This window comes from Cupressus sempervirens, chromosome 1, assembly GCF_028749045.1.
Source record: "Cupressus sempervirens isolate cs-2001-9-10 chromosome 1, ASM2874904v1, whole genome shotgun sequence".
NCBI lineage: Eukaryota > Viridiplantae > Streptophyta > Pinopsida > Cupressales > Cupressaceae > Cupressus > Cupressus sempervirens.
The window spans coordinates 620,302,799-620,374,887 of record NC_143118.1 but is presented as its reverse complement, the minus strand read 5'-3'; the positions used below and the strand labels follow the sequence as shown (position 1 = coordinate 620,374,887).

Sequence of the window (72,089 nt, the reverse complement as noted above, 5' to 3'; positions counted from 1 at the left end):
GTGCGAACAGCTTAAACACCACACATTAAGGCTTGATTCCTAGTGCAAAAATGTTAAATAGTCAAAGTTTGACTTACTTTTTCAGGCTTAATTTCTTCTTTAGTGTGTGATGTTTAAGGCTGGCCGGTTAAGTGGGATGCACGATTAGTGGCGCATGATGATAAAGTGAGATAAAACCATAAATCTTCATCTGAAAATACAAAGGAATAACAACAATTTCATGATTAGATATGATATTGGCAATTTTATGATTAGATACGATCCTTGCAGATAAGATTTTGATAAGATACAATCCTTGCAGATAAGATTTTGAGTAAAGATTTGATACACAGATCAGTCACCCTAAACTATGATTTGAAAACCATTTTCAAGATTTTCACAAAGTTGTTTGGCAGTGTGGGACAATTTCCGATTGCAGGCAATCCCAAAGGGAAAGCCTATTGGCTAATTATTATTAGTATTAATAACTATGCATTGTACACAAACATATTTTATGTTTTTCTTAAATCATTTAATAAATATAAAATATTTGTGCTTTTTTCTTTTAATTGAAAATAGAGATATAAGAATTAAGGACTAAGGGTATCCATTCCACTAAAAAACTGAAAGCTGAATCTCCATAAAAAAATAAAAATAAAAATAAAAATATAATTATAAAAAATTACATAAACTATACATTTTAAAATATTTTATTTCATTATAAATATAAAATATTTGTGTTTTCTTTATGATTGAAAATTGAAATATAAAAAATTACATAAACTATAGAGTTTTAATATTTTACTTCATTATAAAGATTACGAAGTTTTTTAACATATCAAACAGGCCTCACCCCTATCTGTCACATGATTTTAATGCCTTTCATTTTAGCTTTTGTGAATAATATTGATTGTCAATTAAAAATTTAAACTACTAAAAAAAATTCTAATTTCATTTCTAAATTACTAACAATGCACATTATCATTATAAATTGATAATATAGATAAGCAAGTTTCTAATTTAATGATTTCATATATTTTTATTTTATTTTGAAAACATATTAGATTAATATAAATATAATGTTCTCGATAATATTAGAATACATAAAATAAAAAACATATTTATTATAAAATAACATATATTTATCATAAATATATATTATTCATAGATATATTATATTGCTCGTAATAAAATTTGACGATTTAATAAATTTTAGTTTTATGTCATATAGGTTATACGACCATAAAAATTTCAAATTTTTATACAAATATTTACATACATTATTTTCAATATTTTAAATTATATTAAAACAATATTAAAATTAACTTTAAACTTAATAGCAATTTTACTTTAAAACTTAACATTCAATTAATTTAATAAACAATTATTTCACTATATTATAAATAAAATAATATGTATAAATATTTAATTTTAAATTTTAAGCTTTGGTAAGTTTATATTATAATTATATATTATGTTTAATAATTATTCTTTATAAACTATAATATTTAAAAAAAAAAAAAAAATTAATTATTTTATGTTAGAACTAAAATTAACTAGTAGGCAAATACTCAACCATTATAAATAACAATATATTTTTTTGAGTTGTAAGGAATATGCTTTTTGATTAAGATAGACTTGAATTGTAAGAAATATGCAAATATGCAAATTGAAAAATAACGAACGAGGGATTTTTTTTTGGGAACTTGTAAATTAGAGAATCTGTCCTTACAGGGGCATTGACCAAAGTTTTTTAAGGGAATTAAATTATTAAATTATGAAAATTGGGTGGGTGGAAGGTCGCTAGGGATCAAAAGTTATTTGAATTTTAAAAGAAAAAGTTATATTTCTCAAAATGATATGGGTTAAGATCGTACATTCAAATTTAATATTGGGTGATGAGGGAGAGGTAATATGGAATCATAATAATTTGGTAATAATATATTTTATGAGAATGTGAGTAGTTGAATTTGAGTCATTCGTAGAATCAATGTGTCCTTGGGGCACACGTATTTGAACTTCCCGTTTTTCTCCACTTTAATGGAATGCAAATAAATAGTATTGTCAAGGTTAAAGTAAAATATGTAAACATGAGAAATATTTTATACTAATTTTTTTTTTTTGGTCAATCATTGGGAAGGATACCATGTTGCATAAAAGATTTAGATTAGTACACATTTTTCTTTCTAAATTTTAGAATAAAATCGTGTAATGAATAGTATTAGACATGCATTTAAAACAAAAACATGAATTCTTAAATATTTTAAAGAAATGAAGTAAGGGAGATTGTATTTAAAATGAATATCTGTGAAGCTTAAATTAAGTGAAAAGAAGATCCTTACTATGTATAAAGATTAATAAGCTCTCTTGCACATGAGAATAACTTTGAATGGACATGTCCAATGAATATATTATACGAAAATTAATGTTGTGATATATGTCTTATTCAAAATTAGGTGCAAACAAAGACTAGAAGGGATTTGATAAGATGATAAAATATATAGTTATGACAAGTGGTAATTGATGAAATCATATTATAAGCACACAAGAACATAAAATGCAAGTATGCAAGGTGTCCCATAGTGTTGCAATCAATGTAAACAAATGAAAGATAGAACGATAGGTAAAAGAACATGTATACAATGTAAATAAAACATGCATATAATATTAAAAGATGTGAGAGTGCAAGATGATAATAAATTCATAACAACTAACATATGTCAAATGATAATATAATAGTAAGTTCCAAGTATAATAAGAACCATATTTGAAGTTGCAAACATATAAGCATTATAAGATGCCAAAATTTAAAGAATATTAAATAGTAAACAAAAATGTCAAGGGAGTACAAGAGGTGAATGCAATAATTATTGCATAGAAAAAATCATGGAAATATCAAGACTTTGTTAAGCATGAACATACCATTGAACATAAGTATATATAAGGATCGGGGCACATAAAAAGAGCACAAGACTTTAACAATGACTACAACAAATCATATAAGTTGAACATAGAAGAAAGGAAATATGAGTTAAACATCATCAACATCAATACCAAAGGAATTAGATGACAAAAGGGTATAACATAAGAGCTAAAGAAATCCAAATTGGTTATGAGGAAAATATATCTAAGTGAGAAAGAAACTATAATATTGTGATATCAAGTCACAAAAGCATTGTAATAACCATCTCCTAAGGCCCCGTTTGGTTACGGGAATACCGGGCGCGGAATAGGGTTTTCAGCGCCAAAATCGGGTTATGGAAGAAAACGGTGGCGTTTGGTTCATCAAACGCATAACCCGGTTTCGGGTTTCGTCTGCCAATTTCGCTCAAAAATTGGAAGAAATTTCTTCCAAGAAATAGGTGGAAGTTGAAATGAAAACTAGGTTTTGGGTTTTTATGAATGCGTTTGAATAAATTGTCGGGTCCGCCGAATCCGCCTTAGGTTTTTGGAAGAACAAATTGGGTTTTTTGGAAGACGACGGTTGTATTGTTTTCGTGCTCTGTTGTGCGAAGGCGAGGGTTTTTGGTTTGCTGTGTTTGTTGGGCTTGTGGGTTTTCTGTGGCCGTGGTTTGCGAGGGTTTCTGGTTTGTGGGTTTTCTGTGGCCGTGGTTTCCTGTGGCCGTGGCATTTTCTGCGATTTCTCTTCTCCACTTTGAACAGCGGCGGCGGTAAACGGTTCTCCTCTCACACCCACCTTTGCATACTGGATTTTTTAAAGTTTTTTTGGTTCATTCAAACGTAACTGTTTGTTTCAAATCTGTTTTTAAAATAGTCAATATATGTGGTAACTGTTTGTTTCAAATTTGTTTTTAAAATAGTCAATATGTGCTCATTAATAAATTCGAGTATAGTGCTGTGAGAGATCAATACCAGCGAAATGAAAAATTAAACTTTGTAACAGTTTCTGGCTGTTTGTTTTAAATCTGTTTAGCAAAATAGTCAATATGGGCTCACTAATAAATTCCACTATAGTGCTGTGAGAGATCAATACCAGTGAAATGAACAACCAAACTTTGTAACAATTTCTTGCCAGTAATGAGTTCTAGTATGTTGTTGTGAGAGATGAATGAAATACCATTAAATAGAGCCAAGTCATAAACTTGTGCTCACTAATAAATTCCAGTATAGTGCTGTGAGAGATCAATACCAGTGAAATGAATAACTAAACTTTCTAACTGTTTCTTGCCAGTAAAGAGTTCTAGTATACTGCTGTGAGAGATGAATGCAATACCATTAAATAGAGTCAAGTCATAAACTATATATGAATCAACTATGTATAGATCAATGTCAATCATGGCTTTTATCTATACATAATCAATATGTGCTCAATATGTGCTTAATAATGAATTCTAGTGTGTGCTCATGTGATTACCTGTATATATCATAGTGCCAATCAAGCAAAACATGGCAATCATGGCTTTTATCTATACATAGTTGACCTATACGTAGTTTATCATGGTTCAAATCTGTTTAGCAAAACAGTCCAATATATGCTGTAACAGTTTGTTTAGAATCTGTTTGACAAAATAGTCAATATATGCTCACTAATGACTTTCAGTATAGTGTTGTGAGAGATCAATACCAGTGAAATGAACAACTAAACTTTGTAACAGTTTCTTGCCAGTAATGAGTTCTAGTGTACTGCTGTGAGAGATGAATGCAATACCATTAAATAGAGCCAAATCATAAACTATGTATAGATCAATGGCAATCATGGCTTTTATCTATACATAATCAGTATGTGCTCAATATGTGCTCAATAATGAATTCCAGTATGTGATCATGTGATTACCTGTATATATTATAGTGCCAATCATAATAGCAAAACATGGCAATCATGCTTTTATCTATACAAAGTTGACCTATACATAGTTTATCATGGTTCAAATCTGTTTAGCAAAATAGTCCAATGAGTTCCAGTATAGTGATGTGAGAGATCAATGCAATACCATTAATCAAAGTGAATCATGCCAATGAAATGAACAACTAAACTATGGATATATCAAGTATGTATTGATCCATGCAAAATCATTCAACATACTTATGAGGTCATAAACTATGTATAGATAAAAGCCATGATTTCAAACTATGTATAGATCAATGCAGAAAGAAACTCTATTCCTATTGCCAACTATGCTACTTTTCATCTTCTAAAAGACGAGCCTCAGTTTCAGCGGACCCGACGATTTATTAAAACACATTCATAAAAGCCCAAATTCAAGTTATAGTTTGTACATGTGTATGTGTACATACATACATGTGTCTGTACATTTATACATGTGTGTACATGCATACATACATGTGTGTGTATGTACATACACACATACATACTTGTGTGTGTACGTACATGCATGCATACATACATGTGTGTGTCTACGTACATGCATGCATACATGTGTGTGTGTGTACGTACATACATGCATACATACATACATACATTCATGTGTGTGTATGTACATACACACATACATACATGTGTGTGTATGTACGTACATGCATACATACATGTGTGTGTGTGTGTGTACGTACATACATGCATACATACATGTGTGTGCACATACATATATACATACATGTGTGTATACATATAGACAAATGGAATCAATATTATGCTTTCATTGGTATAGATAGATTACATGGAGTATAATGACACATTGTAATTTGTTATTTATGGGCTTATGATCCTCGGTAGTTGGTACTCCTTGTTGTATTTGAATAAATAATTGACTTCTTAATGCAATGAGGCTAGCAAATAATCATGTTGTATCTCAATAGGTGATAGTTGATATTTCATAACTGATAGTGTTTAAATTTTCCACATTTCAGGTCACTGATGGATCCTATGGAGAGTATAGAGGTCCAAGGAAGCATAGTTAGGAAGACCACATACACCCGCATTCTCACAATTCTTTTTGCTTTTGTTGGCATAGCCAAAGTACTGGTAGCCCGAGAAGGTAGTCAAATGGGTAAACGAATAAGAAAAGGAAATTCCTTTTGTAGAGACATTATTCATTCGAATGAGGTGGATTGTCATGATCAGATTCGAATGAGTAGGGCAGCCTTCTTTTCTCTAGCTCGTATTCTGAGGCTGAAAGGAAGCTTGAGAGATACGATCCACTTGAAGTTAGAGGAACAACTAGTGATGTTCCTCCACACCCTTGGGCACAATCTAAGGAACCGCAAGATTGCCCATAACTTTGGGCACTCAGGAGAGACAGTCAGTCGGTACTTCCACAAGGTTTTGATGGCTATCTTAGCCCTTCACAGAGATTACTTCATACCACCTAGTCCAGGCACTCCTCCTGAAATTAGTGGGAAGGATCATTTTGAACCATTCTTCAAGGTAAATCACTCATTATTACAAGTTTACTGTCTAGAATGTTTTCCTTATCTTATTATTACTTGAGCATACATTTGATCAGTGTATCATATCCCACAGGATTGCATTGGAGCCATCGACGGTACCCATATTCCAGTGCGAGTTAATGTCGACATACAGGGTAAATATCGTGATAGAAAAGGGAACCTATCGCAAAATGTTATGGGTGTCTGCTCCTTTGATTGTAAGTTTCAGTATTGCCTTGCTGGTTGGGAAGGCTCTGCTGCAGATAGCCGTGTTCTAGCCTCAACTCTATCCAGATCAGATCCACTTGTAGTTTCCCCTGGTAAGCCAAATCACATTTTAATATACTCGGTTATGCTAAATGGTTCAAGTATTGACAATATACTTTCTTTATATAGGAAAATATTATCTCGTGGATGCTGGATATCCAAATGCACTTGAATTTCTCGCTCCTTATCGGTGTACACGCTACCACTTGAAAGAGTGGTCAAGAGAAAACCCAATAAACTCTGCACATGAGTTGTTCAACCATCGACACTCCTCTCTTAGAAATGCAGTAGAACGTACATTTGGTATTCTGAAGCAGCGTTTTCCAATCTTAAGACATGCAACGTCTTATGATATCATGACACAATCCTATATTGTTTTAGCATGTTGCATACTTCACAATTTCATTACGATAGAGGATGGCCTTCCATCGGAAGAAGCTATTGAAGAGGAAGATGATCGTGATGGGATAGAGGTGCCACTACTTGAGACATATGGGTTGTCTCAGGAGGATAGAAATGAGTGGGCCCAATTTCGAGAAGATATAGCAAATAGGATGTGGGAAGATTATAGATCTCGAGAATAAATGATTTATTAGAAAGCAATGTGCTTTATATGATTAAATTGATGTATGCATATACAATGATGGTGTTTGATTTCGTTATTCTGATATCAGTCTTTGCTACATTCTAATTAAATAAAAAGAACATTAACTTTCAATTTCACACCTACATTATGTACAAAAATTGTTGATCATATTTGCAATACACAATTCAACTTGAAATATAGATTACATTGATTTAAATTCAAGAAAGCACAATTATTATACATCTTTGCATTGAGAAAGTACAATAACATGCTTCATAATGGGGCTCATGACTATTTACTTGCCATTGATATCACCATTTTGTCTTACTGGTAGTTTTTTTGATGTTGATGTGTTATCATCAATTATTGCTTAAAATGTGTATCATCTTCAGTTAAATTCTTTCAAATTTATTAAATGTTAGCCTCATTGCATTAGGATGTATTAAAAAATGATATTTAAAGTTTATCATCTTCAATTTTAAATGAAATACAGCAAGGAGTACCAAATGATGAAGATCATAAGCCCACTAGTAAGAAGAGAACAACGAATTCGTTGAAAATCCTATTTTTCTGATGTTACTGCTTGCTGCATTCCATTTAAATTTAAAGAGCAATAAATTTCAATTTCAGTCGTATGATTACTTTAAATTGTAATACGTTTACCTATTCAATATGTTAGCCTTGTTCCATTATGACGTATTACAAATTGATAGTTAAAGATTTTCTATTTCAAATTTAAATGAAATACAGGAAGGAGTACCCAATGGCATATACCGAGCTCATGATGAGCATGGACGGATCTGATCATGTGAAACAGATGTGTTCTCCCATTACTTTGAGTGATATAGATGGATCCCTCACTGTGAGCAACAAATCTTCTTCTTCAAAGAAGAAAATGTGGACAAAATCGATGGAACGCAAGTTTTTAGACTTGCTCCTTGAACAAGTCCATCTCGAACGGAAAGGTGAAGGTGGGTTTAAAAAAGAGGTGTGGACTGCGATAGAGAGGACATTCAATGCAGTGATGAACTCGAATCTGTCACGAGATCATTTTAAGAATAAGCTAAAAACATGGAAAGTAGGATATAAAGTAATGAAGGACTTGAAAAATACAAGTGGGTTAGCTTGGAATGAAGAAACTCAAACTGTGGATGTTGAGGATTCAGTGTGGGATGACCTTTTGAAGGTAGGATCATCTTTGTACTCTTTTCATTGAAGAAATTTTTCCTTCTTATTTTAATAATGAAAAACTTACAACCTAATCCATCTATTAATGCTTATATGTAGAGGAGAGAATTCAAAAATGCAAAAATGTATAAGAGGTCACCTTTCCAATATTTCAATGAGTTGGCTGTAATTGTCGGTAATGACATTGCTGAAGGGTTCGCATCTACAACACCCCTTGATGCTGAAGAAGGGCACCCTATGAATGGTGCATTTAATGTGCTTGATGAGGATGATACCAATTGTGGTACACCTCTTGACAGCCAACCAAATATTGATGAAGAGTTATATCATTCCAATCGGTCGAGTGCAAGTGCTAGAGGGACTCCTCCACCATCATCATCAAGGAGGGGAAAGAGGAAGAAGACATCTTTGGTTGCATCATTGGATGTGATATGCGAAACTATGAAGGAACTGAAAGATGGCCTCATTAAGCCTCAGATTGTAAAAGTGGATAAATCTGAAGATGATAATATTTTGACTGCTGCATATACTGCTCTCAAAGCTGTCCCTGAACTGAGTCGAGCAATTTTCGTGAAAGCACATGATACCTTCGTGCTTCAACGTGAAAGAGCCAAAGGGTTCTTGATGATGGATGAGGTGGAGAGAGTGGAGTGGATTGCAATGACATTTGGTACCATTTAGCTATTTCAGCTACTGACTGGATTGCAATGACTTATGCTGCATGATTACTCTATTCAATGGTTTTGCATTAATCTCTAATAGCACTAAACTAAAACTATATTAATCTCACATCACTATATTGGAACTCATTATTGAGCACATTTTGACTATTTAATTAGTGATCTCTCACAGCACTATACTGGAAGTCATTAGTGAGCATATATTTACTATTTTGTTAAACAGATTCTAAACAAATTGTTACAGCATGTATTGGACTGTTTTGCTAAACAGATTTGAACCATGATAAATTATGTATAGATAAAACCCATGATTGTCATTGATCTTCCATGTATCCATACATAGTTTATGTGTTGGCTGTGTTTAATGGTATTGCATTGATTTGTACATAGTTTATGACGTCATAAGTATGTTGAATGATTTTGCATGGATCTATACATACTTGATATATCCATAGTTTAGTTGTTCATTTCATTGGCATGATTCACTTTGATTAATGGTATTGCATTGATCTCTCACAACACTATACTAGGAACTCATTAGTGAGCATATATTTACTATTTTGTTAAACAAATTCTAAACAAACTGTTACAACATGTATTGGACTGTTTTGCTAAACAGATTTGAACCATGATAAATTATGTATATGTCAACTATGTATAGATAAAAGCCATGATTGTCATTGATCTTCCATGTATCCATACATAGTTTATGAGTTGGCTGCGTTTAATGGTATTGCATTGATTTGTACATAGTTTATGACGTCATAAGTATGTTGAGTGATTTTGCATGGATCTATACATACTTGATATATCCATAGTTTAGTTGTTCATTTCATTGGCATGATTCACTTTGATTAATGGTATTGCATTGATCTCTCACAATACTATACTGGGAGTCATTAGTGAGCATATATTTACTATTTTGTTAAATAGATTCTAAACAAACTGTTACAACATGTATTGGATTGTTTTGCTAAACAGATTTGAACCACGATAAACTATGTATATGTCAACTATGTATAGATAAAAGCCATGATTGCCATTGATCTTCCATGTATCCATGCATAGTTTATGATTTGACTGCGTTTAATGGTATTGCATTGATCTGTACATAGTTTATAACATCATAAGTATGTTGAATGATTTTACATGGATCTATACATACTTGATATATCCATAGTTTAGTTGTTCATTTCATTGGCATGATTCACTTTGATTAATGGTATTGCATTGATCTTTCAAAGCACTATACTGGAAGTCATTAGTGAGCATATATTTACTATTTTGTTAAACAGATTCTAAACAAACTGTTACAACATATATTGGACTGTTTTGCTAAACAGATTTGAACCATGATAAACTATGTATAGGTCAACTATGTATAGATAAAAGCATAATTGCCATGTTTTGCTATTATGATTGGCATTATGATATATACAAGTAATCACATGAGCACATACTGGAATTCATTATTGAGTACATATTGACTATTTTGCTAAACAGATTTGACACAAACAGCCAGACACTATTACAAAGTTTAGTTGTTCATTTCACTGGTATTGATCTCTCATAGCACCATACTAGAATTTATTAGTGAGCACATATTGACTATTTTGCTAAATAGATTTGAAACAAATAGTTACCACATCTATTGACTATGCTAAGCAAATAGCAGATAGAAATAGAACCATGATAAACTATGCATAGGTCAGCTATGTATAGATAAAAGCTAGTGATATACTTGTAAATTTCATTATTGAGCACATATTGAGCACATATTGATTATGTCTAGATAAAAGCCATGATTGCCATTGATCTATACATAGCTTATGAATTGGCTCTATTTATATGGTATTGCATTCATCTCTCACAACACTATACTAGAACTCATTACTGGCAAGAAACTGTTACAAAGTTTAGTTGTCCATTTCAGTGGTATTGATCTGTCACAGCACTATATTGGAATTCATTAGTGAGCACATATTGACTATTTTGCTAAACAGATTTGAAACAAACAGTATGTATGTACACACATGTATGTATGTATTATGTGCATATGTATGTACACACATGTATGTACGCATGTATACATACTTGATCTATGCATTGCATTGATCTCTCACAACACTATACTGGAACTCATTACTGAGCACATTTTTACTATTTTGCTAAGCATGTATGTATGTATATGCGTATGTATGTATGTACACACATGTATGCACGTATGCATGTATGTATGTGCATATTTATGTACACACATGTATGTACGTATGTATGTATGTATGTGCATATGTATGTACACACATGTATGTACGTATGTATACAAACTTGATCTATGCATAGTTTAGTCATCGATTTTATTGACATGATTGGCATTGGTCAATACGCAGGATAGTTGTTCATTTCATTGGCATTCGCACGATTGGCATGTGAAGTCATTCCAGATGGTTAATTGGCTTTGTGTAATGGTATTGCATTGATCTGTCACAACACTATATTGGAAATCATTACTAAGCACTTTTTTTCTATTTTGCTAAGCATGTATGTATGTATGTGTGTATGTATGTGCGTATGTATGTATGTACGTGCGTATGTATGTACACATGTATGTACATGTGTATGTATGTATGTATGTATGTGCGTATATATGTATGTCTGTGCATATGTATGTTCACACATGTATGTACGTATGTATACATACTTGATATATGCATAGTTTAGTCATTCATTTCATTGACATGATTGGCATTGGTCAGTACATAGTTTAGTTGTTCATTTCATTGGCATTCACACGATTGGCATGTGAAATAATTCTAGAGGGTTAGTTGGCTTTGTTTAATGGTATTGCATTGATCTCTCACAACACGTAGTTTATGATCCCGTAAACGTTTGGTATAGTTGTTCATTGCATTGTTAATTAGAGTTATATTTGAACCATACATACGTGGAATACACAAGGAGTGGCAAATGATGAATGCTCAATTGTAGAACTTGAAAGCATATAGAAATGTGATTTGCTAGATGATTGTATAGTTCATGATTCTGTCCTATGTTATATCTATAGTCCTAATTTGCTTGCATATGTTTTTATTTTTTTGTCTTTTTGTCCCTATTTGATTTCCTATGTATGTTCTTGTTGACAAGATTATCAAAAGTATTGAGGATTTTTGGTAGATGATTGTACAGTCATGATTATGTCCCATGTTATATTTATATTCCTAATTTGCTTGGATATTTTTTAAATTTCTTATTATTTTTTTTCCACAGTTTGGTTTCCTATGTACGTGCTTCTTGACAAGATTGTCAACGGTATTGATAAAGTGTCTTTCTCTTGTATTTTTTTATTGCTCTTGATTTGCTAATATTGCAAGACCACACATGCTGATAAAAAATGAGCTATCTGATGATTGTTTACTGTGTTTGTAAACGATCAATATTTTTGATGCCACTCCTTGGTGTATTCCATTAAAAAAATAATCAGGTTTTAATTTTTCAAGCATGTTTAGTTCATATATGCAGGATTGACCATTTAACAATACAAACAGTAATGGGAAGATTGAGCAGCATGAGAGGGTTGCCGTCGAATGTGGGGCATAAGGGCATACATCGTGGATTTCTCAGTGTTTTCGTATGTAACGGTGTGTCGTCGAATGTCGGGCATAAAGGCATACATTGTGGATTTCTCAGTGTTTTCATGTTTAACGGTGTGTTTTCACACCACCATCAAATCATGGATATTGTTCTATCAAGTTAGCAAGTTTTCATATTGTAGTAATTATGTGAAATTCATTATTAGAATTTCATGATGTTAAAATATGATTTATATGATTAATGATTTTCATGATCTTTTTTTTTAAAATTGCATGTAAAATCTATGTTGCCAAAATTCCACATTTTTTAAGAGCAATTATTAACAAAGCATCATTTTTCTTGTTAAAGTTATCATCAAATGTTTAATGTATGTGAATGTAAAGTGGTATAATTTTTCCTATATAATATTTCACGTAAAATTTAGTTGCATATTTTGTTGAATAATTAACTAACTTAATAAATTTATTAAAAGGGAGAGATACATAGAGGGGCAGAGAGTGCGGGATAAGAGGGGGGACGGAGGGATAGAGGGAGAGAGTGAGAGAGAGAGAGAGGAGCTTGTGTGTTCCTGCATCTGTAGAAAGGTGTCTGTTGATGTGTGTTTTATGACTCACCAAACAGTAGAACGAAATACTGAAATATCTTATCCTCTCTTGAATATATATCTGTCTATGACTTCATCAAGATCTTCAAATGTCTCCTCCCCAATTGAAAGTATTTTCCAAGTCGAAGATAGCTAGCAAAATCCTTTTGGTCTTTTCCTCCCTCCACAATATCCTTGTGTGCATAAACTCCATTGAAAATGTTCAGTGTTAGAATCAAGTGAGTAGGCCCTTTCAAGCTTGGACGGATAATACTCTCCCCTAGCTCTTTATCTGTTAGGAACTTAATGGTTTCATTCTCTTGTTCACTTCGTGAAATGGAATCCTCTTCCGCAAAATATGGATCCTTAACCTCCTTATCCTTATCCTATGCACCCTGATAGTTATCATTCTTTAGTGAACTCTCTTTGCAAGTTAACTCAACTAGGTACTTCACTTTTGTCATAGTTTTCACCCAACAGGTAAGGATGCTGCCTTCTGCAATTTTTTCTAAAGGATCTATATCTAGATCATCAGAAAGCTCCTCTTTCAATATTATTCATGTCAAGCTTGATTCCAGATCACAAATTATACGATGATTTTGGACTCTGCGGGGACAATTTTCCCCATTAACAGGGTCTCTTCATTTTCTCCAGTCAGCAGATAAAATTCCTCATCCTGGGATGGCTCTTTATATGGCGATCTCAAATCCTGAAATCCATGTAACAATTCACTCTTTATGTCAGCAAGGGTTTCCTGCTTTTTATTGGATGTCCATTGCTCCACACTTCTAGCATATTCATCAATATCAAGGGCATTTAACAGATCAGGATATTTTTGACATGCTCAACAACCATTTCTTGTGTTTCCTCATCCATATCATCTATATCATGTCCAGCTTCTTCACAATATATGTCCTTAGCCATTTTCTTGGCAAATTCATATGACTTTGGATGAATTCTAGTATCATCCAATGGATCCATAACATGGTTTTCGGATGCTGCTTGTCCATTCCCTCTAACCCTTAAAAAGACCAATAGCATTTATAAAGACAAGTGGCTTCATAGCCTCTACAGTTGGTTGTTGTAACTATTACCTGGTCAATAGCTTCATACTTTTCATCTGGAGTAAGGAAATGTTCCATTGAATGAAGCTTCAATGATAATATTTCTTTGCCAAGACTATATAATGTTGCAACCATGGCCAATGGATTCTGAAGATACCGACCAAGAGCCACAACACGCCTCACAATCCCTCTCTGCGTCGGCAACTAGTCTTAAGAGATGCGAGAATTCTCATATAGTGTAGGCAATAATTCATCTGCATAAACAACATTTATTGTGTCCAATCCTTCTGCCAAATCACGTGGATGAACACAAACACAGGGAGGGATAGAGAGAGGACACAAACACACATATTTAGCGGCTAAGTCACAAGGTTCAAGTTTCAATTCGAGTTCGACAATTATGAAGTTCGGATGAACTTGACAATAAATTCAATTTGACGATAAATTTGTCTTACACAATTTTTCAAAAATATATAATATATATGATCACAATTTCCAACAATGGGACAAAAAATAACTTCATACAAATGATTGCATGTATGATTATTTTTACTTTTCTTTGCTAATAAATAGAATTAAAATAAAAAATAATAATCATTTTATTTATTATTGACTAACAAAATAAAACTGTGAATATTCAAGAATAAATAATAATAATAATGTAGTCTAATTATAAATAAATTAAATCATAAATATTAATACTTTACTCATTCTAATCCTTGTGTTTCACTAATTAAATAAGATTATAAAAATTTACATCAAATTCCAATTCCAATTAGAAAATGAACAACCAAACGCAACAAAAAGATATTCCTAGTCATATTCTGTTCCAATTCCAATTTCTAAATTGGCAACCAAACGTAGAATATGGATTTGAAAATTCATCTTTCGTGTCAACCAAACAGTCCAACTATCTTCCTAAAATACATAACCAGGTTTTCGAAAACCTGGTTATCAGATAACCTGGTTATGAGAAAAATTCATCTTCCCCAACCAAACGGGGCCTAAATGAAGATCATATAAGTGTGTACATACAAAACTAAAACATCAACATCAAGAGTGGTGGAGAATAGAGGGCTCTGCAACTCAGAGGTACGGAGAAATTAATCTTGAGTTGCCTTTGGCACGTTTGCGTGCAGAGGCATTGAAGGCCTCTGCCTCCTCGGGTGGCTTTAATTGCTTATCTTCGGCCAGTTTTGAAGACGGTGTGTTGCAATCGACTGAGGGTAGCCTTCGTTCTCCTAGCCCTCCGAAAGGCACAATTGTGATGAGTTCATTGCAAGATGGAGGGGAAAGTAGGCCCAAGCCAAAATTGTTCAAGCAAGCCGTCCAAAATGAAAGGGCTGTTTCGAATGGAGCCACTTTCACATAGTGTGTAGCCAACAACTTTGCAACCGCCAAAGGAGGTGGAGGTAAGGTTGCCATTCCTTCCACGCTGGTCATTAAACCGAATTTGCAGATGAATGTTGCTATTGAGCAAGAAAAGGTTAGGCTCCAGGATTGTGCTATTTGCTTTGCTGCTATTGATAGTTCTAGGGTTCCTTCCCGAATTTTTTTGAATAATTGGTTCCATAATATTTGGGGGCAAAAACTTGGCTTTCATTTTACATACTGCTAAATGCTCCAGAAAGGCCTTTTCATTCTTTTCTTCCATGAGGCTACCCATGAATAAATTCTGGCCTTTTCTAGCCCTAGGTGGATTATATTGGGCAATCTCCTACTGTTTCTCTTGGCTCTTGTTCCTCAAGCGTTGGAGCCTCTAGGTAGGGTGTTAAGGGTTGACTAGTCGAACACCCTCATTCCTAACACAGATGTTCATTTTCTTATCTCTCTCAAACCTGGTATTGACTTGCTGGAGTCTCTGCAATTTGATATTGACCCAACCCCTGTTTGTTGTCCGGTCACTTTCTTGGGTGGCTTGAATGGTTGTTTTGTTTGTAGAAAAGAGGGTCACAAGAAGCAAGAGTGCTCCATCATTGTTAAAAGAAATGCCCTTAAGAAAGAACCCCTTCCCAAACTTGGTCTTGCCATTGGCCTTGCCTCCGATAAGCCCACTTCATCTGGCATTGTTCCTTCTACTCCCCCTGTTATTATCTTGTTAGAAATAAGGTGTCTCAACCTTGTATAATTCTTATTCTTATTATTTGTTTTGTAAAATGTATTTCTTGCAAATAATGTTGATGTGTTGACATCTTGAATTATGTGTAAGGAGATCATGGCTAAAACGGTTATGACGGATTCCTATGACACGTAAGAGCTATGTTAGGAAGATTCAATGACAGGTGAAGACATGTGGTAACTAAGATATTTGAGTACTGTACACTCTACCCCAATAGTGGGGTTGCCCCGAAATTTTTTTTGGGGTTCCTATTTTTTCGGAGAATGGTAAAACCCTAATACGGTTTACCTTTGGGAGTAGCCCTAAAGTGAAGCACATGTTATAAGCATTTTTAGAGTTGCAAAGAGAAGCGATGCATGAGAGTGTATTGTTGGTACTGTGTGTTGCTATTGGAATCTTCTGTTGTCGCTATTGAGCTTGCACTGCAAGTGTATTGTAAGCTTTTGTTGAAGATAATACATTGTGCAAGTTTTGGAGGGGTGGGGTTGTTTTACCGAAAGGTTTTTCCCCACCGGCAAATCATTGTGTTATGTGTTTCTTTCTCTGTCTATTTTCCTTATGCTTGCTTGGCTGAAATATTGTTGTTTACATGATATTGAATCTGTAAGTGCAAAATATTTTAATAGGATTTGCACCATACTTCTCTGAAGAGATTAGTGTAGGAACCTATTTTTGCACCCGAGTTTCCTTACATATCTCTCCCTCGAAGAACTAGAATCAGGATCCTAACACTTGATAAACTGAAAGGGAAGTTTGACTCTCCATCGGCGGACATTACCCCAGTTTTTGAGAAACCCTTGGAGTTGTCCTCCAGTAAGGACAATATTGATTTTGGGCTAACTCAGGTTAAGCCCAAACATACTCATAGAACTAAAAATGCTCAACAACTAGCGATTGAAAGATTAAGGGACAAAGCATTGAAAATCAAATCATCTCCTCAGCCCAAATGGAAAACTTATTATCTCCCTAAACCTCTCAACTTGTCACCAAACCTCTCAACTCATCACCCTCACATGGTCCTCCTTCTGCTAGGGTTAACTCTATCGTGCTTGACTCCTTTGATGGTTTTGGTTCTTGCACTGCATCTGATGTTGAGGAGAGAAGGGGTTGTTCGGCCAATGAGGTTATTGATAAGTTGCATAATTTCTCTCTTATTGTGATTTCGGCCCCCCCTCCTCTTCTGCCTCCTCCGGATGTTTGGAAATATAAAAAGAGGGATGAGTTTGGAACATCCCTAATGGAAGGAGTAGTAGATGGGGGTGTGGAGTTGGGTAATCAGGTGGGGGTGTTGATCGAAAGTGATGCTTTCTTTGGTAAGGAGTCCGGCAAGGAGATGGTGTCTGATGAGGTGTTTGTTTTTAATACTGATCCTGCTAAGGTTGAGGTTTTGAAAGAATCAGAGATGAAGGCTAATGCTTCCCCCTTGATCAAGAAGAAGAAAAGAGGGAGGCCTCTTTTAACCAATGGAAACCCTAAACCGTTTAAAAAGTCCAAAACTGGTATACGTGAATGTTTTAAGGGATTTAGGAAACCCATGGAAACTGACTGATTTTTGTTAATGAATTTCAATTGTATTTCTTGGAATGTTAGAGGCTTGGAGGCTTCTAACAGGAAATTTGTGGTTAGAAGGTTCCTTAACTCTCACAGAGATTTAGATTTTCTTCTGCTACAAGAAGTTAAGACTGTTGGTTTTAATCTGGACATTGCTATGAAGTACATCTGGAAAGATGCTTCTGCATTCCATTCCAATCACCCTAGAGGCAGAGGTGGATCTACAATCCTAGTTGGACCCAATTGGAAAGACAAACTGTTGGGTTGGGGAGTCTCTCCTTGTAATAGAGCTGTGTGGGTTAAATTGAGATATAAAGAGGGTGAGTTTGGTGTCTGCTCAGTTTATGCTCCGAATGATCACAATGACAGAATTGAGTTATAAAAGTGGGTAGCAACTCTTGAGAAGATTCCTTGGATTGTTGCTAGAGGTTTGAATATGATTGAGAGAGTTCAAGATAAATCTGGGGGTCTCAGCTTTGAGTGGAAGGGTAATGAGCCCCTATTTTGGTGTAGGATGATTAATAAGTTGAACCTATTTTAACTCTTAGTGGGCTCGAGGCATGATTCCAAAGGTATCTGGTACACTTGGTCTAATTTCCAAAAAGGAGGTAGGAGAATCTATTCAAGACTTGATAGATTTTACTTGAACAAGATGTGGTTTAGCTACAAACTCATGGCTGGCAATAATTGTGTGCAAGTTCTTTCGTACACACTGTCTGATCACCATCCTATCAAAGTGGCTATTCAACTGATTGGAGAACCGATATTGGATTCCCCTCCCAAGGACGATTTTTCCTTAAACACCTCTTTGCTGAAGGATGAAGCTATTCAAGCCGCTATAAAGGTTATTGCTTGGTATAATGAGAAGGTTGTCAAGCATGCATTTTCTATTGAAAGATGGGAACAAACCTCTAAATCATGGCAATGTATGCTTAAAACTGTGGGGAGGAAGAAGGCTAATGATGCTAGGAAAAATGAGGTTGAGTTGGTTGAGGCTTTAGGGGTAGCTGAAGGGGAGATCCAGGCCAACCCTCATTCTAAGGTTCTTTTGAGGAATGTTATCTCTTGTAGAGACTCTCTCAGGAAGTTGCAGGTTGTTAAGACCAGAGGAGCCAGAATTAGGGCCAGGATGAATTGGATTAATCCAGGGGACAAAGGAACTAAGTTCTTGTTCCAATCCTTGAAGAAGAAAGAGGTAAGAGATAAGATTTCTAGCATTAGACTTCAAGATTTTGTGGTTTGCTCTCAGCAGGGGATTCTTGAAGCTTTTTCCTCCTTCTACCGTGAGTTGTTCACTTCCTTTGTGCTTGACCTTGAGATGGAGAAAGCCAAGAGAAAAGTTAGGTCCATTATCTCAAGGAGGGTGGAGGAGGCAGATGCCTTGATGTTGGATGCTAGGTTATCAGAGGGGGAGTTGAAAGTTGCTATTAATAGAATGGCTGATGGCAAAGCCCTTGGTCCTGATGGAATTTTTGTAGAGTTTTACAAGATGAACATTGATTGGATTGCTCCCTATCTTTTAAGAGTCTATGAAGAAGCCATTTCCAGAGGATCATTTGGGCCAGAGTTGAATGCAGGTATTATTAAGCTTATTCCCAAAGACGGGGATAGGCTTCTTATAAAGAACTGGAGGCCAATTACCTTATTGAATGTGGTGTACAAGATTCTGGCCAAAGCTCTTGCAATTAGAATTGAGAAAATTCTCCCTTATGTTATTTGTAGCACTCAGACCAGATTTGTTAAGGGAAGATATATATTGGAAAACCTTATAACTTGCTGGGAAGCCTTGAACTGGTTGAAAATTTTAGATCAAAAGAGTGCTATGCTCCTTATTGATTATAAGAAGGCTTATGATAGAATCAAATGGAGTTTCGTCTTGATGATGCTGGATGCCCTTGGATTTCCTCCCCACTTTTGTAAAATGGTCTCAGTTTTGCTGTATGGGGTAGTGGCTGCTATTGAAATTAATGGGGTAAGATCAGACTTTTTCAAGCTGTCTAGATCTATCAGACAGGGTTGCCCGCTTTCCCCGGCCCTTTTTGTTATTGCTGGAGACTCCCTTCACTACCTCCTTAGAGACTCTTCCCTTTCTCCTTTTGTTAGATGAATTTTTCTTCCTAACAACCAAGAAGTTTCCAATGTTCAATTTGTGGATGATACTCCATTCTTCTTCATTTGGAAGAAGCAAACATGAATCGGCTTATGGTTAAGATTGACACCTTTTGCCTAGCTTCTGGGAGTAAAGTTTCTACCTCGAAGTCCATCATGCTGGGCTGGGATAACCAACCACCTTGTTGGTGGCATAATTTTGACTTTTCCTGGGGGGGCTGATCATATTGTAAGGTATTTGGGTATCCCTTTCTTTGTTAATCCCAATCTCAAATTAATGTGGGATTGGATTTATGAAAGGATTGGTGGAAAGCTGGCAAAGTGGAATAATAGTCTGCTCTCCTTCCCTAGCAGGTTTCAAGTGTGCCAAAAAATACTTTCTTCTTATCTCATCTATTATTCTTCTATGTCGCTCTTCAACCAGGCTCAGTTTAACACTATCCAAAAAGTGATTAGGAATTTTCTATGGTCAGATGGCAGTGGGGGCAAAATGATGCATTCAGTCTCTTGGGATTGGTGCACTAGGGGTAGGGCTTGGGGAGGATTGGGTCTCAAGGACCTAAGGACTCAAGGAGTGGCCCTGACTGTCAAATGATTGCTAAAGTAGGTGAGGGGAATGAGCCTTGGAAAGTCTTAGTTAGAAATAATCTGAGCTTATCTTATTGCAGCAGACCAAGAGGGTGGAACTCTTTTTGTTTCTTCGACTCTCTTACCATAGATGCTCCTCTGGTTGTTCAAGGTTCCAATGTCTTTAGAAGTATTTGGAAGGCTTGGAAATTTATTAGGGGTTTTCTGATCAGCAATGGTCCAGTTGAGAAATCCGGTCTCTTCTGTAGAAATAAGTCTATTTGGTGGAACTTGAGCCATGGGGGGAAAAGGCTTGCCCTCCTCCAAGGCTGTTCAGCAAGGAAGTGGTCTAATCTAGGGATTTCAGTATTTGGTGACATCATTGAGGTAGATGGTGTTGTGGAATGACACTGTATTAAGAAGAAGTATAATCTCCTTGAATCTTAGTGGTGTACCTATTCAATGCTCAGTAGAGCTTTGATGAAGTTGGGTCCTATCAAAGGCTGTTGTGCTAATTCTAGATGTGATTTCCAGTTATGTTGGCCTGATAATACCCCTTTGCACTTAGGGAAATCTAAGTATCTTTACCATTTGATGACCAATAAAACTGATATCTTTACCCACCTTAACCATAAATGGGAAGTTCAGTTTGAGGATAAGGACTGGTTTAAACATTTTACCCAGCTTTGGGCTAGACCTATTGAGCCTAAAATCTCTTGTTTCCTGTGGAGACTCTTTCTTCAAAAACTTCCATTTAAGAAACCGATGGGAGAACCTAATTCCTGTACTGTTTGTAACAAGCCTGAATCTGTTACCCATCTTTTTTTTGAGTGTTGCTTTGCTACTGAAATTTGGAAACTTTTTGGCCTTGCTTTTAGAATTAATTTTAATATTATCAATATTATCTCTAGAACTATCAATATCAACAAATTTTGTAACTTGTTTTGGTCTTTACTTTCTTCTATTATTTTATGGTTCATCTGGAAGTATCAGAATAATGATGTACTATTAGGGAAGGACAGGAACCTTACTGAGTCTCGTAAGAGACTCATTTATCTGGATATTGCTATGCAGGTAACTGTTGTTTTAAAGGTAAAAGAGAGTAAGTTCCTCCAGGTGTTACGAGAAGGAAAGGCTACCATGCTTAAGTCGAAGATCGCTCATGGGTACACTACTATGAAAGATAAGCATGAATTCGATTACACTTTGCGAGAATTCATCCAACATCTCAAACAGGAAGGCAAGTTGAAGGAATTCAGGTAGTCAGCTGATAGTGACTACAAGGTGCTGGGTTATAACTCTGTCTCTTTGGATAATAATGAGGAGGATGAAGAGGAGGAATATCCTCCTTGATGTATTGGATTTTTTATTTGTTGCATCGTTCTTTTTTTTGATATATTGGACCTTTGGTTTATACCCGTTATTTATGTACTCCATTATGTAGGATTGTTTTGTATTCGTCTTTGAACAACACCCAAATGTTATGATGTTCCTTTTGTTTAACTAATATGTAATAGAAAAAAAAAATCAACATCAAGTGAAATCAACATCTTTAAGCTAAGAAGACACAACCACCAAAAAATCATTGAGAATCAATCTTACATTGCCAATTTATCATTGTTAGAATTCTCTAATAAAATGTGTAACCAATGAATGTAGTTAAGCTATCATGATATTATGAAAAAAAAATGTTACAAGTACCATCTACTAGGTAGGCACAACTTTCTGTTGGAGTGTTGCTGCTTGATGGAGCTTTGGTTGAGGTTTTTTTGTCTGAAGAAGTTTCATCATTTGCTGGATCTTGGCCATTTTCTAAGACTTTAGGATCCATATCATTTGCTAGTAGGGCTTCGGTTGGGGTTTTTCCCACGGGAGCTTTTTCGTCAACTGGATCCTTTTCGTTGATTGGTGCATCTCTATTTGCAAGGACCTTATCGTCTCTTGGTAAGGTCTTGACTGGGTCTTTGACCCCTTTCTTTGGTGGAACTATGAATGGTGCTAGCTTGGGCTTGAAAATAAAGGGACCTTTCCCTATTTCAAACCCCATCCAGATCTCTTTAAATGAGGTTATGGTGAAAGACATTGAGGTTTCCTCCTATGATTTGTTTGACCATGGTGTGATTTGTTTCTTTAAGGGTTTGTGGCCAAGTCTTCCTTATTTGCATAGGTGGACCTCTTCTCATTGTGAACCTATTATATCTAGTACCATTCAGATCTTCCCTATGACCAAGAGATTTTTTTATTGCTATGTTTGATAATGTTGATGATAGAAAGTTGATTTTGTGCAATCATTCTTTCACTTGTGAAGATCTTCTTATGCTAATGGTAAAACTTGTGGTGCCCCAATTTTCCCCCTCTTCAAAAACCTTCAACAAGTTTTTGATTTGGGTGAGGCTCCCCTATCTTCCTCTTCATCTTTGGGTTGATTCCCTATTGAAAGAGGTGGGAAATTCTCTTAGAGGTTAATTGATGATGAATGATGAGCCATCTAACATCATGCACTCTACTTATGCTTGAATGCTAATAGAGGTGGACACCTCTAAGGGGTTTTCACAAAAGATTAAGTTAGAGCATTCTAAGGATTATTAGATTCAAAGTTTGGGCTATTAAGGGCTCTTCTTTAGATGTAGGATTTTTTTTTTTAAATAGGTCATTTGGCGGCCCAAAGAGGGTTAAGAAAAAAAGTTCGCTTCTTGGTGGAAGGGTGCCTCTTTTGAATTTTACACTTTTGTTGAGAAGAGATTTTCCTAAATTATTGTGTAGTAGTCTCCTATTTGAGCGATCCTTGCTGGTGTTGGTGTCATTTTTTCTAGCTTTATACCTGCTTTCTTTGCCATAATTGCATCTTTTGAAGATGGTTTTGTAGGTGTATCTTTTGTTGGAACTCTTCTTGTTGTGTCAACTGGTAAAGGTCCTTGTAGATTTGTTGGTCTCTTATATTGAGATTATTCATGTTGTGGCTACTGATAATGCTCCTAGTGGTTTTTCTTTAGGGATTGTTGCAAATGTATTTGCACTACCATAGTGGTATATATTTTTCAAATGACAACGATCTCTTATTCATATTGAGAATAAGCCATGAAGAGACTGTTAGCCCTAATTGATTGATGATGCTATGAATGTATGTAAGACAGTCATATCAATTATTATCTTGTCAATGATGTCAAAGTCTTAGTTGGGTAGATATTATGCTAACTCAATAGAGTGCTATATCAAGTTGATTGATGAAGAGGATTTGCAAAAAGTATGTTGAAGATAGAGTTGATAAGTATGGTATTCACTGGGTACTTGAATGAATTGGATAGTGATAATTTAATTTTGGTTTGATTGATTTACAATCATGAAATATTGCAATGTATTGAGCTATACAAGCTACACTGAGTGACAAGGTCAAAGAAGGAAGACATTATTCATTGAGTGACTACAATGTTCATTGAGTAGTTGGCAAAGCAAAGTGGAAGTTCAATATTTCCCGATATAGTCTAGTATTGACCAAGTACTATATTACCCAAGTGAAATGTTATGTTCATCGATTAATGCTAAGAAGAGAAAATTGGTAAAGATGGAATGTGAGGTTGACTTTTGATGAAATTCAAGAATGTTCGAGAAGTTCAAAGGCACATGTCAAAGTTTGTTACAAGATCAACGATTGGGAAAATGTAGGTAGATTTGATGATGGAGATTAAAGAAGGATAAGGATGGACACAAAGTTGTATGAAAGTTTTATTTTCTGAGTGTCTAGATTGATTACATGGGGTATTAATCTGAGATCGACAATCATGATTAAGTGAAAATAATTGGAAGAATATGGAAGCACAAAGACAACTATTTAAGGAGACATTTAAGAGAGTTTTTGGTTGTTGGTTGATGTTGATTGTTATTGTTAAGGTGGTGATTGTGCAAAGCTGTTGAAAGATGAGAGAAGATAGTTGAGCTAGGCAAACCAAACATAGTTGAAAGGAAGGAGAAAGAGAGGAGTGAATCAAAAAGTCAAGAGAACATTGAAAAAGAGATAAGGGGATAGAGATCAAAAAAAGATCAAGCGAAAAGGAGATCTGAACAAGCAAGGTAGTGCTATACCTACACTAGTACATTATAGGTCAAATTTTGACCTAACTTTTTGACCAACATATGAAGAGACTTGTTCAATACATTTTTAAAAAATTTTATGCCTGAGTTGGTCAAAATTTTGATCAACGTAGGGTTTCCCAATTTGGTCAAATTTTTGACCAACTAGGGTTCAAATAAGAAAATAGTGAAAAAGTTTGTTTGTTTTTTATTTTGTCTCTGTGGTGCTATTGGAGCTGAAGATTGTGAGAGCTATTGGAGTTGAGGATTTTGGGCATATCTCGTGGGAGGTATGTGATTGATTGGATAGAATTCATGCTTCCAATGGATACCAAACAAAGAGTTCCACAAGCAAGCTATTCTTATTGCAATCTCCATTGAGGAGCATAAACCCCTAATGAAGCAAAGATCTCTCCCCATTAGCAATAGGTAACCCCCCTACAACAAACCACAAGAAGGGATCTCCTACTGAATGATAGGCTTGGCTAGGGAGTTCTTCTAGTTGTCATTCATTAGTTTGGGAGCACCTGGTTGATTACCTAACAAAAGAGTTGTTTAATGGAAGAAAAAAATTGTAAGAGTTATGCAACTCAAAAGTGAAAGAATAGAAAGTTATTTCCTATTCTTGTTATCCTATGAAGAAATGTTTTTAAAGGATCCAAATTCTCATATATTTATATGAGAGTCAGATTTGAGATGGAACTTTTTGATTATGAAGGGACCTCTTAGATAAAGAAGAGGGAGTCTTTTTAAAGAATCAATTATTTATTCCCAACTATTTTTTTCAAACAAAAAACATAAAGTGAACATGCAATGACCCATAGGGAAGAAAAGAAGGAAGAGGATCAACCCATCATTCTATATGATCAATAGCTATAACAAACAATAAATAGGATAATAGATAAAAAATGGGATAATAGATAACAAATGGTCTAAAGATTCAATTAAATGACCACATAATACTCAAGGAAATACAACTTTAATCCTAAGTTTGCCCAATCTCATGCCTATAAGAAATCTAAGTTGTGTTGTGAGCTAGAAAAGGTCCCAACTTTGGGAAGAAAAGTAGCTAACCAAAATAAGATACATGGAATGATAGAGTGTTTCATGGATTATATTTGTACTTCATTACTTAGTATAGAGCCACAACTCTCTGCAAATCACATATAATAGCATTTATGTTTTTATTATAACAAACTCTATACATACTGTACATAATGGCACACGTGTCTAACAAGAGACACAAAATCTGTCTACATTTTTTAAAAATGCAACGGTTCTTGTATCCCATTTCATTGTATAACTTTACACTATATTCTTAGAATCTTCTTAGCCATATCCATCAAGATAATTCTAGTCGAGGAGCAGCCTATACATCCTTTCTATCGACTTGCATCTCTATAAACTTAGATAGGATGGCCTTGAACTCATCCCCTAAAAGTGTCTTGATTTCTAATAATATCTCCACAATCTTATCCATTACTGCCCGACTACTCCTAATGTGACTCTTAGCTAGCTCATATGCATTATTTGAAATGCCTCTCACTTCTTGATCAATGTCTTCTACCAGCTTTCTGACATGGAATTCCTTGCCATCATGAGTAAAACAATATCACCACTTTGGACTATAGGGTCCAATAGAGCCCATGGACCAATTTTAGACATTTCAAACCTTGTAAGCATCTACAGGTTACAAAAAAAAATACTAAGTTTTCCATTTGATGCCTCACTTATAGAAATTTTCAAATAGCAAGGCTAAAATTAGAGTTAACCTATGTTACCAAAAATGAGAAATGAGAAATAAAATCCTAATGATAACACAACGAGAAAAAACATATTTAGAAGTTGCGTATATACATATATACATATAGATAGATAGATATAATTTCATAATACATAGATAGATAAATAGATAGATATAATTTCATATTAAAAAAATAGTTCTAGAATTAATGATTAACAAATTTAAGCTCCATATTTTATGTGCATTTGGGAATGCTTTACAATCTCCACTCAGAGAAAAATATCTATATTTCCATTTGTGTTGCCTTCTGCAAGTCATTGGCTGCACCTGATGTAACCTCAGGTTCACCAAATATGACTTTTCTGCAACTTTGCCACCAAGAGCACCCACACTCCAAGAAAATGCTTACTACTTGGTAATAAGACTTGGGTCATCTCTAGGAAAAAACCATGTAAGACCACATACTTTTTCTCGACATACAAGAGTAAATTTTGAATTGGATCATGTCCAAGGGTCATCGTGCTGACCTTGTAATAGTTACCAAAATAAGATTTAGTTGCCTCTGAGACACACATTGATATCATATATTATTGCAAATTAGACTTCCAACTTGTGGTCCATACATATGTGAAGGGTCTACATAAAAGTGTATAATAAAGTACCAATAGATGTTTAGTTTTGTGTACTTACCCACATATTGCATGCCCAACTTCATGGTAAGCCACCGAACTCTTACTCTTTCCATCAGTCATTATTGTGCCCAGGTGACGAATCTTCACCTTTTGGCGATCTTGTCTCATGGGTCAATCATCATTTGGTGAATAGTGCATGTAAAGTACGTCAACTGCATCACCAAATATTTATCAGATTTGGATCCAACACCCATGGTAGTCACCCATTAGTTATCACATGATTGGTCAAAAATATTGGTCCAATCTCTAATGTAATATATGTTTTGGTTAAATTTATTTTAAAACTTTTGCCTTTGCATGTTGTTTCTTATTGGACAATGCTCTTTCACCATTACTACAACCAAATAATTTTCCCTTGGGTTGGGCATCGCCTACCATTTTTTACAATGTGTGTCGACAACCAGCCCCGTTTAGCCAACTATTTCCTAATGTGGGCTTGCATAGGAAGGTGCATTTTGCCTATATATGACATTCAAGCTTGTTAATCCCACGTAATTTTCCAACCTAGATTGGACTATAATATATTATTATTCTACACAATTTTCTCTTTTCTAGTATGGAGACTAGCATTTCTTATTACTGCCAAAATTTAGAGTGTTGAGTGCATTGCCCATTGACTCATGGACCGTGGTTTTCATAAAAGGAAAACGATTTTTAATTTATTTTTTATGTGGACAGTGGTACTGATACTGGTTATTTTTTTAGTTTTACTGTCTAGTGTCCACTAGTTGTTAAGAATGGATTGAAGAAGCTAATCAAAGAGGGAGATTGTTGAGAACATACAAGTATGACCAATATGCTTCAATCATTGTTTTGTCACTAATGTCAAACCTTCTATTTGCTGGTAAGATAACTACTTATAAGATTTAAGTACCATCACTTAGATGATTGATGAAGAGGATTTGATTAAAAGATTTAACAATAACACCTAGAAGAAAGGTTGAGTTATGATTATGTAATGAAGATACACTAGTACATTTGAGGTGATTTTCCAACCAAAATTTGTGACCATTTATCAAAATGTTTTAGATTGGTCACAATATGGAAGGAAAAATCTCTTTTTAAAAAAAATCCATGCCCATGTTGGTTGAAATTTCGACCAACACTTAGTTGAACATGGCAAAATGAAAAAGGGTATTGCGCCCCCCCATTTTATTGTTTTGCTAAATAGGGAATTTAACATGTTGGTCAAAATTTTGACTCCCTATTTAACAAAACAATGAAATGGGCGGCGTAATGCACCCTTTTTCATTTTTCCATGTTCAACTAAGTGTTGGTCAAAATTTTGACCAACACTTAGTTGAACATGAAAAAATTAAAAAGGGCATTGCGCCCGCCCATTTCATTGTTTTGTTAAATAGAGGGTTTGACGGCCGCCCATTTCATTGTTCTATTATTGGGAGGTGGTAGATTAGCACAGAGGGAGGTATATAGCTCATAGGGCATGTGTGCATGTCGATTTGGATGTGTTAATATGCGCGTGCGGGGGAGCTGCACAAACAATTTAGGAGAAGAGGCAGAAATCGAGGAAGAGGCAAGGAATCAAGGTGCATATCACATTTTTTTGCCATTTTTTGTTCAATCTTAGCCATGACACCTATTAGGTCATTTTGAACAAAGTTTTTCTCTGCAATCTCTTTAGCAATTTCTGCCACATGTATATCACGCTTCATTGCCAATTGATGCTTTCCTATGTATGAGCACCCAATTCGCTTAATCAACCTGCTGCATAAACTTTGCTAACTCTTCCAGGCTCATGTATGGTTGAGAAGAACAAAAATATCTCCTATATCATTTTGGAAATTTATGGAGTCTTGGAGTCATGAGGGGGCCGATCAGAACCAATCGCTAGTGTCCCCTACAATTCTATGGGGCGAACTCTTATTCCTTCAGTAGCGCCTGACAGTATAGCAGGGAAGCACCATCCATATAGCCTATAGAATGGTAGGGGAAGCACCATATAGTATAGCATGGATACATAAGAATAGTGTTCTTAATGCTTTCTCATCCCCCTACTATTCTATAGGCTTTTGGTTGTCATAATCCGATTGAATCCCAGGGTCTCAGCGTGGCCCCTTCAGAATAGCTATGTTGCTTGAGCCCACTGAACCAATCCACTTTTGGATGGCTATGCTGCCTTCCCATATCATACCCGCTTCCTTTCTATAGTACTACAGTATCTACAAAATTCTTCATAAAACACATAAATCCTTTTGTTTCCTAGATATTTCTATGAATGGGCACTGATTCTAGCTAAAAAGGAAAGGTTTGAAACCCATCGAGTCACTTTTTCAATCATCTGGGTTTCTGGCCTGAACAATTGAGACACCCACTGGGCATTAAAGTTTTGATATTTGATATATGGAACAAATGATAGTAGTTATATTTGAAGGTTATATTTTTAGTATTTAATTGTTAGATGGGTTAAACTATTCAAGTGAAGGGATGAGTTTCCCTATACAACTAAATCCAAAAACTCTTGTATCAAATCTTTTAGGTATGTTTTGCTTTAGCGCCACATAGGCCACATAGCGTCAACTCAATGAATATGAAATATTATGAGTTAAATTTTCAAAATAGAAAATTTGGTACATGAAAAATGAAATGGCATTTCAAACACCTTAACAATTGATGGCAAGGAGTCTATTCCATCCAAAAACGAGCCTCCTTGGCATCAATGCATTGATTGTTGATGCATTGCATGAATGACAATAGCTAGATTTGATGATTATGTTTGCAGTGTCATAAAAGCAAGTGCAGGTGGAGCAACACCCCTGCTTGGTGAGTGAACCTCTAATGAATGAAATAATAATGTATAAATTGACTTGTGGTTCACATCTCTAAAAAGAAACAAAATGTTTGATGGGTTCTTCAATCTTTATTAATGAAACAATTAAGTTATAACACAGGTATGATAGCTTCAATGACTGCACTTACTGTTCTTGGTGTCCCAGTTAAAGGTTCATCATTGGATGAAATGGACTCCCTACTATCAATACTTCAGGTGTTTGAAATGCTAATTCATCTTTCATGTACCCAATTTTTTAATTTCATTATTTCTTTAAAAACTTCATATTCATTGAGTTGATGCTATAAAGCCTAAATAGTAATAAAACAAAACATAGCAAAGAGATTTAACTTTTGAAATTTGAGTTTTTGGATTTAATAGTATACGAAAATTAATCTTTATAATTGAATAGTGTACCCACCTAAGAATTGAATTTTGATTCCTTTTCCATGGGCCTCTTTAGCATATTCTGCCATTCCATCAGGTGTTTAATGAGCAGATTCAATGGTTATCTGCAACACAGCCAGAATTCAAATATCTTATCAAAATGTGTGGTACCAAATATTGTTGCATTCCATTCACTTAAGCATTTCTTAAAATTATTCTTCAGGAAATTGTGTGCAATTCAAATAGGCTTCACAAACCAACCTCATATGAGACACTAAATGATTTGAGAATTTCTACAGCAGCTGTCATGACTAGCAGATTAGAATCTGAGCCCATTATAATACCCACTTCTGGGCTACCTATAAGAAATAGACAAAAGGAAGAAATCTTAAGACAATAGTCTATGTATGTATTGAAACAAATCATAGAATGAAAAATAAGACAGAAAATAGTAATGTAGAAGAATAGAGATATTGGAACTACAAAATCAATTGGGACAAACGCCTAAAAATATTGAATAAATAATAAATAGTCAATTTGCAAGACTGCAAGCATATGTCATGATGAATGAGTTGATATTGTTGTACATCAAGGGTCTAATACACCAAGCTGATGTAAATGAACTTAAACATATTCATCTTTCAATTGGAATTGCTCCATTTTGCTGATCTACGTGCTGCTAATCCTATGTATTCAAGGTATGATACATTGAGATGTTAGAAGGGAACTCAAGCTTGATGGATTGTGAAGTTTGATTTGTGGTCTCAGTGAGCTATTATCATCCAAAAAATATACCCCCTTTCATTCATCTATCCATGAGCTATTTCTTGTGATTGTGATTGTGATTGAGCTTGTAACTCAATGACCTACTTTGGTTGCTAGTGTAGTTTTAGTCGTTTGCTTAGATTCACTCCTCTATCACAATGTAATGTCCCCAAATCTTATTTGATATACTAACAGATTAGATCTAACAGAATAAATATTATTCTAAATAGAATAGGAAAAGGTGGATTATAATTAAAGAGGACTGTCATCAACATTTATTTTCCAAATATAATTTTCAAACCTCTTGGAGCATGCAGGGGAAGAAGCTGACATAGCTTATGAAATTATGCTATGCTCTTATTCTACAGAACCAATTTTTGTTGAGGTTGGACACCAAACATATTACCTTACAACCATGTTCATGGTTGATAAGGCACTATTAGAAAAGATTTCTCAACATATTCATTTTGTTAGAAAAGAGTCAATGCAGAAAAAAATTCATCAATGCACATAAAAATTGAAAAATCATTCCTAATGGATATAGAAAATTAATGAAATAAGGGGGATATGATCATATTGTGTGACTTATGAAGATAGATATTGGAACCCTTAACATGAACTAATATACTACTATAACCTTGTTAACATGTTTTTTTTTTACAGCAGATGATCTGTGATGCAACCACATTGTTCTTCAGCATTGAGATCCCGTTCATGTTTGGAGGCTTCATAGATCAAAATTTACAATTATTTTTGACTGATCTTTGAAGGATTCATAGATTAATTTACAATGTTTTCAGTAATCTTCAAGGGCTTCAAAAAAAATTCACTTTGTGTGATCTGTGAAGGCATCAAAGATAAAGTCATGATATTTTTAGTTATCTTTGAAGACTTCATAGATAGATATGTCAAATTTTCCTAAGTTCAAAGATTTCAAAATTTATGTATTTCATAGAAGTATAAATCCCACAGCGTAATTATATTGTTAGTATCTATTTTCTCAGAAACTAATTATAGAGGAGTATATCATTGAATATATAGATTTTAGTGGCTTAAAATGAAATTCCACGTGGATGCATGGCTAGGATTAATATAATGCCTGGATATCCAAAACATCTCGGGGACAGGGGTATTGCAAAATGTAATGACACACAAAATGATTACCTAGAGATTTAATATTAATAAAGGAGTGAAAGTCTCAATTAACAGGAGTAACAAACCATGTCTAATAAGGATAAGATTGAAAACTAAGAAAATATGACAACTAAAAGAATAAAATAATATTCCAATAAACTAGAATGTTAAATTTTTTTAGCAAATCCAATCTAATTGGATAAAATGACTCACCTCTGGATTTTTGAAGCAATGGTGGAATAGAGCAATGCTGCCACCACCCATGACACCCATTCAAAATGCAATTCGAACCTGCCAAAACTATAAACCTTACAAAAAATACAATGCAAATGGATATTGGGTCCACCCCTGAGCCTCATTTGAAGCTCAATTTTATGAGGAAGAAAAGAAATTATACATACCCCAATTCTCTCCCATTATCCCTACATAATCAAAATACAAATTAAAACAAAACATTAAGATCAAGATTCAAGGATATGGAAGTCAAATCACAAAAAAAACATTTATAATAAGACCTGGCACTATAATCTTCTCTAATTCGGATATGTATCTACCAAAGGATTCAGTCCACAACATAGCTTTTTTGCTTTATAAACTATTATCCAAACCAAAACTACTCTCATAAGGAAGATATGGCTCAACCTTTTAGACCAATAATTACATGGAAATGCATGTGAAATGTCTAATCCTATAGCCCACATCAATTTCTTGATCATTTTTTTTGTTCTCTCTCATAAGAGTTGGCAGACATTTGTTGGTTTTGTGTCTGGATGAACTAATTTTAGAAGTTTACATTACAATATTTGTGAGATTATCCTTCCAAAATTTAGAAGGAATTCCATATATAGGAGAGATTCTTGGGTGAATCTATCCACTTATTTACAGTAGCTATCTTTATCTAAAGGAATTTGGCAACAAAGAAAAATGGAGGAAATATCACCCTTGTACAAATGGCTTTATGCCTTTAATATGTTGATTTGATTGTACAAAAAGCTAAGTTATCAGTTTGGCCCTCATAGTCCCTAGATTTGGGTCTGATATAAAGGTTATTTGAGATCCAGTTCGGTGTAGTAATGCTTATGCATTAAACCCAGCAAACTCAAAATGAACCAAGTTTGCCCCTCTATGGAAGAATGCCTTTATAAATCATCTTAAAATGAAAGGATGTTGTTTTGTTTGCCTAGAAAATCTTCTTTAACTCTCTGCTCATGCTTTTGTATAGACTGTTTGTAAGGCATTCTTCCTTGGCCAAGCAGGAGCTAATAAAGCCCTATTGTATTCAGTTGTCTACTATCAGAGAGTCTTCCCCAAATCAGGCCTTTTTCTGCTATGTGTCATCCAATTATTTTCATTGTCATTGTTTTTGTTTTTATATTTCAATATGTGCAAATAGAATATATATAGACATGATGCAACATTATGCAATCCTCTCATCACTTTCCCATATGCCCCTTGAGTTTTGTTTTCAAAGTGTTGCTTCTTAATAATTAGTAGATAATTTTTCATGTTTTGATGGGAATTGTGCCATTTAACTAACAGTTCCCACATGGAGTAGTACCTGCCAAACTGCATGCAGGCTTTTTATTTTCATCTTTTGAAGTTTTACGCATATGGGTGCATGTGTAGTTTTTAATGTGCATGAGAGTACCTCATAGAAGACCTCAAGGGGATCATTTTTAAGTTTTTCGAGTTAGTAACTCTGTACTTTTGATCCTCTTTCTTCTCCTTATTATGTGACCATCTTATTCCATTAGCTTGTGTGTTGGTCTAGGTCACAAAAGCCTCGGGCTTATCATCAAAGTAGTATTCTAAATCTCAGATGAGGATTTTTTGTATCATAATCTAGTATTATAAACTAGTATAGGAGTAGTTATGCATATAATTTCATACATCTGCACTGTAATTTTATTTTTATGCATGGTTAGAACACTAGCTATAGTTTCTTAGTTTAGGAATTGAAGCATTATATAAACAAGTATGTACAATGTAAATAATATTGACAATTTTTTTGCAATAAAGCTTTATGCAATTGTTGCGTCACTCATGGTGTGAGAATGCTTATATCTATGTCATTTGATTTTTTTCCACATCTTGTTCAAACCATATAATGCGATCTCATCTATGAAGTGTATTAAAAGCTAAGGGTTTGGAGTGACTCGTATACAATTCATTTTTTGTCATTTCATTATATAGTTTGAACAAGTGTGGAAAAAAATTAGATTTTTATTACGAATTTTTTGTTCACAAATCTATGTTATTACTAATCAGCAAGGTCACTTTCCTAATAATTTATGAACAGGATGCTATTCGCAAGGTCAATTTCCTAATACTCACTATAGTACTTGCTATTTAATTGAGATAGACACGACCCATTAGTTTGTTTGTATTCTCTTTGGATTTTTTTAAAGAAGACAACTGAATGCTATATGAACTAAAAGTTCTATGGTGTCAGTAGGCTTGTGCATCTCTTGAGCCAAATTACCAGCCCCAGTGACATTTGTTGTTGTTCAAAAGTGGCACCATACTAGACTATTTGCAAACAACCATGCAGATAGGCATTCTATAGATAGACTTGGGAACATCTTGCCAAGTCTTCAGTACATAATAAAGCAACTAAATTCCATAAATTGTTTTTTTGATAGTTGATTTGTTTAAATATTTCCCATCAAAAATTACTTAGTACATCTCATCTTTTTTCTGCACAGGAGCTTGCAGTTCTGAAGAATCTGATAGCGAAGAATTTGAAGAAGATATTGTAGAAAAGGTATATTTGGTGTTCCTTTTTAAGTGAAAATGTGATTGAAAATTTTGTATGTTGTCATATTTCACTTGCAAAAGGTCAAATTGTAAATAGAGGTGAAGTTGTATGGATTTAAGTTTCTTCTTCATTATTTATAATGCTCTCGATTCCTCCTTTGTAGCTCTAAAAATACTTGTTTATTTTCACCTTTCTAGATACCCTTTACCAGGTTCTTCAAGATTCCAAAATATCTTGGGCTGACCCCACTCCAACATGTCCTAACTCCTACTTGGTTCAGAGACCTAACTCCTTTTTATATGTGTCTTCCTCTTACTACTCCATCTGCAGGTTGCAAACAAATCATCCTTCTTCCACCAACGAGTCATTCCATTCAAGAAAAACCATGTCTGACGATATCAACGCACAAAGAAATAGGGAGACAATTGCTAGACTGTGGTCTAACTTAAAAAGAAAAGGTGATGGAAAATGTTATTGTCCTTGCAAAATGTGTAAGGGCTCAAAGACTCGAAGATATCTAATCACAACAGCTGAGCAACATTATAGGCAACATGGTCACATTGAAGGGGGAAACAAGTATCGCCCATTGGTATGTATTTTAATAGTTTATAAATTACATAAGACATGATTTGATGATGACATCATGGTCATGGTTAATATAAGGTCACCATTTTCACATAGGTCAACATCCCTGAGTTTCATGTTATGGACCATGACAATTCAAAGAATGCGAATTTCCAAACGAGGGAACATGGAGGTGTGAATATTGAAGTAGAAGGTAATGATACCATGGAAGAAGACTAGGATGATAAAGATCATGATGATCAAAATGATCATGATGATCAAGATGATGATGATGATGATGATGACAACGCAGAGCTTGATGTACCTTTACTTGAGAAGGCACAACAGTCCCTATATGAAGGCTCCAAAACAACTCTTCTTGCCGTTGTATTGCTATTGGTGAACTTGAAGGTTATGAATGGTTTATCCAACGTAGCAATGACACGTATGTTAAGGTATGCCATCGTCTTTCATTATTTTACTTGTAGTTCCCTTACAATTAACATTGGGTTTGTGTAGAAATTAATATTCTTTAAATTAAGAAATTATATTTTTGGTCATAGGTTGATAGGTGAGTGTTTGTTACCACCATCAAACATTCTACCTCACTCATACCGAGAATTATCTGCCATTATGAAAGATATTGGAAGAGTATCAAACAATACATGCATGCACGAACGATCATATTATATATCATAAACAACATGAATTTGCAACACAATGCCCTACTTGTCATATCAATAGATATCAATTAGATCGATTAACAAAAAAGGTGCCTCCCAAGGTTCTTCGGCATATTCCCATTATTCCACGTCTGCAACGATTATTTAAGTGCAATAGCTTGGCACAATTTATGGATTACCATGCATGCAATAGAAGTCAAGATGACATTATGCGAATGCCTGCAGATGGTTCGATATTTAAGGAAATAGAGGAAAAATGGCCACACTTTAAAGAAGAACCTCGTGATCTCAAGCTTTCATTGGCAGCAGACGGTGTCAATCCTTATGAAGAGATGAGATCTACTTACTCGGTGTGGCCTGTTTTTGTTATCAACAATAACATACCTCCTTGGTTGTCCATAAAGAGAGAGCACATAATGCAGACACTGATTGTTCCAGTATTTTTTTATTTACTGGTCATCTAAATTAATTTATTATTACTAATCCATCAAATAGTCAAAATAATTATGTAATGTTTTTTCTCATTCAACTAGGTAAGTACCAAGTTAAAGATATCAACGTATATATTGAACCCCTTATTGACGAGCTGGTGGTGTTATGGAATGGGGTTACTATGTATGAAATTTGTAGACCAATAGGACAAAGAAAATTTCAATTTCATGCAATGCTTGTATGGACAATACATGATGCCCCTGGGCTAACACATTTTTGTGGTATGCTCTCTTCTTGACACCTCTTTTTTGGTATGTCAAAGTTAACACATTTAATCCAATTATACACGATCTTGTAGGTCTTCAGACAAAGGGTAAATTTGCATGTCCAATTTGTGGTCCAAAGACAAAATCTCATCATTCAAAAAGTTTAAGAAAGCAGGTGTTTGATGAGAATAGACACTTTCTGCACAAAAATCAAAAGTATTGAATTATCGAAAAATATCTTTTCAATGGTCTAGAAGAGACTACGTCAAAGCCACAGAGAATGACACCTCGCCTATGGAAGTTGACATACAATAAAATAAATCGTTGAGGTAATGTCATTCCATTTGATGGTTTTTGTTTCAAATTTATATTTTGATATTGTGTTTTGTTTACTGATGATGTGATTGATGCTTGTGAAGGTCGTCAAGACATCAATGACCAACTTCCAAAAGGACTAAAAATTTATCCTACACAATTTACTAGGTTGCCGTACTACGAGCAACTCCCAATTGTGCATTTGTTTGATCTTATGCATATTGGAAAGAATGTAGCAGAGACATTATGAAAAATCTTGGATGGAAGGTGTGAAAAAGATCAAATCGTCAAAACTTGTAGTGACATTGAAGAATCCAACCATGTAATGAAAAATGGCATTCGATCAAATAACAATGGAGACAAGATTGATACAAGTGCCCTTAGTTGGTTATTGTCAGAGTAGTAGAGCAATGCTATAAAAGAAGTCATAAAAAAAATACGATTTCCCACAGGATTTGCTGCGAACATAAACAATGTCATATCAAATAAAAGTGAATTTGGGCCAGGGTTGAAAACACACGATTGGCATACATTTATTAAGGTAATTCATGTTATTTTGTATTCACTATATATTTATATACTGCATGTAGTTTCAATTGCATTCTTTTATAAAATATTGACAAGATCATTTTACAAATATTGCAGTACATTCTACCTCTATCTCTCTCACGCCACTTCGCCAACAATATCAAACAGGTTATATATGATCTTGGAAAATACATGAGGTGGTTGTCATCTAAAGAAATCAATAAAGAAGATATAAAATATTGGAAGAGAAAAATTCCTCTTCTGATGTGTGAAATGCAAAAATGTCTACCTCAAAGTTTTTTCAATGCACAAGAAAACTACCTCATACATCAAGTTGAGGAGATCGAATTGTGTGGACCTGTACCAACCAGGTCAATGTGGATGGTTGAGAGGCACTTGAAATTTCTGAAAGGCTTGGTTCAATAGAGAGCACATCTCGAGGGTTCTATGGTGGAGAGATATATGGTATACCAGACCATGGTGTACATTAGTGAATATCTTCCTAAGTTTGTAGCAAAGATCCATGTAGATTGTATTTGGGATCCCAACTCAATTAACAAATTCAAAGGGAAGTACTTGATGGGAAAAGTTAGATAGAGGAAAGTGAGAGGTAAATCTAAGATGTTATTGTAATTAATTAATTCTTATAAATCTTCAATATAAGTTATTTTTAATTGGTGTATTTTTTTGAAACAGGTGGTCGAGAGTGGGATGCAATACATTTGTATATTGCGAACAATCTTGATTGGATGACAGAATGGATTGAACGATGTCAAAAAAATGGTTGCTCATTAACATGGGAAGGTGTTGCTTCATTGGTTAAAGAAGCTCATCGTAATGGAGATTCCAATGTTATGCCGATGGTAGTTGTTCTAGTAAAGGGTTTAAGAGGTGGAGAGGTACGTAGAAATTTATTAATGATCATAACTTGACGTATGTTTCGTATCAACTCATGATGCAAATAATTTACACACTTCAAAAATTGTAGGTCAAGCACCACAAAGCTATGTACTATCACGGGCACAGATTTCACACAAAAATGTTGGATGACATAAAGAAAACTTGTGATTTTGGGATAACTGCAATTTTTGAGGTTGCCAATATATCATCTAGAAACGACATACATCCTCAAGAATCTCAAAATCAATACTATGGCATCTTGGATGATATAATTGAGTGTGAATTTAACATCTTCAAAGTAGTTCTATTCATAGTCAAATGGTACAAGTTACGATTAAATCAAAATGATCCAGATAGAACGGTTATTCAACATGATAATGGATTTACAATGATCAATACAAGTTCATTTGAGCCAGTTGGAGATGAGCTCTATGTTCTTCCAAGCCAATGTGAGCAAGTTTTTTACTCAGAGGTTCTACATAAACAGGGTTGGTCATTTGTTGTTAGACATGATCCTAGAGGAAGGCCGATAAAGTATAATGTTATGGAAGAAGAAGATATTGAAGATGATGAAGAAGCAGATGATGAAGATCAAGATGATGGTGATTATGATGATGATGATGGTGATGATGATGATGATGATGGCGATGGTGATGATGGTGATGATGATGGCGATGATGATGGCGATGATGATGGTGATGATGGCAATGATGACGATGATGATGATGATGAAGAAGAAGATAATCAATGACTACAAATGTCGTCACCCCTTCTATTGATGATCTTGCATTCCATATATTAAGGTAAATTTGTTCATGTTTACGATGTTGCATATTGTTCATGTTGTCTTCTAAGTTATTTGTAGCATACACGTATCATGTAATTTTTAGCTAACTTAAGATAAATGATTAACATATGTAGGAAATTTGATTACATATTTATTGTGTTCATTTCTAATGATTACAACATATGTTATTTATAGTTACCAATGTTTATGTTGTGTCTGATTATGACCCTTTTTGCAAATAGTCAATTGACTAGAGGTACATCATCACCCCTTCTGTCGACGATCTTGCATTCCATATATAAGGGAAATTTGTTCATGTTTGCGATGTTGCCTATTGTTCATGTTGTCTTCTAAGTTATTTGTAGCAAACGTGTATCATGTAATTTTTAGCTAACTTAAAGTAAATGATTAACATATTTAGGAAATTTGATTACATATTTATTGTGTTCATTTCTAATGATTACAACATATGTTATTTATAATTACCAATGTTTATATTGTGTCTGATTTTCACCCTTTTTGTAAACAGTCAATTGACTAAAGGAAATTTGACCCGTTTGGCATGGATTGTGCACAGTGACATGGATCAATAGGTATAAGTCAATAAATAGACATAATTTTCTTATATTCTTCTTGTTTATCATTGAGCACATATGTTATAAATAGACATATTATATAATCATATAATGTATATATAGACAAAGAAGGTCCGTATAGAAATATAATTGTATAATCACTTTCAACTTACTACATTTTATATTTGTCACTTTCACTTTCCATTTGATGGATTGCAGGACCCACCAAATAGGTACTTGTCAGATCTATCTACATTGAATGAGGGAAATGAGGAACTGGTAGATGAAAGCTCTACATGTAGTACGGCTAAAATAGGGAGATCAACTAGAGGTCAAAAGAATAGAAAAAAATTTGATAAACGCATGCAATTTTTCCTTGCTAATGGGGGGTCATGTTATTATGATGATGAGACCAAAGGCGACATCAAGGTGCCCTTTTGGTACTCACACATTGAGAAAGAATGGGTACCCAATGAGCGACCTCCAATTAACACAGATTTTTGTGTTAATGAGAGGATATATCGCATTGCTCCTTCCTCATTACATGGTTTGGGCCTATTTTCCATGGATGGGATAAAGGTAGGTTACAATAAAGTTGTCGAATTGTTCAAGTATGTCGGTCCATGTTATAATTACAATGATTGGATGCAGATTGTTCGGTATAAAAAAAGTATGTGTAGGTATGGGGTATCAGCTAATTATATACAACGGAAAAAAAATGATCAAAGTAAAAGATTTTCTATGTACATTGATGGGAGACCAAAAACAATAGGTAATATTGCAGGTTTTATAAATAGTACGCGACCTTCTTCAACTAGTAAGAAACCCAATTGCATATTTGAGGCGCGTGAGGGGAATGAAGTTTTTGTTTGTGCAATAAAATCAATAAGTACAGGGGAAGAACTGCTAATCGATTACCATTTAAATCACATAGATACAAACAAAGTTACTATCATGAGGACTGTAAGTACTCTTTACCTTTTTGTTAATAAGTTTTTTTTTTTGCTGTCTATTGCTTTTAGTTAGCTAAATTTTTTATGTTTAATCTTTGTGATAGGACGATATGGATCCGACAAATGATAGAGGTCACCAAGATGCTACTCCCACCCCTTCTTCAGCTAGGGTAAACCTTTTTGAAATTGTACAAATTAGATAGTTGAAAAATGTTATATTATTATGTTATTTTATTTACGGTGTAAGTACTATTTACCATTTTGTTAATAAGTTTTTTTTTGCTGTTTATTGCTTTCAGTTAGCTGAATTTTTTATGTTTAATCTTTGTGACAAGACGATATGGATTTGATAGATGATAGAGGTCACCAGGATGCTACTCCCACCCCTTCTTCAGCGAGGGTAAACCTTTTTGAAATTGTACAAATTAGATAGTTGAAAAATGTTATATTATTACGTTATTTTATTTACGGTTTTTTAGTTTTTATGATAGTTTTACTGATATTTCTCTCACAATTTGATGTTTAGGATAAGGGTAAAGCAGTATTAGTAAGTGCTGAGCCACTAGCTATGCCTTCTGATGAGGATATTGCTGAAACTCCCGATTTCATAAAAATGTTGAAGAAAAAATTAAAAAATAATAATTTAGAAGCAATGAAAATTTTGGATGAGGCAAATATGGAATCCGAGGAGATGATGAAGAGGCTATCAGATTTGAGAGCGCAAGCTCGTCATTATGAAGAAGCTCCAATGAATATTTAGTTATAAGAAAAGTTTAATAAAGATTTTTATTTTATAATCCTTTATGTTGTGAAGTAAAATATGTAATATTGGCAAAAATACTTTATTGATGCAATTTTTTTAAAGAGTTGTAAGAAACTTTAACTACTAAATTCTTGTTATATAGGAATTTTTGGCAACTGATCCACAACTTGGTCAAGGGCAATGCGGTGAGGTTGGTAGTAGCAGAGCTCCGACTGCCACTGGTAAAATAATCTTTTAGTTGACAAGTTAGAAGGAATTTTTTATTTCAAACATTCAAAACTTCTTAACTCTTACTTTTATTATTTCAGAATGTCTTTGCTAACAATGTATTGTTCAAGTCATCCAGTGTAGGAGATTCCTAAGAGGTTGATGGATGCCCGTACGAGATTGCCGACTGCAATGTTGGCAACAAGGGGACGTCTAGCTGGTAAATCATTGTTTTGCTATATTTGGTTTTGTGTTAATTATGAGTTGATAATATGTACTTTAATCTTGGGTGCATCACATAGTGTATTGTTTTTTTTGTGGTAGGAGATGCACCGTCTGGTACTCCGCCAAATGTGGATCATAGTGCATGTATTGGTGATAATTCACCGTCATTTCCTAGAGCTACCCGTATTTCTAGCACGGGAGCTATGCAAACATCGTTGTTGATTGACGATGATGAATCAATGCCTTTGAAATGTCCTAAGATTCCAGGTACTTTAAATAATATTGTTTTATATTGTAATAAGGATTTTCTTGCAAGACGTAAACATGATAGGAAGTGGTTTGGTAGGATCATCTAAATTATCAATGACCTTTTGTCTATACCAGTATAAGTACAATGTACTTAGCAAAATATGTCAAATTGTCAAAATGTTAACAATAAGGGAATTAAGGAGTTAAGAAGGAGTCATTAGGAACATTGCACTATTTGAGAGTCATTAAGTCTTATTAAGGAGTATTGAGTCATTTAGGAGTTGTGTTAAAAGGTCTTTAGTCTTTGACTGCCCGAGGCTATGGTGTAGAATTGTTATTAAAAGTTATTAAAAGTCAATCAAAACTGTCACCCAGACAGCTAGGAGAAGTTGGTCAGTTCCTTAGGGGATTAGGTAGTTTAAAGGTGCCGAAGGAGTCTATAAAAGCATGATGTAAATGAGTTTCAAGGATATGTATTGAGGATTTAAGAAAACTTTGGAAAATCAATAAAAAGACAGTGTTTTCTCTGCCATTGTAGACAGTCAAAGAACAGTGACATTATATTTTGATTGTCTTTTGATTCGAAAAAGTTTTGTTTCATTTCAAGTTTTCCTTTTGAATATACAAATGTTTTAGAAGGTTTTTTTTTTCAAAAGTTCTTTCCATTTGGACAGGTCCTTTGTAAAAGATTTTGCATAGTAATTTAGTGACTGTCACTGTCACGTGGCAGAGAGTTAATTCTCTGAGATTATTTAAAGTTTCACCTCTCCCACTACTGTAATGGAGATGTGACTCATGGGAGAGGCTGTCAATATGTTAAATGTATCTATATAATGATTTTTTGTGCAGAGATATGTAGGAATGTGCAATGAGATTGGAGAAGAAGGTCGCTAGTTGAAGACAGAGTGCTGTTTGGGAACACTAGATGCTGGGAAAGTTATAGGTCTGGGGATCCCATCCAAAGGAGGGTTATGTTTTATGACATGGAAGGTCATGTTTGAAGTATCTGAAGGTGTTGGATCCATTGGAGGGATCATAAAATGTTTGGAGAGGTGAGTTTGATGAAACCCTAGGCTTAAACACCTAGGAAGGAAGGGTTTTCTAGTTGGGTAAGAAAAACTTGATGGAATCTCCAATGAATTTGAAAATCCTTTGTTTAGGATGGTGAGACAACTTTTTTTTGGGTTTATAAGGTTTGGGAAGGTGATCTACTAAGGGTTGCTTTATAACAGGAGGGTTAAAAGAGGGCTAGTTGTGGAGTAGTAGTCATGGTCCTAGCATTTGGTCCAAAAGGAACAATATGAACCTCTGAGATATGCTGTGTGGTGTCCAACAGGGTATTAGGAAATGGTCTTGTTTTTTTTTGAGTGTTTAGGAAAAGTGAGAGAAACTAGTGAAAAACTGATTAGGCAAGGCTAATTGGGAATAGGCCTAATAAAGGGCAAGAGTTGGCTTTTGGTATTAGATAAAGAGATGAGGGTTTGGAATCCTTGAGAACATATTATTTGATGTTAATTAAGGTGTGTGAAGGTGGAGGAATAACTTGATTGAAGTGAAGACAAGATTTGAGCCTATTGAGGCATTGAGGGAGTAATATATAGCTTGTTGAAAAAATAGCTTAGATGCATCCAATGGATGGATTGAGGGAAAAAGGTTATGTTTCTAAGATGTAGAGCCTATGGTGGCAAAAGAGAATGATATGTGCACTCTGATATGGTTGAAGTTGACTGGACCAAGGTGAATGATCCTATAAAGAAGCTTGATTGTGTTGTGTTAGAACTAAAGGAAGTCCCTCTGATTATGAATAACTGAAAAGTCCACCTAGGTCTCTGCATCATAGAATTTGACTGGTTTTAGACATTTTAAATTTTTTTCCAAACTTCTTTTTTGGTCAATTTTGGTCAAGTTGATCCTCCAACCCTGAAATAGATCACTAAAAAGATGAAATGTATCTTATTTTATGTATTTGTTATTCACTATAAAAAGTATTCTTCGCATGATTCATTTTAATGGTTCTTACTATTAATTATCCCATGACATTTTTTGCAGGAAATGATACATTTTATAGGAGGCTTTATGACCTCACGCTGCAAAGATTCGGGCCCACCATACGTAAAAGGTGGAACATCATAACTGAACTAATTTTATCCCTCTATTTTTTTTCATATCATTAATTGGTGCAACATTTTTCCTTTCATTCGGGTCTTTTCTTATACTAGCTATATCTAACAATTTTGTGTTTTTTCTTAAAAGGTGGAACTACCAAGATCAAAAATTAAAAGATGAGCTCATCAAAGATATAGAGCATGAGTTTGGTAGTAATATTTTTGATCATAAGAAATTGTTACAAAAAGCTTCTAGACATCTTAAGGTTGTGAGGGACACATATAGAAAGAGCCTCGTCCTAAACCTGAAGTACGAGTGTCCTCCCTTTGTTTCAGTGAGGGACTGGAATGAGTTCATTTTGGATGCAAAGGAGAAAAGGGAATGTCCAACAGAAAGTACACCAACAAATCCAGAAGAAAGTACACCAGCAAATCCGAAAAGATATGCAATAGTATTAACTGCTAGTACATTAATGAGCAAATTTAGGGTTCAACTTCAGTATCAACAATTTCAACTACCTCAATTTAATCTATCTATTGATGAAAGGTATGTAATTCATATGCTGACACAATTGCTTATAAATCTCAATCTCAATGCTGACACACCTGTATATATCTCAATCTGGGCATAAATCCTACATAAGATATAAATAGTGTGCTTATAACTTCACATATAACTATATTATGTCTTGAAAATATAGTAATGCTCAACTACATGTACCATAGTTGTATGTGTTAGCAGTATAGGTGATAAATGATATTCAGTAATTGTAATGACAAGTACATTTTTTTTGAAAAACTTTGCAAGAATTTTACTAATGGTCAGTCTCCTAAAAGTAATAAGCATCACGTTCAATGCCAGAAACACAAGTTAATGACAACAATCACATTCCTATCTTTGAGGACTGACAACAACACTTGTAGATTTATATTTATTGGTATTGTGGAGAGATGATCTAGCCTACACTAGGTAAGACAAACTATTTGAGACTTCATTTGGATGACATTATGTATGTTACCTATAGACCATGGCTAGGCATAGAGCCATAAGATGATGTCTTCTCTTAGCCAGGATTCATGTTGGTATCTTAGCCACTGAATGGCCATTCTTCATTGAAGATAGAGAGATTTTCGCTAACCCATGTCTAGAGACAATTCAACTATCAATACAGTATATCACAGGAGTACTGTAGTTACACCTGCTTCACCAAGGAGGTAAAGAAAGGTTTTTCTCCTAGATTGGACCCAATTAGATTTATGGAGGATGTTAGTGGCCTTACTGTTTATAGGTGGGACTACTTTCTAGATGTAGTGAATGGTGGTGTCACTCCCTAGTACATAAAGCATTTGGCCACACATTCATTTCCTCATATAACTGATCCTATAGGGGTAGTTAGTTAGGCACCACACCCTGATGTTCAGCAACCACAAGAACATCCTTTGAGGGAGGAGAGACCATTATAATGGCCACTGGTAGTTCTTGTCACAATTCCTTCTCATACTGTTAGATTGGATCTTAGATCGAGCAACAATGAATAGGCACATAGGCCTACTCATGTGAGAACTCACAGAGAGATGAGCACCATGGGTGTAGTAGGAGGTGATGCTAGGAGACATAGGGTAGAGGAGCCAGTAAAATAGGATGTGGGTGGAGGAGGGGATGATGACATGCCAAATTAGCCTCCATAGGTTTCACCCATAGGAGATGTATTAGCACAGACTCAAGATTCTCTATGACATGTGAGGGAGAGATTGAGGACTTCTCAGAGGTAGGTGGGCAAGTTACAGGTGCAAGTTATAGTTAGAGATGCATGACTAGCTAGAAGAGGGGAACTGTGAGATAGTAGATCTATGGTCTAAGATCATAGAGCTAAAGAGATAGATAGAGTTAGAGCGACATGAGACCTGTCATCATACCTCTCGGGCTGCTCATGTCAATGATATATATATGACACTGGATGTGAATTGTCAATGATATATAACTCCACATATAGCTATATTATGTCTTGAAAATATAGTAATGCTCAACTACATGTACCATAGTTGTATGTGTTAGCAGTATAGGTGATAAATGATATTCAGTAATTGTAATATATAATGATATATAATAATTGTAATATAATATAGTAATCATACCTGAGACCTGTAGTTAGAGCGAGGGGTTATCCCACTTTCCTAGTTTCGATTGAAACTAGGTGGATAGTTTCGATCGAAACTATGAAAGCGGTTTGCTAAGTGCGTGGTTAAACTGCCAATAGTTTCGATAGAAACTAAGAAATTTTGTTTCTATCAAAAGTTTGTAAAATAGTTTCGATAGAAACTAAGTTTCTATCGAAACTAGCTAGTTAGAAGCCCCCATGAATAGTTTGAAGTTTTTTCAATGATTTCCTTTCTTCAGAGCTGAATTACCAGGTTCAAATGGAGCACTAAAGACCTGAAATTGTACATGATTGAAGTACTCTGAACTAGCTTTCTAATGACTATGAATTTGGTGCTTTTCAAAATTTTTAGGTATATATTTTTTAACATGAATTAAATATAGGTTTATTATAAAAAATAAACTAAGATATTCAACGCTCATGGAAAAATAGTAAATATAAAAATAATTTTTTTGAAAAATAAGTACAGTCTCCGTATTTGAGTCATCTTTCAATAATTTTTTTTTTAAAAAAAATTGGGTAAATATATAATAAGTTACATGTGTCAAAAGCCACGTATGTCTAAATTAGTGTTATGCCAACTTTAAACTACAATAAAATATGAAATACTAATGATAAAGATATAAGACCAACTCTCCGGTTTAGGTATGGATGTTAAAAAAATAAATTCAAAAGAATCACATTGATATCTATTGTAGAAAAAAAGTTGTGTGTGTCAAAAATAGTGTCACTCTTTAAAAATCAGGTTTTTGATATCATACCAATTTTCGTAGGAGAAAAAATAATTCAATAAAATCAATTTTAAAAGAAAATAAAAAAATAGATTTAGAATCTAGAAACAAAATCCTAAAAGACTCTAGTTTACTTCATCTTCAAATTCCTAACCGTTAAACGGGAATTTCCATTTGAATGTGAACATTTTCTTAAAAATTCAGAGTTCAGTGTCAGTTTAGGCAAAAAAGTGTAACCCACTATTGTGGGTTCACATCGAGATGAGACCTGTCATCATACCTCTCGAGCTACTCATTATTATGTAGTATATAAAAATGCAGTACCTCTAGCTCAACATGTCTCAAGGTTCTTTGATTATGCTTGAGCTTCTGATGGTGTAGTGCCTCCTGCACATGCAGATGTTACTCCTCCTCCTCCTCCCGGTGATGAGGGGGAAGGCTGTAGTTAGGTCCACAATATCTTTTGTTCCTTTTTGTATCTTTATATTGATCATGAGATTCATTGTATATTTGATGTATCATTTTGAGACTTGAGATATTGATAGTGCTCTGATTAGCACTTAGTTTTGATCTTTTGATTGTATCATCCCTCTGACATGTCAATGATATATATATGACACTGGATGGGAATTGTCCACTCTTAGAAAGCATTAGAATTATTGATTGCAGTTTTCCCAGTAAGATAATGGTGAGCTTCTGTTTACCTAAATGTCTCTATTTGGAAACTGACACTCAACTTTTGGAACATTTTGCAAAAGTGAAATCGATTAGGAAAATCACCTGTTCTGATGATGAAGATTTTGCTAATGTCAAAGTTCTACAATGCTTTCCTTATTTGGAGGAGTTGTGCGTGCATTCTCCATTATTGGCCATGTCCCCTACAAGTGTAACCATTTATGTTATTTTAATATGCATGAAAGCATTTAAAGTTAGGATTTTTTTTTTGGAAAACTCTAACCCAAATTTCATTCTTATAAATAATGCTGATAATTTCTGCTATTTCTTTCCACTCTATGAAATTTACTGTTTCTTAAACTCTTATACCTTATTTATAGGATCAAAATTATGTGGCATTATTAAAGCGAATGGTTTAAACATGATCACATACTAATTTTCTTAATTTCTATAGTAAAAGTGTTAAAGTTGACTTTTTATTTTTTTCTATCCTTAATTCTTCTTTTGCTGTGTGACTTTTAAGAATAGTTGAAGCTTATCTAAATAGTTTTCTATCCAAGTGTCAGCTTTTAAATCGTTTGTTGTGGATGAAGACTATACGAAACATCCTCCAAACTATGATGTAACATTTCTGATATTCTCAAACATTCTGAATGGTGCTCCATTGCTAGAAGCAATCAAAATAAACATAGATTAAGACAAGTCTTAAGTTGTGAGTCTTCTGCTGGAACAATGCTAGGTAGTTCCTGTTAGTTGCTAGTTATCTTAGCAAATCAGTGGGGATTTTGTTTTAGTTACAACCACCATTTATAAAATTAGTTCCATGTAGTGTGGAGGCTAAAGAAGCACTTGATGCACAAACGTGATGTCTTTTAAATTGAAAACAAAAAAATACTTACTTTTTAGCTACGGGTAAAAAGGAATGCTACTAAAACAATCTAAAATCTGACATTCGCCCTCAAGTTTATACCTGTTGCGGCCTTAGGGATAAAAACACTTTGAGTGTGGAACATAGGGATAAAAATTTAATCTATAAAATCTACTAGCTATTTTAACTTTTAGCTTATCATTTACTTTGTGTGACAATGGATAATATAGACTGTCGAAATTGATGTGTAATTTTATGGAGAGGCATGTCAGAATATGGATAAATACTTAGCATGAACTCCATGGATAAATAGCATGATTACACATGTCAATTAAAGGTATAATGCTATAATTTCTTCCCTTTTTTCATATTTTTGGTGGAACATGCTACTTTATGCTAAAACCTTCATACCATATAATAATCCACTATTTAGTATTGATCTTTATATCTATATCATCTAACATATTTCAAACTTTTCATAGGTTGCAGGACACATCAAAGGCAACAAAGGTGAGGTTGGAAAAGGTTGGGCAACATAGACTTGGCTCTGGGGGATATTCGAAAATCAAAGCACGCGTTGTAAGTAGCAATAAATGAATTGCAAAGAAAAATGATTTATAAAATGAAAATAATTTTGTTAATTAATAAAAAAATGTAGGGCGCTAATTTTAATCTAGAGGCCACAAAAGAACACAAAAAAATTGCCTTCAAGCAAGGCTATGCAGCAGTGGCTGAATGCCTACGGTAAACTTCCATTGCCCCAATCGAACAGTCTCCTGCATCATGTGCACAAGTAAATATGCCAACATATATATTAGAAATTGAATACTTGAGCAACAATTTATTTGATAATAATGTGCATGACATTGCAATGCAGCCTGTTAATCATGACACAGATCATACACAGCATCATGAAGCCCTTGATGTGCATTGTACTATTGATGGAGGTGCTCATTTGTTATTTAAAACTAATTATATAATTATTAATACAATTTAACATCTTTAATTGAACTTGGTGTAACCTTTTTGTGTTGAGGATATAGAATCATGTCATGCTGAACGAGTGCCAGAGGATGTTCAGACTGATCAGCAGGTAGATCATGTTGCACATTCAGGTAAAGAAAATCTATGTTTTGTTCTTTTAAATTAATTTATTGATTTATAGTTCTTTTACTTAAATAAAAACTCATAATTCACTAATATAAAATGGTACAAATTTAACTCACGGAGTACTTGTTATTGCAGCAGACCCCCCTTTGGTGCAACGGCCTCATGATGTTCCTGAACAGATGAGGAGGAGACATGTGTTAGAACCAGTACAGGAGGGGGATGATGAGGACATTGATATTCCTCTTAGAAATTTTATGAAAAAAAGAAACGACAAGAGAGAAAAAAAGAAATGATTATTCATGAATGACTTACTCTTGAATATTGTTAATGAATATTGTGTTAATGAATATTATTCATTAATGTTGGGTGTTAATGAATTATTTAGTAATGACTTACTCTTGAATGTTGCGTGTTAATGAATTATTCACGAATGTTGTGTGTTTATGGATTTTATGTGTTAATGAATGTTATCATGTGATTATAATGATTGAATGCTATATTTCAAAAATGGATGAATTGAATGTTATTAAATGTTAATGGGGATGACGAGGACATTGATATTCCTCGTAGAAATTTTATGAAAAAAAGATACGACAAGAAAGCAAAAAAGATATGATTATTCATGAATGACTTACTCTTGAATATTGTTAATGACTATTGTGTTAATGAATATTATTCATTAATATTGGGTGTTAATGAATATTGTGTTAATGAATTATTCATGAATGACTTACTTTTGAATTATTCATGAATGTTGTGTGTTTATGAATTTTACGTGTTAATGAATGTTATCATGTGATTATAATGATTGAATGTTATATTTCAAAAATGGATGAATTGAATGTTATTAAATGTTAATAGGGAATTTAGAGTGATGTTGTGGGGGGGGGAGGGGCCAAATGAGCTTCCACCTTCACGTGGTTGGTCCTGTTAAGTAGAGAATATTTAACTATTCTCGAAACCAAGTGAAGTTCAAACTTTAAAGATAAGCTTATAGTTAATAGTGACAACCAATTAGCAAGTTGAAATGAAGTTCTTCATTACAGGTACCTTTTTAGTTTTTAAAGAACAATATCATGTTTTAATATTGTATAGTTTTTTTTCTTAAGTTAAAGTATTCTTTTACTATAACAACATAATTTATGACCATTTTAGTAACTATTCTAACATCGCTTTATGACAAATCTTGTTTTGGCAAAGATGGCGATACATGGTGTTGTCTATTCCTTGGGAGATTGGATTGCACAGGTCTGTATTTCAACATCAACATGGCAAATGGTGTGAAATTGCACTTTCCTTAGTCATGGTTGCATACCTACTGCACTCTTTCGTTTGAAAAATGAATAGAAATACCATATCTAGTAGCTTCTCTATGTTGTATTCATTTATTGTTAATGATTCAATGTCATGCCATTTGATGGTAGCTTCTAGAGTTTCATTTAGTTGTAAGGCGTGTCTCATCTTTTTAAGTTTTTATACTCCATTTGTTAGTTTGGTATTAATTGATGATTTCTGGGATCTTCTACCTTCACTGTAGTCTTCATCATCATCCAACTTGTTGTTTGGTATTTTCCATGTTATCCTCTATTTCCATGGTCTTGAGCATGGTTGTGTATTTTATCTATCTAGTTCAAAGACTCTATGCGCCTAAGGTGGAAGCCATTTACAACTAACATTTTGGAGAGATCATGATAAACTTGGGTTGCATTCTCTTAGGCAGCGACACTTGTGAGTATTACATTCTTTATAATTTTCAGTATTAAAAATTCTAGATACTAATCATCTATTATGCTGCACTATTTCTACTTTGCATATAGTTTATCATCACTCTAGTAAACGAGAAAAAAATTGGAATGTTTAGTGTTGCTTGTGAAACAACTTGTATCATGTCCTAAGGTATATACAAAGCATATGTGATTGTTTGTTAGAAATAAATCCTTTTATTTTAGTTCTTATGGCTTTTGTTTTATTTTGCAGGTTTGAAAGATTACAGTCGAATAGGGTTCAAGAATTTTGTATTACAAAAATGTCTTATTTCTTTATTGATACAGATAGATTGAGGAGGTAAAAATTCAGTTTTGATGCATACTCATATGTAGGATGCAAACTTATTTTGATGTGACATTATGTGTGTTCTCTTTCACATTTTACTATCAATTATCTATCCAATTTAATGACCCAAAACTACTGAGAAAAATTGTGAAGGTCACAATTGCTATTAAAATCTTGTACTACCTTTTAATGTTTATCGCTTACCTATCTGCAACTCCACAATCGATATTGACAGTCTCTTGTCCTCACCGTGCAACTGAATTACTTTAGTTTTATTGATGCAACTGAACTACGAGTGCCTTTTGTGTTCTTGACAAATCGTAAGCTTTCAACTTTTGTGAAGCCATTAGGGATGCAAATGAACAACTGGTGAGGTGTCAATTTTAAGGCAATTTTTTGTTTCTATAATGTATAGTTCAATTGCTAGAAATATCTGATCTAGATTGTTAATTGATAGATTGTTAAATTTTCATGTCATTTTCTACTTTGGTTGGGTAGTTCTCCTTGCATTTGTAAATCGTAAATCTTGCTACAGTCTTTAGCCTAATGACAGTTTGGTATTACATCCAAGGCGATAACATAGTTGACTTAAAACTTTGCATTAAAAAAAAACATCAAAGGATAATATTTGAATTGTGGATATTTGTAAATTATGTTGGTTTTAGACATAGTTATAGTTATATATGCGCTCTTATGATGATGTGATTGGGACTGTAAGTTTTTTTTGTCACGTTTATCTGTTTGAAAAATAGATGAAATTATTGGCTTTCATTCCTGATAAATAATTCTTTCCTAATTTTATTCTTCCCTGTAGGAACCAAAATTTAGATGTGCTGTGCCAATTATTGCAAAGGCTTTGCTCTCATAGGAGCCTTTTAAACTGCACAAAATTTGAGTTGTAAAGCACAAATGCTCGGTGGAGATCAGGTTATTGTGCACATTTTTTCCTCCTTCCCATTGTTTTGTATGAAATAAATCATGTGACAAACGAAAAAATGGTGTGGAGGTAGAAATGTGCATGATACCCTGACTCTCATGCACCGAGCAATTATGCTTTAGAATCAAGTTTTGTGTAGTTTAGAAGGCTCCTATGAGAGCAAAGCTTTTACAATAAATGGGATAGCTCATCAAAATTTCTACATATCTTGGTCTCAATTTCGACATAAATGCAATATTTTGGTCAAAATTTTGATGCAAAACTGGCTCGCTTTGGCATTGCTAGTATGGCACTGGCGAAAAAATGTGAAGCGCTTTCGCCTCAATTTCGAACAAAATGCAATATTTTGGTCGAAATCTTGATGCAAAACTAGTCCACTTTGGCGTTGCATGTATGCCACTAGAGGAGAAATGTAAATTGAATTCGTCACAATTTTGATGCACTACTATGAAGGTTTACGTCAAAATTTTGACAAGCACCGCTGGCAAATGAGGTAATAATACTTCAGCTTGGATGAGGGAAAGTGAGAAAATTCGTGTCGGTAAGTCGACCTTTATGTAGTCAAAATTTTGATGCAAAATGTATGTGGCAAAAAATTGACCAAAAAAGATCGACGACAAGCTTGGTCGTCTTATCGACCTACTCCTATCAAAATTTTGACCTTTTTGCATTGAAATTTAAGCCTAAATTTACTAGTGATAACATGATGAATTGATAATCTGCTTAAGGTTACAAAGGCTAGTTACACTAAGAAAGTTTAGAAGAACAAGTTACACAAAGGTTGTCTGCCAAGCTTGACCAAGTGAATAGTAGATGCCGAGCAAAGTTAGTACAAGTCAAGCATAAAATCAATTGGAGCTGAGTAAAAGTTTATTCTAGTGTATGTTGAGTAGAACAGTGGATGCTAAGTAAAGTTTAGTTGATGCCTAGCACCAATAAACTTTATTTCATGCCGAGTGATTTCATAGAGGATTTTGAGAAATGCAATATGTGCTGAGCATCAAAAGCTAGATAATATCAAGTTGTTGCATTATTTAACAAATCATGAATTAAATGGATCTAAGCTAACGAGTTTGTTTTCTTGGATTAAGTGAACTATGTGGAAGATAAGGATGACAAGCTAGTTGCATAGACTTCAAGGTAAACCGTTTTGAGGAAAATTCAAAGTGGATTCTAGGAGAAGTTTCTACAAGAGATATGGAATATGGGATAGATACATTATATCCTACCTAATCCATCCTAACCCTAAATTGGACGATGGAGAATGAGTGGAAAAATATCTTAATTTCCTATTTATAGGAATGGCTGGTCATGAAGCAAAGTTCTCATGTGAGAGAACCTAAGGAAGACAAGAAATCAAAGGTTTTGCTTCATCAAGTGACCTAAGAGAAGAGTCTGCATTGGTATGTTAAGCAAAAAGGATTAAGGAGATGAATGCTTGAAGGGTAAACAAGCTATCAAAGCTGCAATTATGAAGGCTAAGTAGAATTAAGGACTTAACAATGATCTATAATCTACAAATGAAGTTGTAAGTCATTATCAGATCAAGCTTTATTGTTACTCTCTAACAATTGTATTAGTCTAAGGTAAATCCTTTGGATTAACATTGACCTAATAGTCATTTGTAAATCCTTTAATCAAGTGAAATTCCAAGTGAATGGTCTAAAGTCCTCTAACAAGGTTCACTCCTAACAGGGTGATTGAAATCTTTTAATAGGGTCACATTTAATATTTTGTGTTGTAACCTTTAACAGGGTTGGCCTTTCATAGGGCATCACTTCAGAAGAGTGAACAAGAGTAGCATGTTACTGGTGATTTTTCTCAAATTGGGTTTCCACATAAATCATTGTGTCAAGTGTGTTGATGAATCTGTTATATTTCATGTTTACATTTCTGCAAGTTGGTTTGATAGTAACCTACAAGTTTTAAAGTTAATGCATAATCTTATGGATGCATGCATGATGAATAATGTTTTATGGGTTCACTAAGCTATGAAAAGTTTTAGTTGTACATCTAGACCTTGGATAACTGATTCACCCCCCCTCAGTTATTCTAAAGTACTCCAACAATTGGTATCAGAGCCATCTGCTTAAAGAGGACTAGTTTGAAGGTACTAGAAGCGCAAAGATCAAGATGTTGAAAAGAGATGTACCCAAGTTCAATAGAGATAACTTTCCTGCATAAAAAAGTTTGATGAAGCTACACCTTGGAGGAATTGGAGATCATGCATAGACTACCATTACCATTGAGCATGTTGACCCTACTGGAGCCCCAACTACCAAAGATATGAGAAAGAAGAAAAAACACAACTAGGCAATATTGGAGATTGCCTCTGCCCTAAGTTATGCTGAATTTGATGATATCAAAGGTCTTGACAGTGCAAAGAAAATGTGGGATGCCCTAGCTGCCATCTATGGAGGAGACACCAATAATCTTAGAGCCAAAGATGAAAGTCTCAGAGGTAAGTTTGACGAAATGAGAATGGAAGAAGGTGAAAATATTGCTCAATATGTTATAAGGATAGAAGAATTAGTTAATGTAATAAGAGGAGCTAATGGAAAATTAGATGATGACACTATGTTAAGTAAAGTTTTAAGAACACTACTTCCTGTTTATGCTATTAGAGTCTTTGCAATTCAAGAACTAAGATGTATACCAGGGAATAATTTGTCACTTGAAGGACTAGTAGGTAGACTTACTACTTTTGAGCTATCTAAATTTGATAATTACAAACTTGAGACTATTGAATCTACTTTCAAAGCCAAAGTGTCATTAAAGGAACCTGATGAGAAGAAGCACAAGAAAAAGATAAAATACATATCCAGTGATAGTGATACAGATGAGGAGGATGTTGAACAACTTGAAGCACTATTGGCAAGAAAATTCCACAAAGGTAAAGGCAAGTTGAAAGGTAAGTTGCCTATCATTTGTTTCAATTGCAATGAGGTTGGTCATATTGTTGCTAGATGCCTAGAGAAGAAAAATTATAGAGGTAGTGATAGATACAAAAGTAGAAGACATGAAGACAACAAGGATTACAAAGACAAAGGCAAAAAGTCATGCTACATTGTTGAAGAGGAAACATTTGATGAACATGATGATGAAGTTGTATATGTTGTAATGAAGGAAGAATCTGATGAAGATGAGGCAACTACACTTGTGACATGTGTGAACAAGAATGACAGGTGGATCATTGATAGTGGGTGTTCACATCACATGATTGAAGACAAAAGTAAGTTCATTTCCTTGAATTATTATGATGGAAATAGTGTAAGATTTGGTAATGATGCACCATGTTTGATAAAAGGAAAAGGTTCTACCAAGATATAAGATTTTATGTGACCATGCTTACTATTTTGAAGGACTTAACTATAATTTGTTGAGTGTGTCACAACTAAATAATCTAGAATGTAAGGTTGAATTTGAAAACAAGCTTGCTAAGATATATGACACAAATGGAAGATTGATTGGAAAAGGTGATTATACGAGAAGTAATCTATTCTATATTCATATAGATGATGCTACTTGTCTAATTATAAAATTTGATGATGAATGGCTATGGCACAAGAGGTTATGTCATGTTAGTTTTGATAACTTGGTTAGTATCAGTAACATGAAAAAGGTTAGAGGTTTGCCCAAGTTGAAGAAGCCCGATAATATAATGTGCAAACAATTTTAGTTAGGAAAAATGACAAAGTCAAGTTTTAAAACTAAAAATTATACCTCTAAAGGGATACTAGAGATTTTTTATACTGACTTGTGTGGATCAATTGAAGTGCAAATCTATAAAGGAGATAAAGTATATTATGCTGTTTGTTGATGATTACTCTAGAATGATGACAACTATGTTTCTGAAAAAGAAATATGATGCCTTCCAAATCTATGGTACATGGCAAGAGTTGAGAAGGAAAGAGGTAAAAACTTGAAGTGTTTGAGATATGACAGAGGAGGAGAATTTACATCAAATGAATTTGAGATGTTCTGTAATAAAAGAGGAATCAAAAGACATACATTTTCCCCTAGAACCCCTCCACAAAATGGAATTGCTGAAAGGAGGAACAAATCTATAATGGACTGTGCTAGAACACTCATGATGGAGAAGAATGTTGCTTTGAAATACTAGAGAGAAGCTGTAAGTATAGCTATCTATACCTTGAACCATGTACAAGTAAAAAAAGATACTCATTCAACACCTTTTGAACTATGGTATGGATACTCACCCAATGTAAAATACTTTAAGGTATTTGAAAGCAAATGTTACATTCTTAAAGATTTCAAGAATGGTAAACTTGATGCAAAAAGTGAAGAAGGTATATTCTTAGGATATTCCACTAGAAGTAAAGCTTACAAGTGTTTAAATACGAACACTAACAAAGTTGTGGAAAGTGTAAATGCGAACTTTGATGAATATACAAAAGTATATGAGGCTAAACCTATGAAAGAAATAGAAGTATACAAATCATTTGTATACTCTTATGAATGTATGCTTGTTGAAGAAGATGCTACAAATCAAGCTACAAACCAATGACAAATTTTAGTGACTGCTAAGACACAGACTATGAATGTTGAGTTGCACTCAAGAACTGAGCCACATTCATATGCCAAGTTATAGAATGAAGTTGAGGCACATTTTGATTTTGAGATTAATGGAAATGCTGAGTTACCTAACAGAGATGCACATAATGATTTTGAAGCTGAAAGACAAAGTGAAGAAGCTAGAGCTGAACCAAGATTGTCCAAATATGTGAAGAGACATCATCTTGCTGCACAAATAATTGGAGATAAAGATGCTAAACCAATGACAAGAAATAGATTGAAAAATGATACATGTTTTTTGAGCATGAAGGAACCCAAATCAATGAGAGATGCATTAGAAGATATAGACTAGAGTAAAACCATGGAAGAAGAGATTTAACAAACTAAGAAAAATAAAACATGGAGTCTAGTTCCTAGACTAGAAGACAAAAATGTGATTAGCACCAAGTGGGTATTCAGAAATAAGCTAGATGAAAATGGCGAAGTCACAAAGAAAAAAAAAAGATTAGTTTGCAAGGGATATGCACAAGAAGAAGGAATTGACTATGGAGAAAAATTTGCCCCTGTTGCTAAATTCGAAAGAGTAAGATCTCTACTAGCTTATTATGCATACAAAGGTTTCAAAGTTTATCATTTATAGATGTTAAATCTGCTTTTTTGAATGACATATTAGAGGAAGAAGTTTACATAAAAAATTCACAAGATTTTATTGATGTTGACAATAAGAACAATGTATGAAAATTACACAAAGTTCTATATGGTTTAAAACAAGCACCAAGAGCATGGTATGAAAGACTTCATAATTATTTTGTAAAGATTGGATTTGAAATAACTAATAATAACAAAAATATGTACATGAAAACAAAGAAAGGAAAAGGTATTTTATTATTTGAAATTTTTGTTGATGATATCATATTTGGAGGTCAAGATACTTTATGTAAAGATTTTGCAAATTAGATAAAACAAGAATTTGAAATGTCTATGTTTGGAGAGATCAAATTCTTTGTGGGTTTGCAAGTATATTAGATGAAATATCTTATATACATCACTTAGTCAAAGTATTTCAAGGAAATATTGAATTTTTTTGGATTGGAGGATTCCAAACTAGTAAGTACACCTATGGTGACAAGATTCAAGTTGTCAAAGAATGATGATTTAGCTGAAGTGAACCAAACACTGTATGGGTCTATGATTGGAAAATTACAATATGTGGTACATAGTAGACCTGACATTACATTATCTGTAGGGATGGTTGCAAGATTCTTTGCTAATCCCAAGGAGAATCATTTGATGGCTGTAAAGAGAATAATGAGATATCTGAAAGGAACAGAAGAATTTGGTCTATACTTTAAGAAAAATGAAAAATTTGAATTAAGAGCCTACACTAATGCTAATTGGGCTAGAAACATTGATGATAGAAAAAACACCAATAGAGGAGCATTTTTCTTAAGCAAGAGACTAGTTATATGGACTAGAAAGAAATAAAATTGTACCTCACAATCTAATGTTGAAGTTAAATATGTTGCTACTATTGTGAATTGCACAAACATTGTATGGATCAAACAGTTACTCAAAGGTATGAAGAAAGAGATCACAGAAGTAGTGATACTTTATTGTGATAATACAAGTGCTATCAATATATCAAAGAATCCTGTGATGCACACAAAGACTAAGAACATTGCAATCAAGTATTATTATTTGAGAGAGTTAGTTCAAGATAAAGAGGTGAAGATGGAATATGTTAACACAAAAGAGAAAATTGCTGATATCTTCACAAAAGCATTACCTAAGGATACTCATGAGTATCTAAGAGGTAAACTAGGGGCGATATCCCTATCAAAGGCTATCTAAGTAACAAGAGGAGTGCCTTGCATCAAACAAGCTAATGTTCATATGTTACAAATTGATGCAGAGGATCTTACTTTTGGAGCTGTCTAAAGTAGTCAAAGAGGTGAAACTTCAAATCAGTCACAAGCAAGGTGGCAGAGGGAGAAACTGAAGAAACTAAATTTTTTATATTTGCATAATTAAATATGATAAGTCTTTGGTATTGTTGTTAAAGAGGGAGATAATATTGCTGATTAACAAGATGATTACTAATCAAGAGAGATAATTACTGAGGGGGATAATTGTTGATATTGCTGATCAGAGGAGAACACAAGTACGATGAGGGAGATAGAGAAATACAAGAAAGAGGGAGAAATCCTAATATCTACCTAGTAAGAGGGAGATATAGTAAAAGGGAGATATAAGATGAAACTCAGAGAGAGTTATAAAGAGTTTTGTAACCTATTCATAAGATGGAAGTTGTTAATAGAGGGAGAGATTTCAATACAAGAAATTATTTTCTTTTTGGTATTAGTATTGTCTTATTATTTTAACCTAGTTAGTTTGGTTGAACAAGGTGTTTACTATTTGGTTGATTGGTTGATCAGTTTGGTTTGCCATCAATGCCAACGAGGGAGATTGTTGAGAATGGATTGAAGAAGCTAATCAAAGAGGGAGATTGTAAAGGGAGATTTTTGAGAACATACAAGTGTGACCAATATGCTTCAATCATTGTTTTGTCACTGATGTCAAACTTTCTATTTGTTGGTAAGACAACTACTTATAAGATTTAAGTACTATCACTTAGATGATTGATGAAGAGGATTTGATCAAAAGATGTAACAATAGCACCTAGATGAAAGGTTGAGTTATGACTATGTAATGAAGTACAAGAATTAGTTGAGATAATGATAACATGATGCATTGATAATCTGCTTAAGGTTACAAAGGCTAGTTACACTAAGAAAGTTTAGAAGAACAAGCTACACAAAGGTTTTCTGCCAATCTTGACCCAGTGGATAGTAGATGCCGAGTAGAAAATTAGTTGGAGCCAAGTAAAAGTTCATTCTTGTGTATGCTGAGCAGAACAATAGATCCTGAGTAAAGTTTAGTTGATGCTGAGCACCAATAAAATTTAGTTCATGTTGAGTGATTTTACAGAGGGTGCCGAGCATCAGAAGCTAGATAATGCCAAGCTACTGCATTATTTAAAAGATCATGAATTTGATGGATCTAAGCTGACAAGTTTGTTTACTTGGATTAAGTGAACTAGGTGGAATAAGGATGATGAGTTGGTGGCATAGACTTCAAGGTAAACCATTGTGAGGCAAATTCAAAGTGGATTCTAGGAGAAGTTTCTAGAAGAGATATGGAATGTGGGATAGATACATTGTATCCTACCTAATGCATCCTAACCCTAAATTGGATGATGGAGAATGAGCGGAAAAATATCTTAATTTCCTATTTATAAGAATAACTGGTCATGAATCAAAGTTTTCATATGAGAGAACCTAAGGAAGACAAGGATTCAAGGGTTTTCCTTCATCAAGTGATCTAAGAGAAGAGTCTACATTGGCATATTAATCAAGAAGGCTTAAGGAGATGAATGCTTGAAAGGTGAACAAGGTATTAGAGCTGCAAAGTATGAAGGCCAAGCAGACTTAAGGATTGAACAATGATCTATAATCTACAAATGAAGTTGTAAGTTGTTATTAGATCAAGCCTTATTCTCTAACAATTGTATCAATCTACGGTAAATCCTTTGGATTAAGGTTGACGTAATAGTCATTTGTAAATCCTTTAATCGGGTGACATTCCAAGTGAATGGTCTAAAGTCCTCTAACAAGGCTCACTCCTAACAAGGTGATTAAAAATCTTTAACAAGATCACATTTAACAATGTGTATTGTAACCTTTAACAACATTGGCCTTTCATAGGTCATCGCTTTAGAAGAGTGAAAAAGAGAAGCATATTACTTGTGGTTTTTCCAAAATTGAGTTTCCATGTAAATCATTATGTCAAGTGTGTTGATGAATTTGTTATGTTTCATGTTTACATTTTTGCAAGTTGATTTGATAGAAACCTAAAAGTTTTTAAGTTATTGCATAATCTTATGGATGCATGCATGATGAATAATGTTTTATGGGTTCACTAAGCTGTGAAAAGTTTTAGTTATACATATGGACCTTGGATAACTGATTCAACCCCCCCCCCCCAATTATTCTAAAGTATTACAACATTGGTGATTGGACATCTCACATGCTAAGATAGGTTTGTGAATTTTATTGGTTAGTATCGTAGACTGTAGTACCATAGAAATTGTGCACTTTTTATGAGAATGAATCATATTATTGTAATTATATGTAGTCTAAGTAATCTACTATCACAATCTTTGACTTGTCACTATTTGAGTCTTTTATTCAACAACTAAGTTGATTTATTTTTTGCAGCCTTTATCGATTTGCAATATCAAACAAGAGGGATAATAGGGGTTCCAGTAGGATCCCTGCAAGCTAAGAGAGGCCACCATTACCAAAATGTAGAACCATATCTACATATTTTGGTGGTGGAAATATTGGCAACCTACAATATTCACAAGTTAGATCTCTAGTGCTTATTGAAAAAGGAGATTCATCACAAGCTGAAGAACATATTGAAGAAATTCAAGTTGGTGAACCTGATATCTTAGTCGAGGAAAAACTTGAACACGATTTGGAGGTACTTCCCCTAAGTAGGGAGTCACAAACCAATATTATAGACTTGGAGTCAGTTAATGACTAGTCAAGTGAGAAAACTAAAAGTGATTCCACAAATCATGTTCATGCACAAAAGGGGAAAAGAAAATTGGAATAAAAAAAAGATTGATCTCATTGGGATTTGTTCAAAAGGAATTTTCAATTATAATGGGTGGTAAAAAACTAGTTCATTAAACTAGTGGCCAATCTAATTGATGGTGAGCCTCCTATAGAATGCAAATTTAAGATTTGCATAGAGATAACAAAAAAGGAGAAGAGGTTGCAGCTTAAACTTGATACCATAGAAAAGAATGTTGGTAAATTTTACAAAAAGAAAACTATAGATGGAGTTGAAAAATCTATGCTAATTTGGAAAAAAAAGGACAACTGTTTGCATATCAGGAATGCCAAAATATATGAGTTACACAAGCAATTATGGGAGAAGCATTTTGCATTAAAAGGTTCCATTGAAGATTTCATTGGGAAAGTAATGGAAGTGCAGAATATGGGAAAAGTAGTTCAATTAACTGTGGTCTTTTATGTTTTGAGTAGAGGACATCCTATGATGGACTACCCTTCAATTACTACTTTATTGCACTTTTTTAAAGTTTAAAACTATTTGACTAGTCCCTAGTCAGTAAACAACGAGTGTGAATAGGCTAATTGTCTTGCACAGGTTGAAAAAGAAGATATGAAGAAAAAAATAAAACATTTAAATTTCATTACATTATCTCTAGATGAAATTACAACAATTGATAATACTTATTGGGTGTGCATGCATGTTTATACTGTAAATGATCTTTGCCGTCAACCCTTTCTACTATCTATTGCTAAATTGAATTGTAGTGCAACAACTAAAAATTTATATGATTTATTAAAGAATACTCTAATTGAATGTGGAGGTTTGGATAACATGGAGATTGCCAAAAAGTTGGTGTGTGTTGGAGCAGATGGAGTTTTAGTTATGCAAGGTCATAAAGGTAGTCTTTGCAAAAAGATCAAGAATGATTTGGCACCCTATGCTATTCCCATTCATTTCATGGCCCATCGAATGAATCTAGCTTTTGAAATTTTTAGTGATTTTGGTTGTGTAAGTAAAGTGGAATCTTTAATCAAAGAGATTTACCAATACTTTTGTTGAAGTCCAAAATGAGTCTATGAATTTCAACACTTTGCTCAAGGACTTACTGATGGTAGGAAGCTTTTTAAAGACAATGATACCAGATGGATCTCTTTGAATGGATGAGTGCATTGAGTATTCTATGAATATTCATTATTGCTTGGACTAATCCAATTTGTGCGAGACAAATTCCCTTGGCTATATTCAAGTCTAATTAATGTTAAGATACTCTTAACTTTAGCATCTATTCTCCCCATGCTACAAGACATGAGAAATATTATGAAAATGGTTCAACAAAGAGCTATGTACATTTTAGAATATAATAAGTTGCATAAAATGATATGTAATAGACTAGATACTTTGTATTGATTACTACCATTTGATGAATCAGAGTTTGCAAAGAGGAAAGAAATCATAGATTTGAACAATCCTGGGAGCTTTTTACATGTTGGTGCAAACGATGAGGTACATGCCAGGGTACATGGAGTTGACATACCAATATAGTACTATGCCCACGTCAACCCTGACTCTAACCCCAATGAAGTAGGAAGTGAAGTAGAATCAAAACTAGAGAAGATACTTTCATGTGTTACAAGTGAAGAATTTAAGAAGATCAAAGACTTTGTGCTTGACTTTTTCAAGTGAGTTTGCTACAATCTTTCATCACAAATTAGATTTAGATTTACTACTTGAAGCAATGTCTATTGTTTTTCCTCAACATTGGTCTCTAATCCGTCTGACTGATTTTTGAAGAAGGATGACAACTTTGATTCAACATTTTGCAAACCTAAAGTAATCAATGGAGTAACTCTAAATGTAATTTTAGATTAATGTCAACTAAGAGGTCAATCCTATTATTTTGTAAACATAATCAGGAAACAATATGATCTTATAGAGAATCCAAATGAAGAGGGAGCGGTAACAAAGCTTTGGAAAAACTTTGGTCAGAGCAATCAGTTGAGAGAATCAATACTAGAATATTTCAAGCTTACCAATTTATGTTTGAGAATAATATTGGGTTTAGTGGAGGATGAGAGATTTTTAAGTACTTTGAGCTTCTTAAAGTCAAAGGTTAGAAGCAAATTAGACAAAAATTTGGATAATTGTTTGAGGCTCTATAATTCTAGGTATGAGGTAGATAGTTTCCCTTATGACAAGGCTCTTAAAATTTTGAGAATCAAATGTGGAAGAAGAGGGATGGTCAACATTTCAAACCCAAGTGGTAGTGGTAGTGGCGGTGGCAGTGGCAGTGGTTCATAGCCTCATATTAGAAGCAACGAAGATGATGTTGACTTTGGCATGCATATTGATACTGACAATAAATTTGAAGAAAATACAATGAACAATGAAATGTTATATGCAATAAATGAGGAGGATTCTGATGATAGTGATGTTGAGCCGATCCAGGCAGAGTGACAACTATAGCAGCTTCTCAACTTCAAGTTCTAACTTCTACGTGAATCAAGTAGTAGGCTAGTAGCTTTGGTCTAAGACTCTATCTAATAATTAAATATGTTTGTAGAAGTTAATTCATAGCCTTCATTCAGTATCCCTTTATAGATGCTTAATTTTTTTTAAAAACATGTTAATGTTACAAACTTACATGTTGAGATTTTCATTGATTCTAGTTTTAATACAATAATACATGTTGAACTTGTGATTTTCATTCATTCTAGTTTTTAGACATTTTTAGATTTTCATTGATTCTAGTTTCTTTAAGAAATTGTAACATAATGCATTTAACAAAATAAGATTTAATTAAAAAAAATCGTATTATAATTTATAATTATAAATCAACGTGTAACATAATACATTTAACAATTACAAACAATTACAACCCTTTGCAAATGACTCAATGTCAAATGACCCTAAATTCTCTTTTACAGATACAAGAGAGAAACAATAGTTGTAGGTCAATTTGTAATTGTATATGTTATTAGATTATTACTACATAATGCATTATGTGTGTACAATCACATTGCCAATTGTAGAATTTTTCCAAGTAGGAGTAGGGAAATTTTTTCCATCTTCTCTATGTAGTAATAGTATGCTAGTGCCTAGCTGTCCAACTATCCTAATATGCTGGCTCTTGATTCTTGTAACAATTAACATTAATCTAAGTTGAAATTAAATACAAAATTTAAAATTAAAGAGCAACAAGTAACAACATGATTATAGTACTATCACTTACTAAGTTGTTACTTCTTAGAGCTATCAGCTATGACTGTCACTGACACTAATAGTAATAGTTTGAGAAGATGACCCAACTCCAATGATGTTCTTTAGGGTGCTCATTCTGCATTAGTTGGAAGCTCTATTTTTTGAGATTGTGGCTAAATAGCTATAACCTCTTCAACAATGAATACTTCAAAGAGATATTTTTACATGAATCATAGAATTTATCTATAACTGCATTTATTTTTTATAGTGGTTTGATGCAACTTGCAATTCTTTCTGGAGTGGTTTCCTCAGGTGAGTTGCCTAAATCAAAATGTATGGTGTTGTGCAACTTTTTCATGTAATCTTCTTTTCCAATGAATTTTCCGTCTGAGTAAGTTGGATTTGGTAATCCAACATTTAGCAAGTTTAGTATGCTATGATTCATCTTCATCAAGTCTCTAGAAGCATATTCGAGAGCTTCATCTATTTCCATTAATTGTTTACAATTATGACATACAACAAAAGTCATTACAGAGGCATCCAAGCAGTTGTTTATTTCTTGGTTTACCAAATCCCTATCACAAGATCTCTGTACTTTAGTCAAAATTTGTTTTGCAAGATTTTTTAAGGAATTAGTGCAAATATTTCTTTTACCCTCAACATGTTTTTTTACATTTTCAAAGAGAACTCTGAGATTGCTATTTAAATCAAACCATTTAAACAATCTCTCACTGTTCTTCATTATTTTGTTCCAATTTTCTTGTTTGATAAGCTTGACAATGTTTATTATAGTATCCTTGACATGATGGTCTTCAGAAGACATCGTTATATTTTGTACAATTACATTCTCCATCTTTTTCTTCATTTCAGACATCTCTATTTCACTCTTTTTCTATATTTTCTCTAGTTGCCCTTGCCAATTAGTTGCTCTCTTCCTCTCATCCTCCGGTTTCTTCTTCAAATCTTGGATTGTCTTTGCAGTAGTTACTTCTTTTTTCTTCTTATCCTCAAGTTCCCTTTTCAAATCATGGATTGTCTTCACAGTGGACTCCTTTTTCTTTGCATTGTCCAATTCCTTCTTCAAATCATGGAGTGTTTGAATAGACTCCTCTTTCTTCACGCTCTCCAATTTCTTCTTCAAATCCAAGATTTTCTTTGCAGTTGACTCCTTTTTTTCTTTACATCATCCAATTCCTTCTTCATATGGTGGATTGTGTTACTATTTGTAGTAGCACTAGACTCTGTTTTCGTCGCATTCTCCAATTCTTTCAAATCAAGGGGTTTTTTTTAGTTGACTTCTCTTTTTTATTCATATTCTCCAATTGATTCTTCAAATTGTGGATTGTGTTTGCACTAGAATCCTCTTTTTTCTTCCCATTCCTCAATTCTTTTAGCAAATGATCAATTATCCTTGCTTTATACTCCTCTTTTTTCTTTTCATTCTCCAATTCAATCTTCAAATTATTATTTTCCTTGACAACAGAGTCTAGGTTAGTTTTCAATTTATTGTTGACCTATGCACTACTCTCTACAGACTTGAACAACTATGTAGTAGAGGATTTTTCATGGTGAATTATTTTTTTGCACTCATCCAATTCTCTAGTCAAATTTTTTTATTATTCATTCATCTTTTCTTGCTAGACAATTGCCTCTGTGGAAGAAGAATTCTTTATTTTGTTTTGCAATTCTTTGAATCTATTATCTGTTTCTTTCTTGTTGGCCTTCACATTATTAAGGTTTGCCTATAACTTTTCTATTTTCTTTGTAAGCCTTTTTTTTTCCCTCTTCACTTTCAAAAGTGTAGAGTAGACCATTTTGTTGCTCTCTTTTGATATATTGATTTTGTCAATATTTTTCACTTTTGAGAAATCCATTTGAAGACTGGTAACTTGTACATCATTACAATTTATTACATTTTTGTGTGGATTATTATGTCTAGCCAGGGGCATAATAGCCATGAAGTTCATCATTTCAGTGTTTAGATCATATGTTGGAAATATATTATTAGTGGATCCTTGATGTTCAACAATTGCATCACTTTTCAAATGAAGATAATTTGCCTATTTCTTTTGCTTGTTTGATCAAACTTTGATGCAAACTCCTTTAAACTAAAATCTAGGTATGCTGACATAATTGAGTGTTTGAAAGGTGAATTATTAGTTGTATTTTTGTATGCTCCTCCAACTCTTGTTAAAGTTCACCTACAATTGTATTTTGAGGATTGCCAACATACTCTAGATGACCCATTCCAAATCCTAGTGTTTTAGGACCATTTTTAGAGTTTTATATAGAAGCTACTGGTGCATACATTGGTGAAGTAACCATTGACATTGCTTGCATTGTAATTGTCATAAATTTTTCATTTTTTGCACAAGGTTTATCCACGCTAGTGCCAATGTCAGTGTTAGTGAGATCAACTACAATTGGAATTGAAGATTTAACAAATATTGTGTTGGGATGACCTTCAGAAGTAGAAGTATAATTATTTTTTCCTTTTCTAGATAGATCATCTTCAATCTCATTGGAGAGTCCAATAATTAATTTACTTCCTCTTTTGGGTGGGTCTGGTATTGGAACTAGATTCCAGATCCCTTCACCACTTGCACCAATGGGCCCTATACCTGCATAACCCATTTTTTGTATCATAGTTGCCCCTTTATTATATGTTTATTTAATAGAATCACTCATTTGAAGATTAATAATATGAATGCCCCTGGTTAACTTGAAATCCTAAATGCCTTGAATGTCTCCATTAGACTCGAGGTCCTTCTGTCTTTGAATATCATTGTCATTGCAACTGCCAAAATCAAATAGTATAGTTAGATTCTTTTTATTCCAATAATTGTTGAAAAGTTCACCTTCCTCAATTTCCTCAAAACCTACTAAGGTCTTTGGTTGACACAAATTTTGCCTCGATTTCCAAAAATTAGTCATCTTGGTTTGACACCAAAATTTAAATATGCATGCCTCTTTAATTGCTTTCAACATAGAACTCTTAGAAGGTTGAGATGCTTTCTTGTAGAAATTTTAGTATGTTAGAGTTTTTGATTTGTGTGACTCTAATATGTGCAATGTTATAATTTGGGATGACAATTTTTGTATTGAAATATTATTCTTTGTTGCATATTTCTTCATCTCTTTCTTAACCTGATCCCATGAATCCATATTTTTTAAACTTTTCTAACAATGACATCTCTTGATGTTGATATTTTCTTGTAGAGTTCCCATTGGTAATAAGTATTATTTTTATAATGTTAAGTGGATCATAATTCTAGTGATCGACAAAATCAAAGCCAAAAAAAATTACCAATTCATTTGCCACTTTGAAATCCTTTCTCTCAAATGTGAGGCCTCCAATTGCAAAAGGCAAGGAAGGAAATACTATTTTCTTTTGTTGTCTAGTGAAAAGTTTATCTGCACTCTCCATCTACTGAACATATTCCAGTACAAAACCCTTTTTATAACATGCATTGGAAGTTTGCATAGTTCAACTACTGAATTGTAAAACCTTAATACAATGTACTCTTCCATGAAGAACCAATCAACCAATTGAGTTTGACTTCCTAGTTGAATGTAATATTTACAAGACACAAGCAATCTAGGCATCAAGGTGCCTGTAATTTTTTTGTAAATAGTTGCCAAAAAGATGTCTACAAAATGGTTGTAGTTATTATTGTTATAAATCATCCTCATCTTATGTGTCCACTCATACATTGGACTTGGAGTCTCTAATTTTTTTTGGGTTTTCTCATCAAACTTATAGACTTCAATATCAAGGTTGTACTTCTCTGTCTCAAATATTGGGCTATGCTTTTCTAAAAGAAGGTAGCACAAGTAACTTGTGAACTTAAATGTCTTCATATTGCTTGCAGTTGTACTTTGTTTAATCATTAGTAATTGTTCTTGCATAGATTCAATAATGTGCTGAACAAAATTATATCTTATATCTACCTTCTCAACTGAATGACCTCAATAATGGATATTATAAATCATTTCAAGGACATTGGCGAACCCATGGCACAAAAAGTATCATATTGATAAGGAGGCTTATAGTCTATGTCTAGTGTAACAGTAACACTGGTAGATGAATCTAAGTTTATTAAACCCTTAATATATGAATCTTGAAAAACTCTATCCAGCTTGTCATAAGCTTGTGCTAGTTTATCCAAGTCAATGTTCTTTTTAAAGATTTCTAGTTTAAACCCTAGCCCTAGGTCTATTAGAGTGAAAAATTCACTCTTAGTTATGGATAAAATTTCCTCTTGAGTTTTTTGGTTTACAATTGCCTTTCTATTTTCATCATAATTCTAAGTGCATAGCATTACAATTTGAAGGCAAGGGAATTCTTTGGGTACAGTGAGGTTTGCTAATCTAGTAACCAAAGCAACTAGTTTATTTGTATGTGTATGAATACTTTTGTTATATTTGTAATAATTTCTCCCCTTTTTGGAACTTTCCACTTATTAAACAATGAATATCTACTCTCATGATTCCCAAATCTCCATGGATAACAAGATAAAAAATATCATGACATTCATTGGTGAAACTTAGGGTTTGTAGCACTTACTTGAGTTCTATAATGTCTTTCTTTTCGTTTATCCTTGCACTTGTAATGGAGCTTTTTGACTTTGTTTTACCCATACCTACAACTGGTTATTACACAACATTCTTCTTCAAGCTCTATTTAAAAAATATAAAGTGTAAACCTAAGACAATAAGAATCAAGATTTCTATTGCTACAAATTGTACTTAATTTTTGAATCAGTAGACTAAGGGGACGAAGGCTTGAAGCCTTCAATCAGAAAGGTCTTCAAGCCCCTCCATGAGGAATCTCTTAGAGAAGATGATGTCGTTGAACTTGTCTAACCATGTGAAGTCAATTTTACTGATGTCATCCAACAATAACCACTTACGTAAAAAATCCCTCTTGAGCCACACCTAGTTTTCATGGCGAGTCAATTATCGTTCATTCATGCCAAACAGGAAGGGATGCTTCTATACAATACTCCCTATGCCTTGCTCCCAACACTTGTCTACTATGTTTGCAAAATGGATGCCAATGCTCAGCCTCAGTACCTGCTCAACCAATACAAGAATTTTGACATCATCTTCTAAAAATGTTTTCTTAAAAATGTTACGTAGAAGCATTAGAATGTATACTTGATTGCCTCCAAGGTTGAGAAGAGACATGAGGAAGCGAGAGGTAATATCTATGGACACACAATATCTCTTATCATTTCTTAATAATTCATGGCCGAGGACCATGAATAAAGCACGACAGCTGAAAGGAGCTTAGACATCTTCCTTGCAAACCATGGCTAGGACATCGTCAAGTATCATGCCCAAAAAGGGCTTTTGCAGACCCATTGTAGTACATTTCAAGTGATTTGGTGTATCCATGACTAAGAAACTTTGCAAACTGAATTCAAATTTGAGAATTTGAGAAATGATAATGAAAGAGGAATTGAAAAGGCTATTTAATGGTAGTTGCATTAAATTGTTTGGTGTTCATGCTCTTTCATATCTTATTTTTTTGTATTCCTATTAATTTTTAAGTGTGCAAAATTTAGTCACATTAATGTCGGACAGTCAGAGTGCCTACCAAGGTGGCTATAAATGAAATGTAATAATTGCAACTATCAGTACCACATTTATTATTTTAATCTTGCTGTGATGTTCACTATATTTTAGTTAATGGTTTTCATGCAAAACTTTCCACATGTCTCCATTTTGGAGAATTTCATGCGACTCCAAGTCTTTTCAAGTAATTGGCCTTGAAATGCATCTTCTATCATTGATCTCTAATTAATCAAGGTCGATAAAACTATTGTATTAATGATATGAAAGTGAAAATAGCCAACTTGGTAATGGTGACACTGATGTAACAACATTATTAATAATAGACCCAAGACAATACACAAGTGTAAGTGACTAATCAATAGTTAGTACAGTCACTTGCCAATACACATGCAAATTTGCTTTCAGATTAAACAATTTATAAGTTTACCACTAAAGATTAGCCAAGAGCATTATTATTCATTTTCCTACAAACTAAGTAATTTGCCTTTGACATTAGTAATTCATTTTTGGCAAGGGAAAAAATAGCCATCATTTATTTATCTGTCATCAAGAAAAAAATAATTCGCCACATTTAAAATGATTTTTGCTAGGGCAAGAATTTTTTTTCCAACATATAATATTTTGTTTTCCTACACGGAACACAAAAATCACCCTCAACATTAAAATTTTCCCGCCCACAAAATGTTGGATTCACCAGCATTTTTTTTAGGAGGGGTTTCTTATAGTTATCCCTAGCTATGCCCTCCATACCAGCCACAATCTTGTCTATTGCATCATCTATTTCCTTACTTGATATGTATTGTTTGCCTCATCTTCCAGGAAGAATTATGGATTCAGTGCAAGATCAACACCACTAAGCCTGAGTGTTCTAATGGAAACAACATCAAGTAAGACATATTATCCCAACTTCTTGTTGCTTGCATGAACTTTAAGAATGGCTTTGCAACCATTTATGCCAGGAACATCAACAATGACCTGCAAGTGATAGGTAGATTATTTTCAACATCAACGTCATCATCTCTAGCTTCTCAATTATTTTGATAGTATTGAATATCATTGGAACAAAAACATTTTGAAGG

At 33.9% G+C, this 72,089-nt stretch overlaps 1 long non-coding RNA gene and 1 pseudogene across 1 annotated transcript; one reads left to right on the top strand and one right to left on the bottom strand.

Moving 5' to 3' along the window:
• Window positions 1-26,069: 26,069 nt before the first annotated feature.
• On the bottom strand, window positions 26,070-71,839 carry LOC149579443 (ATP-dependent zinc metalloprotease FTSH 2, chloroplastic-like; annotated as a pseudogene).
• Window positions 42,104-49,527, top strand: LOC149579444 (uncharacterized). The gene is made up of 3 exons (XR_016360221.1): window positions 42,104-42,161; window positions 42,266-42,433; window positions 49,436-49,527. It is a non-coding gene; the product is annotated as an uncharacterized LOC149579444 (long non-coding RNA).
• Window positions 71,840-72,089: the final 250 nt, after the last annotated feature.